We start from the raw sequence: 72,089 nt of genomic DNA, 5'->3' as shown, positions 1-72,089 counted from the left end.
ACGGCAGAGGACAGGGAGAGCTCTTATTACAGTTAAAGTGTGTATTAGATGGCAACAAGATCATAATGTACAGCAATTTCATCACGTAACATGAATACAAAGCCGGCGAGAGGTGGTTAGAATAGGATGGGAGGCCAAGAGTCCGAGTAACCGATAGTCAGAGTTCCAGGTGTGGGAACAAACATAGTCTGTCCCAATGTTGGGTAAACAAGCAAGTTCATAGTCAACAAAGCTCGTAGGAGTCATGAGGGAAAAACCTTAAAGCACAAGAAAAAAATATAATGGCTTGGGACTAGCCATTGTAAGTTCAGAGTCACTCACCCCAACAGTGCATATGTGCTGGAGGTGATCGAAAGCTCAGGAGAGAGGGGGGAGTGTGGTGGGGGTACCTGTACCAGACAGGCCAGAAAGTGAACAGATCACCAGGTGGAATCCAAGCAGCAGTACAGCAGGCAACGGAAGTAGGTGTCACACCCACTTGGGAGAAGCTTTTTTTCGGGAGGCAGATTCCTTATAGTAATCCCAGCTAGCCAGCAGGTCTCTGTCCCTCAATACCTATTTTTCCACGTGGAAAAAGCTATAGCTACATCTCTTAAGTTTCGTCAAATGGTCCTTTACGACGTCCAAACAAAGTTGTCCTGTGGCTTGTATTTTGGAGATTGCGAGGAGGATATATTCTGTGATCAAGTCAACAATAGTGTTTCTTATTGCGGTAATTTACAATTGAAGTGTCCTGGCGGTATACCAGTTTAAAATAGAGATGAATCCAGGGGGAACTGTATTGTAATGGCCTCTGCACAGATCGAGGGTTTAAAGGCTCCTGCCATTGTTGGTTTCAGGGGCTTTGACACCTCTCACTTTGCACCTTATAAAGTAAAATATATATCATTGTGATTTATTTTTAAAAGTAGCTTCAGACTAAACATTACTCACTCAGTTCCAGGTTGGATGGTGTTTTCAGGTTTCTTGTGCCTCTTTTGCTGGTCGTTGGTTTGCCAGAGCATTTGCTGTATAGACATCTTTGGTAGTAGGAATCCTTCCAGGTAAATTTGTCCAAAATCAGGTTGTAGGTCTGAAGTTTTGATTTGGAGTGAAGTTTGTCGTGGAGGGTAGTATCATGTATATGTCCTGTAAAAATCAAAGTTTCTCTCACTCTAAAACAATATTTTTGTAAAAACATGCTGGAAAATGCGGGAGCCCAGACTCAATCATGGAAAGGTTTCAGTTGCTGCGCAATGCTGACGTCCTTCTTCCAAGAGATGGCCTGCCTGTACAAACACCACCCCGGACTGGACACAACTCGACAGACATATACTTTTGAGAAGATCAGGGTGTTTTTGGATGAAGAAGCCAAGGACATCACATGCCCTGCATCAAAGTCGAGGGCAGGACAGAAACAGGCTCTCAGAATGTAGATTCCCTTGTTGATGCATGATGCAGACGACCCAGTCCATCACCACAGTAAAGACTGTTGAACAGCTAATCAATGGCTGTCTACCTGCACCCTCAGACTATCTGGACTGATTATGCACACTCACATGACTCTTATTATAAATGTATCCTGCTTCTCAGACACTCCAACCCTGATTATATGCATATACTATAACTACCTCATCTATCACCAGTATCACTGCCATTATTGATATTGTTCTTGTACATAGTGTATATTATTGTGTTCTTTCTGTACTAGCATTGACACTTTTTCTATTTGTTATATGATACTTTTATATTTACACATTTTCTATTTTTGATATTGATACGGCAAGAAAGTATTTTTCACTGTACCGTTTACACCTGCTGTATCCTGTGCATGTGAAAAATAAACTTTTATCAGATTTTATTTGGTTTGATATAGTGTGTGTATACCAGAGACAATAATTTGAAGACGAACATGACCTGCACCAAAGTCAGGTTAGTCCGCAGGGGTGGACAACTCCAGTCCTCGAGGCCCTGATTGGTCTCACACTTTTTCTCCATCCCTAGCAAACACAGCTGATTAATCAGATGTCATTCTAAACTGAAGATCACGATTAGGTGATTATTGGAGTCAGGTGTGTTCGCTGGGGCTGGGGAAAAACTGTGACACCAATCAGGCCCTCGAGGACTGGAATTGGCCACCCCTGCTTAGGGTATAAGCCAAGGACTAGGTAAAGTGTATTTTTACCTGGAGATATTCCTTATTGTAGGCCACTTTCACCCTCACTTGGTTTAGCACAAGGCCATAGACAGACATGTGTCTGCATGTGACTCCTTAAAGAGGTGGGTGGGACTAAGTCACACCCTTTTAAAAGGGTGTGATTGGTGCTGAATGGGCGTAAAGAAAAAGGAGCTCTCTGCCAAGGGAGCAGCAACAACAAAAAACCTCTACCATTAAAGACTGAGGTAATGAGTCTAAATATGGTGGTCAGAGGATGATTGGTGTCTGAAAATGAACTAGTTGCCAATTATTGTTGACCGTGGTGTAATAATGTCTAACCACATTACTAATGTAGCCTGTGTTCCCATGAGCTCCCGAGTCTAGCTACTTTTCAGTCATAAACTAGCTATGAGTTGAACATATGTGTCTGAATTTCTCTATGGGGGCTTATGCCAAATGTAGTGATTTGTTTTTTAAAAATAAGTAAAACAAATACACAAAGGGCCTACAGTTGGAGAAAGCTATGCTGCTTTAACAATTTATAATGTTGGTGGACATTCTGCAGTCAGCATGCCAATTGTAGGTAGACTCCCTGAAAATTTGAGACATCTGTGGAATTGTGTTGTGTGACAACATTTTGGCCTATTATTGTCCCCAGCACAAGGTGCGCCTGTGTAATGAAAATGCTGTTTAATCAGCTTCTTGATATGTCACATCTGTCAACTGGATGGATTATCTTGGCAAAGTAGAAACGCTCACTAACAGGGATGTAAACACATTTGTCCACAAAATTTGAAATAAAGTTTTTGTGCTTATGGTTTTTGTGCATATAACCTCATGACACATGGGACGAACACTTTACATGTTGCGTTTATACTTTTGTTAAGTGTAGTTATGCAGTTTGTCACCCAAACTAACTTAATTAACATTCATGTTAAAATTTGAAATGAGAAAGTTGAAGAATGTGGCACATTGTTTCGAGACATGTTGGTCAGTTCGTAGTGACTCAAAACATTTAGCCATCTAATAACATCCATCGTGATAAAGTTGTATATAATTATTAGCATAAATTAGTATGCTGTCAGTGTGGGCTAAAGGGAAGCAGATGTCCTGGTGTGCCCTCGATAAAAGATCTGAACCAGTCAGGCGTCAGTGAAATCCTCCAATATGTCGAGTCAGCTGAATAGCGTGTAGTGGGAACGTCTCAGATTCAATTAGGAAGGATAATTGAAAAAGGCTGACATTAGCAGCCTTTTTGGGGCGGCAGGTAGCCTAGAGGTTAGAGCGTTGGGCTAGTAACCAAAATGTTGCTAGATTGAATCCCTGAGCTGACAAGGTAGAAATCTGTTGTTTTTCCCCTGAACATGGCAGATAACTCACTGTTTCTAGGCCATCATTGTAAATAAGAATTTGTTCTTAATGGACTTGCCTAGTTAAACATTTTATTTAGCAAGTCTCCGGTCAGGAAAGCGGTCTTTCTAATGAGCTTAAGATTGAGGTTGTGTTCCTCTGCTCAGACCTATCTGACCCTTATAGATCTTACAACGCCTGGATAGGTATTTTACATATCAGCAAACCATATCATATTTTATAGCAATCTGGTGCTCAAGGGCTCAGCCGAGGACGTGGCACGCAAACATTGGTTGATGCTTGCAATGTCTGAGCAGAGGAATGCAACCTGAGTGAAGAGTTCTGGCACAGGTGAATGAGTTATCAACTGCCCCTTGAGGCCATTTTTGAGTGATTTGTTTGTTTACTGTACCCTGAATTGTATTCATATAAATTGGGAGAAAACACTAGAATCTTTTCATTACGAGTACTCTATGGTATGTTCGCTACTGTTTAGTATTCTAAACCTGGGTTGAAATACTATTTGAAATTGTTAAACTACATTGAGAAATTTGCTCTGTACTGCCTGGAGTGCCAGATGGGCAGGGTTTGAGGTTGTTAAAAAAAAGATTTGAACCTAGGTCTGGCAGGGTGTGAACTGAAGCCATGTGTGGCATATTTGGAAAAAAAATCCTGAAGCAGCAGCATATTGTACACAATAACCCTCTCAGCTGCCATCCAAACAGCATGGTTTCTGTTTGCTACGTTTTCTAAATGTAGTCCACGTTTCTATCCCCCTGGATTTGCGTTTTACCTCTCGACATTTGTGAATGCAGGTGAATGAACACCGGTAATCAGAAAAGTTGAGATATTTAGTAAATGAACAAAGAACCTTGACATACCATATTGTGCTGTTGATACGTTATCTGCATATTTCCCAGTGTGCCTTTGAGTTTAAAGGCCCAGTGCAGTCAAAATAGTTTTTCTGTGTTTTATCATATTGTACAACAGCTGATGAAATGAACACTTGTTACGAACCAGCTTGTAGACAGTAACGAAAAGGGAGACAACGCAGATATAAAGAAATAACAAACATTTATTAAATAAAGTAAACTGTTTCCAAGTAGCAATGGTGTGTGTGTGTGTGTGTGTGTGTGGTCAGTAGTGTCAGTGAGTGAGTAGACACACTCATAGACCTGATAATGAGGGGTGTTGAGAGGTGCCAAAACAAATTAATACAAAGAAGCCCCAAACTGCCACAACCAAAAACAACAGTGTGTCCACGTGAAGAGAGTCTCCTCGATATATGGGGGAAAAGGTGTATTTATCCCCAGGACACACCCGAGCCAAGGTGTGTCTCATTTCGCTTACGACCTACCCAGCTCCGCCCACCGACAGCCTATTAAGGAAAACAAGAGCAAAGAGAATGAATTCGGCAGACAGAGTGGGAGGGTCGTCACACACTGTAAAAGTGTTAAAACATTTGATCGGTGTTATTTCCTGATAGTTGCTGGTTGAAAATACAATCTACACAGGACCTTCTAAAATCAGTAGGGTGGGAGTGGGTGGGAGTTTATACCTCCATGATGACATCACCATGCAGTAAATTGTTTAGTAAACCAATAACAAATAGTCCCATACCACACTGTCAATAACAGCTAGTTTTCCATTTCCCCCTCTCCTCACTCAACCCACTACCAGACAGTCCTAGCAAAATTATTGCTTGAGAAATTGTTTTTCCCCCCAAAGCTGTTAAAGTAAATCAAAAATTATTTGATGTTGATATAAAAATGGCTGCATTGGGCCTTTAACATTAGAGTTTACCTCCCATGACTGAGACAGTTGGTTGTACTCTTCCTTTGACCTAATTTGTGCCACCAGAACAGCTTCATTGTGCCTTGGCATAGATTTTCCAAGTGTCTGGAACTATTGGAGGGATATGACACCATTCTTCTACGAGAATTGTGTTTTGTTGATGGTGGTGGAAAACATTGTCCCTGGCGCCGCTCCAGAATCTCCCATAATTGTGCAGTTTGGGTTGAGATCTGGTGGCCATGGCATATCGTGAAACATCAGCAAGTTGAGTAGTCTTCTTCACTGAATCTCCTGCCAAACGTGCCCCAACAATCACCCCTCTTTCAAAGTCACTGAGATCTCTAGCTATGGCAGCCAAAATAACGGGCAACTGGGCCTGCCCAGCATTTTTCTACATAACCCCAAAGACGATGGGATGTTAATTCCACACCTTTGTGGAAGCACCTGCTTTCAATATACATTACATGACCAAAAGTATGTGGACACTTCTTCGAAAATCTCATTTCAAAATCATGGCCATAAATATGGAGTGGGTCCCATCTTTGTTGCTGTAACAGCCTCCATTCTTTCCACATTGCTGCGGGGACTTGCTTCTATTCAGCCACAAGAGCATTAGTGGGATCGGGCACTGATGGGTGATTAGGACTGGCTTGCAGTCGCCGTTCCAATTCCTCCCAAAGGTGTTTCATGGGGTTGAGATCAGGGCTCTGTGCAGGCCAGTCAAGTTGTTCCACACCAATCTCAACAAACCACTTCTGTGTGGACCATGCTCTGTGCAGGAAGGAATTGCCATGCTGAAACAGGAAAGGGCCTTCCCCAAACTGTTACCACAAATTTGGGAGCACAGAGTTGCCTAGAATGTCATTGTGTGCTATAGCGTTAGGATTTCCCTTCACTGGAACTAAGGGGCCTCTAGCCCCAACCTTGAAAAACAACCCCAGACCATTATTCCTCCTCCACCAAACTTTACTGTTGGCACTATGCATTGGGGCAGGTAGCGTGAGAGCCGGAATTCTTACTGGTTGGTAGGTGATCAAATACTTATGTCATGCAATAAAATGCAAATTAATTACTTAAAAACCATACAATGTGATTTTCTGGATTTTTGTTTAAGATTCCGTCTCTCACAGTTGAAGTGTACCTATGATAAAAATTACAGACCTCTACATGCTTTGTAAGTAGGAAAACCTGCAAAATCGGCATTGTATCAAATACTTGTTCTCCCCACTGTATATACACAAAAGTACCACTTGACACCAAGAGTCATAATACATTGTGACACGGTCATAACCATGTCATAACTTGACATCAAATCAAATTGTATTAGTCACATGCGCCGAATACAACAGGTGTAGACATTACAGGGAAATGCTTACTTACGAGCCCCTAACCAATAGTGCAGTTTAAAAAATTACAGATAATAATACAAGATAAAAGTAAGAAGTAATTCAAGAGCAGCTGTAAAAAATGAAATAACAATATATACAGGGGGGTGCCAGTACGGAGTCAGTGTGCAGGGGCACCAGTTAGTTGTGGTAGCATGTACATGTAGATAGAGTGAATTAAAGTGACTATGCATAGATGACAACAGAGAGTGGCAGTGGTGTGGAGAAGGCTGGGGGGCAATGCGAATAGTCTGGGTAGCCATTTGACTAGATGTTCAGAAGTCTTATGGCTTGGGGGTAGAAGCTGTTTAGAAGCCTCTTGGACCTAGAACCGCTTGCCGTATGGTAGCAGAGAGAACAGTTTATGACGAGGGTGGCTGGAGTCTTTGACCATTGTTAAGGCCCTCCTCTGACACCGCCTGGTACAGAGTTCCTGGATGGCAGGAAGCTTGGCCCCAGTGATGTACTGGGCAGTTGGCACTACCCTCTGTAGTGCCTTGCGGTCGGAGGCTGAGCGAGTGCCGTACCAGTCAGTGATGGAACCAGCAATGCTCTGGTTGAGGATATGAGGACCCCTGCCAAATCTTTTCTCTCCTGAGGGGGTAAAGGCATTGTTGTGCCCTCTTCACGACCTTCTTGATGTTTTTGGACCCTGATAGTTTGTTGGAGATGTGGACACCAAGGAACTTGAAACTCTTGACCTGCTCCACTACACCCCTGTCGATGTGAATGTGGGCGTGTTCGGCCTGCCTTTTCCTGTTGTCCACGATCATCTCCTTTGTCTTGCTCACGTTGGACGACTATACATTTTGAGGGTTTATAGTTGTTTTGGCCCCTCACTGGATAAAAACCATCACAAACATTTCATCCTTACATTGTTCGTATTGTAATAGCCTTGCTATGCTTACAGTGCATTTGGAAAGTATTCAGACCCCTTTACTTTTTCACATTTTGTTACGTTACAGCCTTAACCCATTTTAGAATAAATACATTTTTTCCCCTCAATCTACACAAAATAACCCATGATGACAAAGCAAAAACAGGTTGCAAATGTATTAAAAATATAAAACAAATACCTTTCAATTTAGAATAAGGCTGTAACATAACAACATGTTGGGGAAAAAAGCAAGGGGCCTGAATACTTTCTGAATGCACTGTACATGATTATGGCCAGCACTTCTGTGTCTGTCTTGGCTTTGATGTATGACTCCTGCAGCTTCTGAAGACTGTAAGTGAGTGAGGGGGCTTTTATTGAAGCCAGACTGCTTTAATCCCCTGGCAAAAACTGATAAAAGTGGACAGGTGAACATGGAGGTCTTGTGATAGTATCAAATATAGATTCGTAGAGCTTAGAGGTAGCTGCAGGGTGTAATATCAGGGCACCCTCTAACGTAAATTTTTTATTTAAAGACACATTTACATAGGTGGTAGGAGTCTTGCTTTCAAGTCGTTTTCAAGACCAACCCAAGCACAATTACATATCAAATCTAAATTGGCTATATCATAAGAATCTATGAAAACAAAAATGTGCTTTTTGGTCTTTATTTAAGGTTAGAGTTAGGCATAAGGGTTAGCAGCGAGGTTAGGGTTATGTTTAGGTTTAAAATCAGATTTTATGACTTTATGGCTGTGCCAGCTAGTGACCATTTTGCAGAGCTGCCTCCAGGGCAAGATTTATGACAATAAATGCCAACCTGCTCTGGTATAGAGGGGGAGTAAAAAGCAGTAGTGTTACATTTAACAATGTAATTCAATGCAAGATGGTGGCTGGTAAGTGGATTGCGAGATACAGACAGAACGTCTCTGTGTGTCATCGCAGCTTGTGTCCCCTGTGACCTTCTGGGTGTTTCCCAGTGGCGATGACAGAGGCTGAATTATTTTATGGTCGACATCCCCCCCTCCCTCCTACGCCACCCTGCTTCCTGGCCATCTGACTATGACTAACTGTGGAGAAACTCTTAGGAGTCCTTTCACCTTCAGTAAAAGAAGGTTCACGATGGTAGCTGAATTCCCTTCATTGATATTTATTGCTGTCATGTTTCGGACCAAGCACCTTTGTCAACACACTTTTGCAACACAAAAAAATGATAATTTTGAAAAGATCCCATTATTATTCTAGAGAGCAAAAAATGACCGTTATGGATGTTACAGAGTCTGAATAGACATTCAAATCGTGGCGATGTCTTGATCAAAATCTAGCGTAACGCGTTTGTTATAGTTAGGAATGTTTTTAAAATGTCAACAGAAGGCATAGTAGCCTGAATAGTATAAACGGAAGAAGCATTGCCTGATGTGAACCATGCCTCGAACAAAAAAGATCTCAGAAGAACTAAGATTAAGAATTGTTGACTTGCATGAAGCTGGAAAGGGTTACAAAAGTATCTCTAAAAGCCTTGAAGTTCATCAGTCCACGGTAAGACACATGGTCTATAAATGGAGAAAGTTCAGCACTGTTGCTACTCTCCCTAGGAGTGGCCGTCCTGCAAAGATGACTGCAAGAGCACAGCGTAAAATGTTCAATGAGGTTAAGAATCCTACAGAGTCAGCTAAAGACTTACAGAAATCTCTGGAACATGGTAACATCTCTGTTGACGAGTCTATGATACGTAAAACACTAAACAAGAATGGTGTTCATGGGAGGACACCACGGAAGAAGCCACTGCTGTCGAAAAAAAAAACATTGCTGCATGTCTGAAGTTTGTAAAAGTGCACCTTGATGTTCCACAGCGCTCCTGGCAAAATATTCTGTGGACAGATGAAACTACAGTTGAGTTGTTTGGAAGGAACACACAACACTATGTGTGGAGAAAAAAAGACACAGTACACCAACATCAAAATCTCATCCCAACTGTAAAGTATGGTGGAAGGAGCATCATAGTTTGGAGCTGCCTCAGGGCCTGGACAGCTCGCTATCATCGACAGAAGAATAAATTCCCAAGTTTATCAAGACATTTAGCCTAACATTCTCCTGCTATCTGTCTGCCAATTGAAGCTCAACAGAAGTTGGGTGATGCACAGGACAACGACCCAAAATACAGAAGTAAATGAACAACAGAATGGCTTCAACAGAAGAAAATACGCCTTCTGGAGTCCTGACCTCTACACAATTAAGATGCTGTGTCATGACTTCAAGAGAGCAGTTCACACCAGACATCCCAAGAATATTACTGAACTGAAATAGTTTTGTAAAGAGGAATGGTCCAAAATACCTCTTGACCATTGTGAAGGTCTGATCCGCAACTACAGAAAACATTTGCTTGAGTTTATTGCTGCCAAAGGAGGGTCAACCAGTTATTTAATCCAAGGGTTCACATACCTATTCCACCCTGAACTGTGAATGTTTAGATGGTGTGTTCAAAAAGACATGAAAACATATTCTTTGTTATTTGTTTAAGCAGACTGTTTGTCTATTGTTGTGACCTAGATGAAGATCAGATCAAATTGTATGACCAATTCATGCAGAAATCCGGGTATTTCCAAAGGGTTCACATACTTTCTCTTGCCACTGTATATACACTACTGTTCAAAGGTTTGAGGTCACTTAGAAATGTCCTTGTTTTTGAAAGAAAGCACATTTTTTGTCCATTGAAATAACATCAAATTGAAGTCGCTTTGGATAAAAGCGTACAGTGTAGACATCGTTAATGTTGTAAATGACTATTGTAGCTGGAAACGGCAGTTTTTTTAATGGAATATCTACATTGGCGTACAGAGGCCCATTATCAGCAACCATCACTCCTTTGTTCCAATAGCACGTTGTGTTAGCTAATCCAAGTTTATAATAAAAGGCTAATTGATCATTAGAAAACCCCTTTGCAATTATGTTAGCACAGCTGAAAACTGTTGCACTGATTAAGGAAGCAATAAAACTGGCCTTCATCAGACTAGTTGAGTATCTGGAGCATCAGCATTTGCAGGTTCGATTACAGGCTCAAAATGGCCAGAAACAAATAACTTTCTTCTGAAACTTGTCATTCTATTCTTCTTCTGAGAAATGAAGGCTATTCCATGCAAGAAATTGCCAAGAAACTGAAGATCTGGTACAATGCTGTGTACTACTCCTATCACGCCCTGATCTATTTCACCTGTCTTTGTGATTGTCTCCACCCACCTCCAGGTGTCAACTGTTTTCCCTCATTAGTCCCTGGGTACTTATTCCCGTGTTCCCTGTTTGTCTGTTGCCAGTTCATCTTGTTTTGTCAAGTCAACCAGCGTGTTTTCCGTGCGCCTGCTTTTGCCTTGTTTCTGCTAGTCCCCCGGTTTTGATCCTTGCCTGCCTTGACTCTGACCCTACCTGCCTTACCATACTGTCTGTCCTGACCTCGAGCCTGCCTGCCACCCTGTACCTCCTGGACTCTGACCTTGTTATGATATTTTGCCTGTCCACGACCATTCTCCTGCCTGCCCCTTGGATTATAATAAATATCAGAGACTCAAACCATCTGCCTCTCGTGTCTGCATCTGGGTCTCGCTCTGTGCCCAGATAACTCCCTTCACAGAACAGCGCAAACTGTCTCTAAGAAGAACAGAACGAGTGGGAGGTCCCGGTGCACAACTGAGCAAGAGGACAAGTACATTTGAGTGTCTAGTTTGAGAAACAGACGCCTCACAAGTCTTCAACTGGCAGCTTCATTAAATAGTACCCACATAGTATCCAGTTTGCACCGTGCAGCTTAGCTCTCAGTAATATATAACAAAGAAGAAGCACAAAATACTAGTGTACTCTCCGGCCTCTAGGTCATCAGGCTGCTCGTTATGGCGCACACCTGGCACCTACATCATCAGACTCAACTGGACTCCATCACCTCCCTGATTACCTTCCCTATATATGTCACTCCCTTTGGTTCCTTCCCCAGGTGTTACTGTTTCTTTTCCAGTGTCATGTCTGTGCATTGTTTGTATTTCTTATTATTTTTATTTATTAAAACACTCACTCCCTGAACTTGCTTCCTGACTCTCAGTGCACTCGTTACAGTGTAATGGATTTTTGGTCAAATATTTTCTTTTGTCCAGCTGTCTAGTTAAGAAATGTGCCATGGGACACATTAGCATTGTCCAGCAGCATTGTTGATGACTGGAATGAACATATTGACCCAACCGACTAATCTTTTAAAAACTTCTTAAGGATGACGCAGAATACAGTTCCCATGCAGGAACGTCACTCAGCGGAATTTCAGAGCGCCACCTATAGTTTTTGATAAAATTCAAAATTTCATTAAAATAAACATTCAAGGTAGTGAATTAAAGCTACACTCGTTGTGAATATATCCACCAAGTCAGATTTGTAAAATGTTTTTCGGCGAAAGCATGAGAAGCTATTATCTGATAGCATGTACCCCCAAAATACTGCAACGTCACCTAACACGACAGATTTTGCGGTAGCCGGCGCTACCCAAAACGCAGAAATAAAATATAAAACATTCATTACCTTTGACGAGCTTCTTTCTTGGCACTCCTAGATGTCCCATAAACATCACTATTGGGTCTTTTTTTTCGATTAAATCGGTCCATATATAGCCTAGATATCGATCTATGAAGACTGTGTAATCAAGGAAAAAACTGAGTTTGATAACGCAACGTCATTTTTTTAAATTAAAAAAGTCGACGATAAACTTTCACAAAACACTTCTAAATACTTTTGTAATGCAACTTTAGGTATTAGTAAACATTAATAATCTATCAAAATGATCACGGGGCGATGTATATTCAATAGCTCCATGTCCTGATATGGTGTCCAAATATTCCTCAACCAAAACATCCGGTCGGAGACTGGAAAAAATGCGCTGCCTTGTGTTGGTTTGACCAAGAAACAAATCCGAGACAAATGACAAGACTGTTGACATCGTGTGGAAGCTGTAGGTATTGCAACCTCGGCCCCATTTAATGTGGTTCACGTTTAACAAATGGTTGAAGTGGCGCATAGATATATTTTCCCATTTTCAGTGATCATATTTTCCTGCACTTTTCGAAGAAACGCATGTTCTGTTATAGTCACAGCCGTGATTTAACCAGTTTTATAAACGTCTGAGTGTTTTCTATCCACACATACTAATCATATGCATATACTATATTCCTGGCATGAGTAGCAGGGCGCTGAAATGTTGCGCGATTTTTAACAAAAAGCTGCGAAAATTCGCATGAGCCCTAACAGTTTTTAACATCCTCTGCAATGTTATTCACTCCAAAACCAGCCTCCCTTGGGCAGCCACTTGAGACAAATTCACATTAGAATTCACAAATAATAATAATCTCCCACAACTCTAATCACGTTTTTCAGAGAGTTTCAGATGGATACACTACATTACTCAACACCAAGAGAGTGAATGCATGGATAGAGAGGGAGAGGTTTGCAATCTTTCCCTGCCTTCCTTCCAATATAGTTCCTAGCTCATAAATATGCCGGGCATTAGTGAGGAGAGGAAGCTGTCTGACCATCCACTATTAGTATTCTCTCCCTCACTCGACTCTCCCACCACACCCTGCTACTTCCCGTTCCCCATTAGAACAACCTCCTGTTCCTCTAAAATTGGGGCAATGATGAGGAACCTGAAAACCAGTGGGTCACAGTGGTGGATTTTGTGATGCTGTGAAAATTGGGTGTCAGAGATTTGTTAGAAGCTGTAATTGCCAACAATAAAGGCATGAGAATGGAGGAGTTGATTAGCTGATCTTGTGTGTCAGGTCATCTAAATATTAAACAGACCCAGTACGGAGTTGCTCCCTGGAAAACAAATGAGAATGCGGGATCTGGGAGTCAGGCCTAAAATGATCAATTTTCAGGCCTAAAATTATCAATTTGTCAATTTGTTCCTTCCTACTGTGTAAATGATGTACGGACTCTTGAGTCATATCTCATCCCTTTTGAAATATAGACCCCTTTTTCCCCTTCCCTTTCTCATCTGTATGTGAGTGACTAGTGAAGAGAGGCCCGGCCAGTGATTGGTCTTTGCCCTGCTGTGTGTTGTATCTCCAGTGCTTCATCCCGGCAGTAAATCGGAGAGTTTTGTGGGATGAGGTTGAGCGGAGGAGAGGTTGCATATAAAAGGCTAATATAATTTAGAGCTCTGGAAAGCTTTGTGCTAGCTAGTCAGTGTGAGTGCATGCTGCAGTGTGTGTGTGTGTGTGTGTGTGTGTGTGTGTTTTGAAGAGTTAATGATCACAATACATCAATGTCTGTATTACAAATTGAAAAATATGCGCTCCACTGATGTCGGTAGCTCTAATTATGTCCTGTTACGAAACCGGTTAGGAGCCCCATCTAAACCTCCTACTCTTGCTCAATCTTTGGAAGCTCGGATAAGCTAAACCCTGTAACTTCTGAGTGGATGCACTTAACATGAGGAGTCAGGTAAGGGATTGGGGTGTTGTATTTTAAATGGGCAAGTATACAGCTGGCTTACTTACCAGGGCCCAGGACTAGCTACATGTAGTCTGAGACACTGTATTCGGCCCACGCAAGCAGGTCCGATTGGTGAGCAAATAATAATATACAAAAGGCATGCCAAATGAACGGGATTCAAACCAAAACCGGGAAAAGTATGCCGAGTATGGAGGCTACTCTCCAGCAACTTCTCAGATCCACAATCACCCATCAAATCATCCACACCTGTGGGCAGGGCCAGCCCCAAGCATAAGCGACATTAGCAGTCACTTAGGGCATCCGGCCGCTAGTGGGCCCCCGACCAACAAAATATTTTGCAAGTTAGTCTAGACAGCTAACTAAACTTGTAGAAAGTCATGGCCGAAAACTGACGTGGGCATGCAGGGCATTTGCCCATGGGCCCAGACATTCAGAGGGCCCTGACATTCAGAGGGCCCTGACATTCAGAGGGCCCTGACATTTTTTTGTCACTCTCCCTCTCCCTAATTGTGTTAGTCACTCTCCCTCAGATCATATTAACATGCTAAGTCAAGGAAATATGTGTAGAATTGCAGGAAATTTGCTTTAAAACTGCAAACATGTTTATCCAACCCATGGCAAAATGAGCAGAATTGCATGAAATGTGTTAAAAAATGTCAACATTTTCTCTAAGCCCCATGGAAAAATGTGTAGAATTGAACTTCAAGAGGTAAATGTTTTTCTCCACCTTCAAGACAAGAGGGGACCCAAAATGTACACACAACCAAATCTCGCTTAGGGCCCTGCCTGAAGGTTCAGTCCGGCCCTGCCTGTGAGCAATCACTCCATTATCAAGCTTTCCAGTACACCAAGCATCTGGCAATGGAGGCTGATGCCCCTTGTGGATGAAATGTGTATAGAGAAAATAGACTGAGGCCAAACCACTAAACTCTCTCAAAACCTAACACTGTAGGCTATATTGAATTTAAGGACAAATCTATGATTGATGATAAAGCCCAAACCACCTGCTCCAAATATATTCTCTTCAAATCAAATAGACTTTATTCGTTCTCCATTTCTTTTCAGAATGGCTTGATAAATGCCTGTGGTCATTTAATCACTATAATATTGCCTTAATTGGGTCCATCTTTAGCAGCCAGAGCAGGAGTTTGCTGACAGTTAGGTCTCTGATCTTGTAATTATGAGTCATCTAATGAATATTAATGAAGAGAAGCATTTCTCCTTGCACAAAAAATGACCTTCTATGTCCAAGGAGATCTCCAGAATGTAGGTTATATTCTCTCATCTTTCTTGACTCCTGATAACATTTATGAAGATGAACATAATTTCTTCATAGGATAGATATATACTAGTGTTCAGCCATGTGTATATACTGTACAGCTGAACATATACACACACATACATATATATATATATATATATATAGACAAACACACACACAGTTGAAGTCGGAAGTTTACATACACCTTAGCCAAGTACATTTAAACTAAGTTTTTCACAATTCCTGACATTTAATCCGAGTAAAAAGTCCTTGTCTTAGGTCAGTTAGGATCACCACTTTATTTTAAGAATGTGAAATGTCAGAATAATAGTAGAGAGAATGATTTAATACCGCTTTTATTTATTTCATCACATTCCTAGTGGATCAGAAGTCTACATACACTCAATTAGTATTTGGTAGCATTGCCTTTAAATTGGGTCAAGCGTTTTGGGTAGCCTTCCACAAGCTTCCCACAATAAGTTGGGTGAATTTTGGCCCATTCCTCCTGGCAGAGCAGCTGTAACTGAGTCAGGTTTGTCGGCCTCCTTGCTCGCACACGCTTTCTCAGGTCTGTCCACACATTTTCTATAGGATTGTGGTCAGGGCTTTGTGATGGCCACTCCAATACCTTGACTTTGTGGTCCTAAAGCCATTTTGCCGCAACTTTGGAAGTATGCTTGGGGTCATTGTCCATTTGGAAGACCCATTTGCTACCAAGCTTTAACTGATGTCTTGAGATGTTGCTTCAATATTTCCACATAATTTTCCTCCCTCATGATGGCATCTATTTTGTGAAGTGCACTAGTCCCTCCTGCAGCAAAGCACCCCCACAACATGATGCTGCCACCCCCATGCTTCACGGTTGGGATGGTGTTCTTCAGCTTGCAAGCATCCCCCTTTTCCTCCAAACATGACGATGGTCATTATGGCCAAACAGTTCTATTTTTGTTTCATCAGACCAGAGGACATTTCTCCAAAAAGTATGATCTTTGTCCCCATGTGCAGTTGCAAACAATAGTGTGGCTTTTTTTATGGTGGGTTTGGAGCAGTGGCTTCTTCCTTGTGAGCGGCCTTTCAGGTTGTGTCGATATAGGACTTGTTTTACTGTGGATATAGAGACTTTTGTGCCTGTTAAGGTCCTTTGCTGTTGTTCTGGGATTGATTTGTACTTTTAGCACCAAAGTACATTAATCTCTAGGAGACAGAACACTTCTCATTCCTGAGCGGTATGATGGCTGCGTGGTCCCATGGTGTTTATACTTGTATATATTGTTTGTACAGATGAACGTGGTACCTTCAGGAGTTTGGAAATTGCTCCCAAGGATGAACCAGACTTGTGGAGGTCTACAATTGTTTTCTGAGGCTGATTTCTTGGCTGATTTCTTTTGATTTTCCTATGATGTCAAGCAAAGAGGCACTGAGTTTGAAGGTAGGCCTTGAAATACATCCACAAGTACACCTCCAATTGACTCGAATGATGTCAATTAGCCTATCAGAAGTTTCTAAAGCCATGGCATCATTTTCTGGAATTTCCCAAGCTGTTAAAAGGCACAGTCAAATTTAGTGTATGTAAATTCTGACGCAATGGAATTGTGATACAGTGAATTATAAGTGAAATAATCTGTCTGTAAACATTGTTGGAAAAATTACTTGTGTCATGCACAAAGTAGACGTCCTAACCGACTTGCCAAAACTAGTTTGTTAGCAAGAAATTTGTGGAGTGGTTGAAAAACAAGTTTTAACAAATCCAACTTAATTGTATGTACCAGACAGAAGTTTGGACAGACCTACTCATTCAAGGGTTTTTCTTTATTTGTACTATTTTCTACTTTGTAGAATAATAGTGAAGACATCAAAACTATGAAATAACACATATGGATGTTGTAACCAAAAAAGGTGATCTTAGATTCTTCAAAGCTGATGACAGCTTTGCACACTCTCAACCAGCTTCATGAGGTAGTCACCTGGAATGCATTTAAATTAACAGGTGTGCCTTGTTAAAAGTTCATTTGTGGAATGTCTATCAGTTTTGTTGTGATAAGGTAGTGGTGATATTCAGAAGATAGCCCTATTTGGTAAAAGACCAAGTCCATATTCAGGCAAGAACAGCTCAAATAAGAAAAAAGAAACGACAGTGCATCATTACTTTAAGGCATGAAGGTCAGTCAATGCGGAACATTTCAAGAACATTGAAAGTTTCTTCAGGTGCAGTCACAAAAACCATCAAGCGCTATGATGAAACTGGCTCTCATGAGGACCACCAGAGGAGAGGAAGACCCAAAGTTACCTCTGCTGCAGGGGATAAGTTCATTAGAGTTACCAGTCTCACAAATTGCAGCCCAAATAAATGCTTCACAGAGTTCAAGTAACAGACACATCTCAACTGTTCAGAGGAGACTGCGTGAATCAGACCTTCATGGTTGAATTGCTGCAAAGAAACCACTACTAAAGGACACCAATAATAAGAAGAGACTTGCTTGGGCCAAGAAACATGAGCAATGGACATTAGACTGGTGGAAATCTGTTCTTTGGTCTAATGAGTCCAAATGTGCAATATTTGGTTCCAACCGCCGTGTCTCAACATCCTCACAGCATGATGCTGCCGCCAGCATGCTTCACCGTAGGGATGGTGCCAGGTTTCCTCCCTGACCAAAGCCATTCTACCCCGATTGCTCAGTTTGCTGGGCGGCCAGCTCTAGGAAGAGTCTTGGTGGTTACAAAATTCTTCCATTTAAGAATGATAGAGGCCACTGTTTTCTTGGGGCCCTTCAATACTGTATACATTTTTTGGTACCCTTCCCGAGATCAGTGCCTTGACACAATCTTGTCTCAGAGCTTTACGGACAATTCCTTCGACCTTATGACTTGGTGTAGATGGGATGAAAAGGCTTTAGAAAAGGCTGTAAATGAACAAAATGTGGAAAAAGTCAAGGGGTCTGAATACTTTCCGAAGTAAATGTATGTGTGAGGCAGGGTTGGACGCACTGTCAAATTCTCCAAAGCGGCGTTGGTAGAGAAATTAACATTAAATTCTCTGGCAACAGCTCCGGTGGACAATACATTTTAATGTATATTTTTTTAAATATAGAATTTGGATTTTGGAACTCAGATGGCGTCTCAATTTATTGTTAGTCTAACCAGCTATCATACTAACCGGGCACACAGGGCACGTGCCCAGGGGGCCCCCATTGATTTTGTTAGTCACTCTCGCTCAGATATCATATGAACATGACATGAGTCATGGCATTAGCTTGTAAACTGTAAACATTCCTCCCCACCACATGGCAAAATGTGTAGAATTGCAGGAAATTAGCTATATAATGGCACACCACAAAAATCTGTAAAGCAAACTCATTTGTTTACTTTTTTTGTTAATAAAATAGTTTATTTCCTACACTGATCACTCTGTACGTATTAAGTTATTGTTTTTGATCCCAGGGCTAAATTAATGTGAGTTAATGTGTAGCGGCTAATTGTATATAGCTAATAGGCAATGTGTTTGTCGATCGACTGAGGTTAATGAAGCTATAGCTACCGATGTGATAATGACTGGGGTCATTTTACCTTGGTTTTGCTGTTCTCCAAATATCATTTTAGGTCCGTCCGGACCTCACTAAAACTCAGATCCTGGTCACGGCCCTGACACGGTCCACAAACACACGCTCCTTCTCTTTCCCTCACAGCCTAGTCAGCAACGTCAAGGCCACCAGTCCAAATCCCACAAGGTCTCCCTCTCTCTTGCCTCACAGCGATGGGATATCGCTCATCAGCATTGACATGTGTTGGCAGACAGACTGCTGGCAAGCGACCCAGGTGACAGAAGGGGAAGGGGGGGAGGGGTGGAGAGATTATTGGACTTGTGACAGGACAGGTTTATTGGAGGTGGGTGACAACCTTCCACTCTGTCCCACACAGACCGGCCAAGCGGGAGATCTGCAGCCACCATGGCCTCATCTCCAGCCTTTAATAAAAATGTCAATAATTCATTATTTCATGTTAATATCTATGCTGTCCTCTGTTATTAGGGTTTATCTTAGCTGTATGCATGCATATGCCCACTTCTCTAAACATTTTAAGCCTATTCAGAAGGATCGATCTACTCATAAACGTAAACCGTTTTGACCACCTGTTTTGTAAAAATGTTCATTGTATTTTAATGGTGCTTATGTGTTGGATAACTAGAATGTCAACCATTAGAGAAGGGTTTCCCCAAACTCTGTCCTGGGGTCCGTTTTGAGTTTTGTCTGAGCACTACACAGCTGATTAAAAAAAACGGCTCATCATCAAGAAATTGTAAGGGGACAAATCATTCCATATTTGTTATTGAATAGACTAATATATTTTGAAAGGTTAGTTCGCTGTCTCATCGGTTACTGGAAGCCATGTCCCAAATGACCCATTCACTTAGTATAAATATTAATAATAATAATAATATATGCCATTTAGCAGACGCTTTTATCCCAAGCGACTTACAGTCATGTGTGCATACATTCTATAGATCCCGGGAGTATCAGTGCAGTTTGTGTCCAGTGCAGTTTGTGTCCACTTATCTGTTTCTTGCTGTCTGTATTGCAGGGCATTGAGGGATGCCATTGAATTTCAACTAGATTTCTAACCGCCGTGACATAACTGCAGTCTACGTACACTGACTCCGTTGTAAATAACATTTTTTTTAAAGAATGGTGGTCAAAAATGGCTGTTTGTAGAACACAGTTCATGTGGACAACTTTTCTGCACTGACCCAACACTAACACAGGCATAGGCTGCATCCCAAATGGCTCCCTATTCCCTATGGAGCCTAGTGAAAAGTCGTGCACTAAAGGGAATAGGGCACCATTTGAGACACATCATTATTTTCCATTTTTTTTCCCAGCTCAGTTATCATCATGCAATTTGGTTGTGGCAAGGATTCTCACACTAGAGCTCATAGCCGCCATCCAGAAATAGCAACCAATCATCAGCTAAATCAGCATTTCATACACAGGAGGCTGCTGAGGGGAGAATGGCTCATCATAAATGTCCGGGAACGGTGCAAATGGAATGGCATCAAACACCTAGAAACCATGTAATTGCTGTATTTGATAAAATTCTACTGATTCCGCTCCAGCCATTACCACGAGCCCGTCCTCCCCAATTAAGGTGCAACCAACCTCCTGTGATTTCTTATGCCGTTTTTATACTGGGTAATTACCGTATCGATCACTTGATAACATCAAGCAGTACATTATTTCCATAAAATCATCAAATAATATAGATGAAGCTCTTTAAAACAGACTTGAGGGCTGGTTGTCTGGAAGGTAAGTAGATATTGATTTTTAAATTGTGCTGTTTTCCTAGTGAAAAGCTGAAGTGTTTTAACAGAGCTCTTTTTCAAAGCTAGTGAAGCACCTTCTTGTGTCTGGGAGCACAATGCCTGCATTCACTAGGTGAGCAGTATCAGGGATGTGTTCATTAGCCACCAAACAGAAGAAAACTGACTGCAACATGGAGGTACTACTTGGACTTGTCCAAAATGGAATGTTCATTTTTGTTTTCCGTTGCAAAACATTTTGCTACAGTGTGCCCTAATGAACACGACCCAGGTGTGCATCTGCGTAACATAAAATTGTGCAGAGGGAGTAGACCACAGGAGGTTGGTGGCACCTTAATTGGAGAGGACAGGCTCGTGGTAATGGCTGGAGCGGTGTTAGTGGAATGGTATCAAATACACCAAACATGGTTTCCAGGTGTTTGATTCCATTCCATTTGTTCCTTTCCGGACATTATAAGCCGTCCTTCCCTCAGCAGCCCCCTGTGGCTTAAACACAGGGCTGTTATATGAAATTGACAGGACAAGCACACAAGTTGACAAGTCAATTGTAAAAATCTGACTGAATAACAAAAATAATTGGACAGGCTATGAACTAAATAAGCCACAAAGATAATATAATCCTTGTCACTTTGCCATAAGTATAAAAGCACTCTAGAGACATCTAGTGGCCAAAGTGAAGCATGTTTCCAGAAGTCATTGAACGAATGCCGAAGATGTAGGACGGAGACGCAATTTCTCTCAGCCCTTTGGTTTGTCAATACACACAATAAATTATGCATTTTGACATATATTGCTAGGTTGTGATCTTTAGCTAATTACTATCAACATAGATGTCATAAAACACTGCTTGAAGATAGTCAGTTCTAGAGATAAGAAACAGAAAAGAGAGAGCGTTATGATCGTGTCCACGTTCACTTTTGCGATGTGTTAAAAAAATGCATGAAATGCTACGTTACTCATTCATGTATTAATCGTTCCCGAGATTCCTGTATTAATCGGCCCATAAATCAACGCAAGTGTTTTTGAAAGCATACGAACAAAAGTCTTAGCGCCATTTTTGTTGTCAAATATTTGCTGCAAGAATACACTGAGTATACAAAACATTAAGAACATCTGCTCTTTCCATGACATAGACTGACCTGGTGAATCCATGTGAAAGCTATGATCCCTTATTGATGGCACTTGTTCAATCCACTTCAATCAGTGTATATCAATGGGAGGAGACAGGTTAAGCAAGGATTTTTAAACCTTGAGACAATTGAGACAGGGATTGTGTATGTGTGCCATTCAGAGGGTGAATGGGAAAAACAACTGGGTATGGTAGTAGGTGGCAGGCGCATCAGTTTATGTCAAGAATGGCAACGCTGCTGGATTTTTGACACTCAACAGTTTCCTGTGTGTATCAAGAATGGTCCACCACTCAAAGGACATCCAGCCAACTTGACTCAACTGTAGGAAGCATTGGAGTCAACATGGGCCAGCATCCTTGTGGAATATTCATGAAGGTGTTCCTAATGTTTGGTATACTCAGTGTATAGCCTATTCCTTTTGTCTCAGTGATCTATGTTGTTTTTGTCACGCCTGCTCCCGGGCGCCAGGCTCCCCAGCATCACACACTCCTGCCACCATCATTACGCACACCTGCCTTCCCCTGTCACGCGCATCAGCAACTATTGGACTCACCTGGACCCAATCACCTGGGTCATTACCTCCACTATATCTGTCTGTTCCCCAGCTCTGTTCCCCGCTTCAGGATGAATTGTCGTATGTCATTGTGTTACCCGTGTGCTGACACTGTCTCGTTCCATGTCTGTTCCTTATTAAACGTTGACTCCCCAGTTTTCCTTCATTGGGTCCTAGTTTTTGTCTTTTTGATCATAGACCCCAGTGAGCTCTGTAGCATTGTTTGTTAGATACAGCTGTGCATGTGCTGAATGCTAAATATGGATTCTATGCAATGGCAAAATATATATATATTTCATAACAAAAAATCTATATATTTTCAGAACTGTTACATATATGAAGCAAAGGCACAAATGAAGATAAATCCGAAACACTCAAATGAGTATGATATGTTACGTTTGGTATAGTTAGAGAGCCACAACACATTGTAATTTGTAACATATCATACAAAATGGATGATGGACATCCACGATTAAGACATACCATACGAAACAGAAAATATAATTCTAATTTGAGTGTTTTATGTACATTTAATATGTTACGTCTACCCCTGAGTCCATGTTGCATAATAACATAACAAGGTGCACAATCAATTCAAAATAACATCATAGCTCCTAATTCATATAGCCCATCACCCTCCCGTAGTCTAAATCTTAGAAGATCTATAGATTTAAGCAATTTTGTAATTGAGTCACAATACCTTCTGATAGGTTGGATGGAATTGTTTTGACATATTGGTTTAATAAAGCAAGATGTAAGTTGAGGAGAGACTGCTGACCAAAACGCAATGATTTATCTTAGTTTCCAGACGGAGAGATCGCCATTTGCAGACAGAATCAATCCACCCATTGAGTTCAATTTGATCATAGTTGACCTACATTACAGAACTGACTAGCCAGCCTACTGATGAACCTAATTTCACTGTCTGTGGGTCCTAGTTAGGCCTGTCTGTTTTTAGCATGAAAGTAAGAGTCAGCGGACCGGTATGCCTACATGTACTGTAGGCTAATTCAGAGACAGAGTAGGCCTCCATAATGGGGTCCAACTTGAGCGCTGTTCTGACTCCTGTGTCGCCAAGCCCAAGCAAGTTAGATTATGTTCAGTTGATGGTGACAAATAATATTATACCAATATGAATACACAAATAGGCATGCCAAAAGAAAGGGTTCAAATGGACGCGGGCCAACCCCTGGCATATCAAGAGGCTAGGCTACTCAATCTATCTCTCACTCTCATTTAACTGATTTCCCACCAATCCCACACACTTGAGTAATCTGGCACCTGGCACCCAGCTTCTTCTGCCCATAGGGATGGGATACTTTAAAGACTTTAAAGCCTTCCTGTAACACATACAATGCATTGAGAATTATTACATGCAATGTTAACCAGCATATAAACCCACCAGTCTTCCAAATGCAGTTCAGTGAGGATATCCTGAGCTTCCCTGTGATGTTACCATCAGAGAACCAGGACTTAGTCACCTGAAACTCAAACCTGAAAGAAAATCCTAACATTTTAAGATAATTTGAACAAGAAATGTGTATGTTATAAATTGTTTTTTTTTTCTGGGTCCTGAATTGTTATAATTATGTCTAACCACTAGAGGGAGCCACCTGACAAGGCCACACAAGCGCTAGACACTTTGAGACATAGTTGCCTCCCACAGGTCAAAATTGGAAACGCACGTCATCAGATTCCAGCCTCACACCCACACACATGGGAAAATCTCAATTGTTTTTGATCGCCTTCTGCCTCCTCTCCTCCGTCCTCTCGAGGAGAGGCGGCAAGGAGAGGGGAAAGGAGAAACAAATACGCTTTTATAAAGAATTCTTCTCCACTCCTGCTTCATCAGGCAAATTACAATTATAGGGGTGGAATCCCAAAATAAATGTGTAAATTGATCAAAACGAATGTAACTAGGTGTGGCAGACATTTGATGGATACAAGGATAAGTAGTGTATCGCTTTTAAATGTGTGCATGCTTTTCTCCTTTGAGAAAACAACAGCTGATTGATTATAAGTGGGTGTGGTGGATGTTAAAACACTTATGTGCTAGACGCCGGGAGGATGCTCTTGTGCATTCTGTGGTGAAGTAGGTAATAGAGAAGAGGAGGACACTCTTGTTCGCCTACTCACGAATATACACTCTCCTCAAAAACTTGACCACTTATCGGCTTCAGGGTCAAGGAGGAGAGGAGGACGTAGGAGTCGAGGAGAGGACAGATTTTTCCCCATTTAAGAATCTCCCATAGTTAAAGACAGTACAATGGTACATCCAAGGGTGAAAAGGTTCTACCTGGAACCAAAAGGGGCTCTCCTACAGGGAGAGTGGTAGCCTAGAGGTAGCCTAGAGTGTAGCCTATGGTGACATCATTGTCGTTACAAAGGTCTACCCAATTAAATGGATATGTTGGCATCCTATGTACATTTACATTTAAGTCATTTAGCAGACTCTCTTATCCAGAGCGACTTACAAATTGGTGCGTTCACCTTATGACATCCAGTGGAGCAGCCACTTTACAATAGTGCATCTAAATCTTTTAAGGGGGGTGAGAAGGATTACTTTATCCTATCCTAGGTATTCCTTAAAGAGGTGGGGTTTCAGGTGTCTCCGGAAGGTGGTGATTGACTCCGCTGTCCTGGCGTCGTGAGGGAGTTTGTTCCACCATTGGGGGGCCAGAGCAGCGAACAGTTTTGACTGGGCTGAGCGGGAACTGTACTTCCTCAGTGGTAGGGAGGCGAGCAGGCCAGAGGTGGATGAACGCAGTGCCCTTGTTTGGGTGTAGGGCCTGATCAGAGCCTGGAGGTACTGAGGTGCCGTTCCCCTCACAGCTCCGTAGGCAAGCACCATGGTCTTGTAGCGGATGCGAGCTTCAACTGGAAGCCAGTGGAGAGAGCGGAGGAGCAGGGTGACGTGAGAGAACTTGGGAAGGTTGAACACCAGACGGGCTGCGGCGTTCTGGATGAGTTGTAGGGGTTTAATGGCACAGGCAGGGAGCCCAGCCAACAGTGAGTTGCAGTAATCCAGACGGGAGATGACAAGTGCCTGGATTAGGACCTGCGCCGCTTCCTGTGTGAGGCAGGGTCGTACTCTGTGGATGTTGTAGAGCATGAACCTACAGGAACGGGCCACCGCCTTGATGTTAGTTGAGAACGACAGGGTGTTGTCCAGGATCACGCCAAGGTTCTTAGCGCTCTGGGAGGAGGACACAATGGAGTTGTCAACCGTGATGGCGAGATCATGGAACGGGCAGTCCTTCCCCGGGAGGAAGAGCAGCTCCGTCTTGCCGAGGTTCAGCTTGAGGTGGTGATCCGTCATCCACACTGATATGTCTGCCAGACATGCAGAGATGCGATTTGCCACCTGGTCATCAGAAGGGGGAAAGGAGAAGATTAATTGTGTGTCGTCTGCATAGCAATGATAGGAGAGACCATGTGAGGTTATGACAGAGCCAAGTGACTTGGTGTATAGCGAGAATAGGAGAGGGCCTAGAACAGAGCCCTGGGGGACACCAGTGGTGAGAGCGCGTGGTGAGGAGACAGATTCTCGCCACGTCACCTGGTAGGAGCGACCTGTCAGGTAGGACGCAATCCAAGCGTGGGCCGCGCCGGAGATGCCCAACTCGGAGAGGGTGGAGAGGAGGATCTGATGGTTCACAGTATCGAAGGCAGCCGATAGGTCTAGAAGGATGAGAGCAGAGGAGAGAGAGTTAGCTTTAGCAGTGCGGAGCGCCTCCGTGATACAGAGAAGAGCAGTCTCAGTTGAATGACTAGTCTTGAAACCTGACTGATTTGGATCAAGAAGGTCATTCTGAGAGAGATAGCGGGAGAGCTGGCCAAGGACGGCACGTTCAAGAGTTTTGGAGAGAAAAGAAAGAAGGGATACTGGTCTGTAGTTGTTGACATCGGAGGGATCGAGTGTAGGTTTTTTCAGAAGGGGTGCAACTCTCGCTCTCTTGAAGACGGAAGGGACGTAGCCAGCGGTCAGGGATGAGTTGATGAGCGAGGTGAGGTAAGGGAGAAGGTCTCCGGAAATGGTCTGGAGAAGAGAGGAGGGGATAGGGTCAAGCGGGCAGGTTGTTGGGCGGCCGGCCGTCACAAGACGCGAGATTTCATCTGGAGAGAGAGGGAGAAAGAGGTCAGAGCACAGGGTAGGGCAGTGTGAGCAGAACCAGCGGTGTCGTTTGACTTAGCAAACGAGGATCGGATGTCGTCGACCTTCTTTTCAAAATGGTTGACGAAGTCATCTGCAGAGAGGGAGGAGGGAGGGGGGGAGGATTCAGGAGGGAGGAGAAGGTGGCAAAGAGCTTCCTAGGGTTAGAGGCAGATGCTTGGAATTTAGAGTGGTAGAAAGTGGCTTTAGCAGCAGAGACAGAGGAGGAAAATGTAGAGAGGAGGGAGCGAAAGGATGCCAGGTCCGCAGGGAGGCGAGTTTTCCTCCATTTCCGCTCGGCTGCCCGGAGCCCTGTTCTGTGAGCTCGCAATGAGTCGTCGAGCCACGGAGCGGGAGGGGAGGACCGAGCCGGCCTGGAGGATAGGGGACATAGAGAGTCAAAGGATGCAGAAAGGGAGGAGAGGAGGGTTGAGGAGGCAGAATCAGGAGATAGGTTGGAGAAGGTTTGAGCAGAGGGAAGAGATGATAGGATGGAAGAGGAGAGAGTAGCGGGGGAGAGAGAGCGAAGGTTGGGACGGCACGATACCATCCGAGTAGGGGCAGTGTGGGAAGTGTTGGATGAGAGCGAGAGGGAAAAGGATACAAGGTGGTGGTCGGAGACTTGGAGGGGAGTTGCAATGAGGTTAGTGGAAGAACAGCATCTAGTAAAGATGAGGTCGAGCGTATTGCCTGCCTTGTGAGTAGGGGGGGAAGGTGAGAGGGTGAGGTCAAAAGAGGAGAGGAGTGGAAAGAAGGAGGCAGAGAGGAATGAGTCAAAGGTAGACGTGGGGAGGTTAAAGTCGCCCAGAACTGTGAGAGGTGAGCCGTCCTCAGGAAAGGAGCTTATCAAGGCATCAAGCTCATTGATGAACTCTCCGAGGGAACCTGGAGGGCGATAAATGATAAGGATGTTAAGCTTGAAAGGGCTGGTAACTGTGACAGCATGGAATTCAAAGGAGGCGATAGACAGATGGGTAAGGGGAGAAAGAGAGAATGACCACTTGGGGGAGATGAGGATCCCGGTGCCACCACCCCGCTGACCAGAAGCTCTCGGGGTGTGCGAGAACAGGTGGGCGGACGAAGAGAGAGCAGTGGGAGTAGCAGTGTTATCTGTGGTGATCCATGTTTCCGTCAGTGCCAAGAAGTCGAGGGACTGGAGGGAGGCATAGGCTGAGATGAACTCTGCCTTGTTGGCTGCAGATCGGCAGTTCCAGAGGCTACCGGAGACCTGGCACTCCACGTGGGTCGTGCGCGCTGGGACCACCAGATTAGGGTGGCCGCGGCCACGCGGTGTGGAGCGTTTGTATGGTCTGTGCAGAGAGGAGAGAACAGCGGTAGACAGACACATAGTTGACAGGCTACAGAAGAGGCTACGCTAATGCAAGGAGATTGGAATGACAAGTGGACTACACGTCTCGAATGTTCAGAAAGTTAAGTAACATTTTCAACAGACAGGTTAAGGGGTATATAAATAACCAACAGTATCATTGATATATCCCAGGAAATTGACTTGAGTTGTTTTATGTAAATTGTAGTTCAGTAATCAGACACAAAATTATTGAACGTACAAAGAACATGCACTGAGTGTACAAAACATTAGGAACACCATACTAATGTTTAATAGCACCCCCTTATGCACTCAGGACAGCTTCATTCAATTCGTCGGGGCATGGACTCTACAAGGTGTTGAAAGCGTTCCACAGGGATGCTGGCCCATGTTGACTCCAATGCTTCCCATAGTTATGTGAGGTTGGCTTGATGTCGTTTCGGGCCGTTCTTGATACACACGGGAAGCTGTTGAGCGTTAAAAACCCAGCACCGTTACAGTTCTTGACACACTCAAACTGGTGTGCCTGGCACCTACTACCCCATTCAAAGGCACTTACATCTGCCCTCTGAATGGCACACATACACAATCCATGTGTCAATTGTCTCAAGGCTTAAAAATCCTTTAACTTGTCTCCTCCCCTTCATCTACAGCAGGTATTCCCAAACCAGGGGTACGATTGTATTTATCATCATTAGTCATTTAGGTCAACATTGGATCATTCAGAGATCCTCACTGAACTTCTGGAGAGAGTTTGCTGCACTGAAAGTAAAGGGGCTGAATAATTTTGCACGCCCAATTTTTCAGTTTTTGATTAGTTAAAAAAGTTTGAAATATCCAATAAATGTCGTTCCACTTCATGATTGTGTCCCACTTGTTGTTGATTCTTCACAAAAAAATACAGTTTTATATCTTTATGTTTGAAGCCTGAAATGTGGCAAAAGGTCGCAAAGTTCAAGGGGGCCGAATACTTTCGCAAGGCACTGTATTTAATGTGCGCAACAAAATTGAGGCTATGATTAAGTTGGAGCTCTTTTCTGGACAACGCACAGGTCTTTCCATAATTGTATGATTTTTTTGTGTGCAAATGAACTCAAGCTTACGGACAATGCCAAATGTGATATAGCGAAGCAACTGAGTGAGCTGGGTGCGCAATTACGCAGTTATTTTCCCAAAACGGAAGACACAAACAACTGCATTTGTTATCCCTTTCATGCCCTGCCTCCTGTCCACTTACCGATATCTAAACAAGCGGTTCTATGAAAATGAAATTTCAACAGAAGCCACTGACAGATTTCTGGATATGGTTGCTCTCAGAGTACCTTGCCTTGGCAAATCGCGCTGTTAAGACACTGATGCCCTTTGCAACCACGTACCTATGTGAGAGTGGATTCTCAGCCCTCACTAGCATGAAGCCTAAATACAGGCACAGACTGTGTGTGGAAAATGATTTAAGTCCGAGACTCTCTCCAATACAACCCAACATTGCAGAGGTATGAGCATCCTTTCAAGCACACCCTTCTTATTAACCTGTGGTGAGTTATTCACAATTTTTTATGAACAAATAAGGTTTTATATGTAAGATGGCTAAATAAAAAGCAAAATTATTGATTATTATATTATTATTTGTGCCCTGGTCCAATAATAGCTCTTTGTCACTTCCCACGAGCCAGGTTGTGACAAAACCTCACACTCATTCTTATGTTTAACAATTGTATTGTATAGTGTGTGTGTGGCAGGCTTACAATGATGGCAAAAAACAACTTTGAGAGTGCACTGACCCTGTTGCTAGAGGGGGTACGCAGCTGGAAGTTGAATGTTTGAAGGGGTACGGGACTATAAAACGTTTGGGAACCTCTGGTCTACACTGATTGAGGTGATTTTAACAGGTGACATACATACGGTATCATAGCTTTCACCTGGATTCACCTGGTCAGCCTATCTCGTGGAAAAAGCAGGTGTTCCTAATGTTTTGTGCACTCAGTGTACGTGGCATAACCTATTCCAGAGTATGTTTTGTGTAAATGTAATTGTTTTGTGTTACATCAATTAACAGAAACATGATATATTCATGCCTGTTTTCACCCCACTGTTTGGAGAGGGTAAAACAAAAGCGATAGATTATGAATCAGAAAACAACTGTGTATGATGATATCGTAGTAAACATTTAACCTGAGTTGTATACCGCTCATCCATGGCATCCTCTGACATGTCATATATTACCCATGATCCTCTTGTGTGGATTGAAATAGACAGATTCCTGGTGGATGGTGGAGACAGAGAGGTTCTGGTTCTACTTGTTTACTGCCTCTGGAGGAGGGGGGGGGTCTGCCCAACCCCCTCCCTCCCATCTCTTCCTCTACTTCCTTTACAACCCTCTCATCCTCACTGCTGTTGCTCCTGATGCTCTTTAAGCATGCATTATGTCCTGCACAGTGGATCTCCGGAAGTGCTGCAAGGATTTGCTCATTGGCCCAACTTGTGAAAATAGGGACTTTAAACCAATGCTGATCAATAATAATTTTCCCCTATTTGTTGACCTTTGATACTATGTTTCCATTGACTAATTGTACTGTAAAGGATAGAGATGTTCTTCCTATTATATTATGTTCATGTGTAGGGCTAACATATGTGTGCTTTGCTCTCTATGGAGAATATATATTACAGTCAAAATTGCCCGAAATTTTTTTTTTTTTCAATGATTGACAATGATAAAAGATACTCTAAGCCTAGAAAATAAACTAGATAACAAAATAGAACACGATAGAATGGAGTGGAGTATAATACAATAGAATTGAAAATAATATAATTCATTATTTCTGGAAGACAAAACTGGCTAATATTTTGTGTCTGGGAATATTTTCATCATGACTTAATTCGAACATTAAGGATGTTTTAACGCTATACCGTAGCCTAACGCCAATGTTTCAGGGCACTCACGCTCCTTTGTTCATTTCTATTTCACTGTACCTGTACTGCCCCCTTAAGAGAAAACATTTCAATCTAGGCGTGTTCTCTGCTCCCATTGATTAAGTACGAGCCAAACTCGCGTCCTGCGGTAATGCACAGCGAACACACCTTCTTTTTAGGCTACGATAATTTATATGCTATTTAAGATAGGCCTGATGTGGTTATATATTTTTTGATTAATAGTGAGACGTATTGAATAGCAACCGTCATAAACCAAACCTGTGTGGTGCGCGCGTATGATCAGTATTATCGAGATGGTATGAACGTCACTCGGTCAAGGTCCACTCCCGATGCGAGTACCAAGATTGGATTGCTTTCCTATGGGCCGAGAAAATCTGCCGCCAGCATTTTGATCAAATTCAAACAAATTCAATTTTTAAAGGGATAATTTGGCAACCTGATTAGTGTTCTATTCTACAATGGAAGCCCTCTGGCACTGGAAGGTGGCCACACTGAAAAGGGAACTTTCATTGCCGAAAATATGGATGCATGGATTTTGTGCAAACGTATGAAACAAACGACAAGTGATTCATAATCATCTCGAAGCAATTAACGCGGATTGCCGAAAAAAGAAATTCGTCTCATCAGACTGGATGGACTAAAGGTTTATAGATGGCGCTTGACTAGGCTACCAGATTTAAATCAACAAAAGTTCATTTTTATTTTTATCATAGACATATTTGTGAGCTTCTGAGTCATTTGGAATCGCCCGTTTCAGATGTGTTTTTTTTTTACCATCTCGCGGATGTGATTCTGCCTGTTTACAAGGCAATTGACTTTACCATATCATTGTCGTTTTTAAAGGCAAGGAAATATTGTCAATTGGGCTACATACTGTGGCCTTTACACATCATATGTCACTATACTGAGTTGAACGTAATCTGTCAGTATGTCGGCGGTAATGATTGCAAGGAAGGTACGAAAATGGGAAAAGCTCCCGGGGAAAAACTCTTTCTGCTGCGATGGACGGGTAATGATGGCCCGGCAGAAAGGCGTCTTCTATCTAACTGTATTTCTCATCGTCGGCACCTGCTCCCTGTTCTTCGCATTCGAGTAAGTATAGTTCCATCTCCATTATTCATTTGGGCGATGATCAAACAATATGTACATAATTAGGGCGTGTTTTCTCAAGAAATCCTGAACATGTACCATCAGTGCAAGTGTCATAAAATGCTTTCTAGGATGAGGTGCAGGGCCTGCTCTAGCCTTTTAGCCCCCCAAAAAAGAAATATCATTCAAAAGTGCATTTCCTGCAATTCTACACGTTTTTCCATGGGGAGTGAAGCAATATTTGCTATTTTATTACACTTAAAAAAAAATTGTTATACAGTTACTTCCCTGCAATTCTACCCATTTTGCCATGATTTATGCCATGTTAATGATATCTGATTGAGAGTGACTAGCAAAATCAATAGAGGCCCCTTGGAGTTCAGGGCCTGGTCTGTATTTGGTCATGATTACTATAAATTTAGATAGCTGGCTAGGCTAATTGAGTGACTGACATAACATGACAAATTGCTGATGCACAACCAAATTTCCGACTTGCACCTTGTGTATTCTACAATTCTTATTCTCAACAGTAAATTGAGACGACGACTGAGTAAAGGGGGGGAGACAGTTTATGCCTGGAGCCTAGATGAGGTGCTTTTCCACATAGGCTGGAAAGTCAGATGCAAATAATAACCTGTAGTAGGCCTAAAATGTAGGTTATATTTACGCTATACCAAGTTATGATTGAATAATATATGATTATTATAATAATTTTATTTGGTGCTTATTTGTCCTCTTTCACACATGTACAAGTGTGTATTAATATGCGTCTGTGCAATTGATTTGAGAAAATGTGCATATCCCAACTCCCCTGAGACACCCTCAGTGAGTCAGGTCACGGCCAGGGCCTGACATTATCGATGGAGACGCTGAAGCAATTAGGATTCAAACTAGCGACATTTGGGTTACTGTCCCAACGCTTGCTTAAAGGAGACTGTTACCATGGTTACCATGGATATTCAGTCTGAAAGAAGTTTGTTGTTTTGCATTCTCGCTGAAACCACAATACATTTTCCTCCATGAAATGTATGACTGCGCGCCTTGTGGATTGATACCATTCTCTTTTATGTTTAACTTTGTGGAAAGAAGCTGTTATGGGACTGTTTGATTTACTATAACGCAAACTATGCCGGCCCACTGAAAGAATGACGAATTGGCGATAATTGTGCAAGTTACTTCACAATTGAATTTTAAATTAGGCCTAACTGAAGGATGATGGTGAAGAGGTTGATTTTAATTTAGAACAACAATAGTGTCATGATGAGTTTGTCTATTTGTCAGCGTTGTTGCTCATGTTAATAATTTGACCTTGCGCCTTGCAAGTTGATACCATTCTCTTTAACTTTGTAAAAAGCAGCTGTTACAAGACTGTTTTATCGACTGTAACTCTATTACTAAAAAATGTATTGTAAGGGAAACGAAAACATACTATGTGTTGCCGTAGGCCTTTAAGATAATGCAAAATATACCTTTGACTCTAACCATGATGATGAGCGGGGAACAAACGATGCCAGTCAGCTTGCACAGCCGGGCCATAGAACTATACCGAAACTAATTTCACACGAATTAGCCTATATACACGATTACATTGACAATCTGAGTAACAATATTAGCCCTACCAGTTGTCAAATTATACATGGAAAAGATGGGTGCATCTTGTAATTGACAGATGCAAGGAAAGGAGAGTCACTTTATCAGATCCTCCTTCAGAGTCACACACAGGTAAAACATTTAGATTTCTATAAAGTATCAGAAATGGCATATTCTGCAGTGTCCATGACACCTTTGTAAAAAACAACAACAATATAATATAAAAACACCTCGAGCTGCAGTTCTATTTCCAAATTTCGAGAATATCTGTGCTTCTGTAACGGATGTGAAACGGCTAGCTTAGTTAGCGGTGCGCGTTAAATAGCGTTTCAATCGGTGACGTCACTTGCTCTGAGACCTTGAAGTAGTAGTTCCCCTTGCTCTGCAAGGGCTGTGGCTTTTGTGGAGCGATGGGTAACGATGCTTCTTGGGTGTCAGTTGTTGTGTGCAGAGGGTCCCTGGTTCGCGCAGTGGGTATGGGCGAGGGAACGGTCTAAAGTTAAACTGTTACACTTACATGCATTCAGCACATGACCACTCGCACGGCAGCATTTCTCTGGCTACTAAGCAAAAACTAGTAACATAATAAACTTCAAAAGCAGTCAGGCACCTAAGCAAACTTGCTAGCTTCTTCCAGACCCAAATGAAAGAACAGCTCACTGAACATTACTCGCGCTAGCAGAGCTGGTTGGGTTATGTTATCCAGAGCGTTGGTGACAGATTGTCTGTTTATAAATTCAGAGCGTTTCGCTCTTAAAGCATTCAAGCGTACACTGGAAGCTCTGGCCAAGGAGTTCTGGCCAAGGAGTAAGGTTGATCTGAGCATTCTGACCTCACAACGGCAGTCAAGCACCCAAAATAATTGGCTAGTTTGCTAGCTACTTCCGGACACATAATGAGAGAACACCCCACTGACCATTTTACTCACCCTAGCAGAGCTGGTTAAGTTGTTATGTTAAGAGTTGGTGACTAACTGTGCTGCTGGCAACAATTTAATTGTGCTTTTTTTGTCTACGTTTACTGACACCGGCCATATTCAACGGGTGTTGAGCGTTTGTAAATTCATCAGTTATTCTGCGCTCTAGCACACTCAAGACGAAAGTATTTTGTTAAGACATGTAGCTAGGGCCTCCCGGGTGGCGCAGGGGTCTAGGGCACTGCATCGCAGTGTTAGCTGTGCCACCAGAGACTCTAACTCCCTGTAAGAGTCTGTAATACCAACATGTTTCAAGCAGACCACCATAATCCCTGTGTCCAAGAACACAAAGGTAACCTGCCTAAATGACTACCGACTCAGAGCACTGACTTTCTGTAGCCATGAAGTGCTTTGAAAGGTTGGTCATGACTCATATCAACACCATTATCCCAGAAACCCTAGACCCACTCCAATTTGCATATCGCCCCAAAGCAACCACAGATGATGCAATCTCTATTGCACTCCACACTGTCCTTTCACACCTGGACAAAAAGAACACGTGTGAGAATGCTATTCATGGACTACAGCGCAGCGTTCAACACCATAGTGCCCTCAAAGCTCATTACTAAGCTAAGGACCCTAGGACTAAACACCTCCCCTGCAACTGGATCCTGGACATCCTGATGGGCTACCCCTAGGTGTTAAAGGTAGCCACGCTGATCCTCAACATGAGACCCCGCAAGTGTGTGCTCAGCCCCCTCCTGTACTCCCTGCACAGGCAGGCACGACTCCCAACACCATCATTAAGTTTGCCAATGACAACAGTGGTAGGCCAGATCACCAACAATGTTGGCAGTCTATAGGGAGGTCAGAGACATGACCATTGGAGGACAACAACCTCTCTGATCAAGACAAAGGAGATGATTGTGGACTACAGGAAAAGGAGGACGGAGCATGTCTATATTCTCATCGACGGGACTGTAGAGGAGCAGGTTGAGAGCTTCAAGTTCCTTGGCGTCCACATGACCAACAAACTACCATGGTCCAAGCACACCAAGACAGTTGTGAAGAGGGCACAACAGACCCTTTTCCCCCTCAGGAGACTGAAAAGATTTGGCATGGGTCCTCATATCCTCCAAAAGTTCTACAGCTCGAGAGCATCCTGACGGGTTGCATCACTGCCTGGTATGGCAACTGCTCGGCCTCCGAATGCAAGGCACTACAGAGGGTAGTGCGCACGGCCCAGTACATCACCGGGGCCAAGCTTCCTGCCATCCAGGACCATTATACTAAGTGGTGTCAGAGGAAGGCCCTAGAAATTGTCTGACACTAGCCACCCTAGTCATAGACTGTTCTCTCTGCTACCGCACGGCAAGCGGTACAGGAGAGCCAAGTCTAGATCCAAGAGGCTTCTAAACAGCCTCTACCACCAAGCCATAAGACTCCTGAACATCCAATCAAACCCAGACTGTTTGCATTCCCCCTTCTACGCTGCTGCTACTCTTTGTTATGTATGCATAGTCACTTAAATTCTACCTACATTTACAGTTGAAGTTGGAAGTTTGCAGACACCTTAGCCAAATACATTTAAACTTAGTTTATTTCACAATTCCTGACATTTTATCCTAGTAAAATGATCCTTTCTTAGGTCAGTTAGGATCAGCACTTTTTTTTAAGAATGTGAAATGTCAGAATAATAGTAGATTGATTTAATCTTTTATTTCTTTCATCACAATCCCAGTGGGTCAGAATTTTACATACACAATTAGTATTTGGTAGCATTGCCTTTTTTAAAATTGTTTTACTTGGCTCAAGTGTTTCGGGTAGCCTTCCACAAGCTTACCACAATAAGTTGGGTGAATCTTGGCCCATTGCTCCTGACAGAGCTTGTGTAACTGAGTCAGTTTTGTTTTGACAGATTTGTAGGCCTCCTTGCTAGGATTGAGGTCAGGGTGTTGTGATGGCCACTCCCATACCTTGACTTTGATGTCCTAAAGCCATTTTGACACAACTTTGGAAGTTTGCTTGGGGTCATTGTCCATTTGGAAGACCCATTTGTGACCAAGCTTTAACTTCCTGACTGTCTTGAGATGTTGCTTCCGTATATCCACATAATTGTCCTGCCTCATGATGCCATCTATTTTGTGAAGTGCACCAGTCCCTCCCACTGCAAAGCACCCCCACAACAGAACATGATGCTGCCACCCCCGTGCTTCACGGTTGCGATAGTGTTCTTCGGCTTGCAAGCCTCCCCTTTTTTCCTCCAAACGTAACGATGGTCATTATGGTCCAAACAGTTCTATTTTTGTTTCATCAGACCAGAGGACAATACTCCAAAAAGTACGATCTTTGACCCCATGTGCAGTTGCAGTTTTTGAGCAGTGGATTCTTCCTTGCTGAGCGGCCTTTCAGGTTATGTTGATATAGGATTCGTTTTACTGTGGATATAGATACTTGTATACCTGTTTCCTCCAGCGTCTTCACAAGGTCCTTTGCTGTTGTTCTGGGTTTGATTTGCACAATTCGCACCAATTGCTCCCAAGGATGAACCAGACTTGTGGAGGTCTACAATTGTTTTTCTGAGCTCTTTTGATTTTCCTATGATGTCAAGCAAAGAGACACTGAGTTTGTAGGTAGGCCTTGAAATACATCCACAGGTACACCTCCAATTGACTCAAATGATGTCAATTAGCCTAACAGAAGCTTCTAAAGCCATGACATCACATTTTCTGGATTTTTCCAAGCTGTTTAACAGCACAGTCAACTTTAGTGTATGTAAGCATCTGACCCACTGCAATTGTGATACAGTTCATTATAAGTGAAATATCTGTAAACAATTGTTTGATAAATTACTTGTGTCATACACACAGATGTCCTAACCAACTTGCCAAAACTATAGTTTGTTAACAATAAATTTGTGGAGTGGTTGAAAAACGAGTTTTAATGACTCCAACCTAAGTGTGTGTAATCTTCCGACTTCAACTGTACATATTGCCTCAATTACCTTCGACACCGGTGCCTCCGCACATTGACTGGTACCCCCTGTATGTAGCCTCATTTGTTATTTTACTGCTGCTCCTTAATTATTTATTACTTATCTCTTTTTGGGGGGTATTTTCTTAACTGCATTGTTGGTGAAGTGCTTGTGAATAAGCATTACTGCATTACGGCGCATGTGACAAATACAATTTGATTTGATTATTCTAAAATTGTTTAAAGATTTTTTTTTCTCAGCAGTCTACACATAATACCCCATAACGTCTAAGCGAAAAGGTTAAAAACAACAGATACCTTATTTACGTAAGTATTCATACCCTTTGCTATGAGACTCGAAATTGAGCTCAGTTGCATCCTGTTTCCATTAAGCATCATTGATGTTTCTACAACTTGACTGGAGTCCACCTATGGTAAATTCAATTGATTAGACATGATTTGAAATGGCGCACACCTGTGTCAGAGCTACGGTGAAGCATGGTGGTGGCAGTATCATGCTGTGGGGATGTTTTTCAGTGTCCGGTACTAGGAGACTAGCCGGGATCGAGGCAGAGATGAACGTAACAAAGTACAGTGAGATCCTTGATGAAAACCTGCTCAGGACCTCAGACTGGGGCGACGGTTTTAGAATAAGGCTATAACGTAACAAATTGTGGATAAAGTCTAGGTCTGAATACTGTACATATGCACTGTACATATCTACCTCAATTACCTCGTACCCCTGCACAGCGACTCTGTACTGGTACCTGGTGTATATAGCCTAGTTATCGTTACTCATTGTGTATTTATTCCTCATTATTATTCTTCTCTCTGCATTTTTGGGAAGTGCCTGTAAGTAAGCATTTCACTGTTAGTCTAAGCCTGTTTACGAAGCAAGGGACAAATAACTTTTGGGATTTTGATGATATTCTAGCCGATGGACTCAAGTTTCACTATGTAATTCCACTAGACAGGGACCATTACTGCTAAGCTACTGGACCTAATGTAATCATCTAGTGGACTGCTGAGGAGCTGCGGTAGTGGCTGCAGACTGCAGCTTCCTGTAGCCTCTGGGCCTACTGTGAGTGCCAAGCCCTTTCCATCTCTGTGTGCACTCACTGGGAGTTTGGGTTGTGTTAATTAGGCACCACATGGAAGAAAACGGACTGAAACTGGGAGGGACTTTCTGGACTCCAATCAATAATCTATTTTACGTTGCAAAGCGTTTTAAAACATTTTGCCCTAATGAACATACCAAGTTCTCAGCTGAGTCCCCACAGAGGGAACCGTTGTCTGCCCCCAGGGCCGGAGTTGAGACTGATACCGATTCCACTAGCTTAGCACCCGAGGTTGGACCAGGCCCAACAATGACTAATGGCGAGAGGGTTGTTAGCGTTTAGCACGCTACGTTCATATTACAATTGTCCCTCATGGGGGGACGCCTGAATATTAACATGGATATTGCGCTGGGGAACAGGGGCTGTAATTCAAAACTCCATTACGGAGCAATTTGAGACGTATCTAATCTAGCCCTGTGATGGGCTAATGGAAATTTGCTGATGATAGGCACAGTGGTTTTAATGCTTTTCAAGAGTCATATTTGATAGATAAGCTTACTACTACTAACCAACAGCTACAGGCACTCTATTAGAAACTGAGAAGTGATACCTGGGATTTTTCACTTGCACTATACTATATATTTTAAGAGATTAATACATGTCTGACATGGATGTCGAAATCTTTTAAAATGGCATCGATCATGGGTCCAAAAAAAGTCCATCTTCACCTAAAGAGATGTCTCTACTTAGTTTCCCATGGATCTAGCGTTGTCCCATGTGCTGTATGTATGTGCATGACAATAGTGGAGTTTGGCGACAGCACGTTGTGGAGCAAGGCTGCCATGGATTATCTATGGGATAGATTCTTCAGCTGGAAACAGGGAGCGTCTCTGTGATTCTGGTTGGTGTCTGGCAAAGGTTTGACATTCCTCATTTAGCAAGAATGTTACTAAACTAGTTTAACGGGAGTAGAGAGCGTTCACGGAAACTGCTTTTGGTGGCTGTGCTTTCATGGTTTTACACCAATAAGAGACTGGTCAATATAGTCATCATTGGGGCGGCAGGGTAGCCGAGTGTTTATAGAGCGTTGGACTAGTAACCGGAAGGTTGCAAGTTCAAATCCCCGAGCTGACAAGGTACAAATCTGTCGTTCTGCCCCTGAACAGGCAGTTAATCCACTGTTCCTAGGCCGTCATTAAATAAGAATTTGTTCTTAACTGACTTGCCTAGTTAAATAAAGGTAAAATAAAAATTGGTTTAGCATCTTCTCTGCACTGAATACATACATTTGTCAGAGGGGAGACAGAAGAAAACGGTGTGAAACTGAGGTCTTATCTGAACTTTTTCATTAAGAAATTCTAATTTTTCTTTTTCCAAAAACTTTTTTTTTTTTTTTAGTTTTGCTTTGTGTAGTCCTAATGAACTTGCCTGACCGCTCATCCTCAATTTAATTCCGCTGCCATCCTAGAAGTTGTTTGTGCAGACCTCCCAAAATGAGCGGCAATATTCAAAACAATTGAATCAGCGATTTGGAGTCTCTAAACAGTCTAACCATTTCAGAATATCAAAGTTCTGTTTCGAGGACCAATCAGAACGGTCGATTGTGTTTTGCATTCTAGAAACTGTCAGGAAGGAAAGCCAATCCAGACTCATCGTGGAGAAAAAACGCTAGTTTGGCTGGAGCAATGTGGATGGGTAGTCAGGTTACTAATAAACAAACTACTTCTGACAGCTCAAGGCCAACAACTTCAGTGGATTTCTATGATTGCATTACACTCTGACCTCCCATCTTTGTTCTCCACCCACTAACTTTCCTTCCCTTGGGAATCAATTCACTGCTTTAGGGCCCTTCCTTTTAATGTGGATTTAGGATTAGAAAGAAGCAACCAGGCATAGATGGGGGAACAGAGAAGCAGTGTCCTCACGAGTGGGCTGGACCCGGTCCAACAACAACCAACCAACCGGGTAGCCCTCTTATTACTAATCTCCAACCATCAGCAGTCCGGTGAGAGCAGCTACCCCTGAAGAGTAGCTACTCCTGAACAGCTACCCCTGAAGAGTAGCTGCCCCTGAACAGCTACCCCTGAAGAGTAGCTGTGCTAAATTGCGGAAATGAGCAACAAGCACACAACAGATGAGCCAAATTGGTAGAAGCCATTGGTAGGATGAAGCAGTCTTTTCCCGGCGTTGATTCATATATTAGGATTCACGGCTTGTGTGGTCTTTGTACGTGGGCTTACTATTTCCTCAGTGCCCCTGCTAAGTAACATTTCACCATTTTGTTTATAATAGAATTTCAGACATGCATTTCAGTGGCATTTGTGCTTTGAATGGGAGCTTACCTATGTGGCAGAGAGCAGGGTTGTGTTTATTAGGGCATGTTTTAAAACAGAAAATGGAAATGAGCATTTCTTATTGGACTAGGTTCCTCAGTTTGTCTGTTTTCTTCCATTTGGTACCGAATGAACAGGCTCAGGCTTTGATAGCAGTAGTGATTGTGTGAGTAAATTCACTGGAGGAAGCCAATCCAGGGGGAAAAAAGCCAAATTACAACCTGTGTTGTGATAATTGAGTTGTTTGCTCTATAATCTGTTAGTACATATGTCTTGACACCGTGATGCATGACATGACTATATTTCTGTATCGACCTCGCTTTGTGCACGAGGGCATTGCCATGCGGAAACAGGAAAGGGCCTTCCCCAAAACTGTTGCCACAAAGTTGGAAGCACAGAATCGTCTAGAATGTTCTATGCTATAGCGTTAAGATTTCCCTTCACTGGAACTAAGTGGCCTAGCCCGAACCACGAAAAAACTGCCCCAGAACATTATTCCTCCTTAACCAAACTTCACAGTTGGCACTATCCACTATGGTAGGTAGCGTTCTCCTGGCATCCGCCAAACACCGATTTAGTCCGACGGACTGCCAGATGAAGCGCTATTCATCCCTCCAGAGAACGTTTCCACTGCTCCAGACTCCAATGGCGGTGAGCATTTACACCACTCCTGCCGACGCTTGGCATCGCACATGGTGGTCTTAGGCTTGCGTACAGCTGCTCGGCCATGGAAACCCGTTTCGTGAAGCTCCCGACTAACAGTTATTGTGCTGAAGTTGCCTCCAAATGCAGTTTGTAATGAGATGTTCGACTAGCAGGTCTCCACATACTTTTGGTTATGTAGTGTACATTCAGCCCCTTGCGAATTGTGTGAAACACAGAGATGAAACACAAAATAATATTTTCTGGGTAAGCCTGGCTTCCCTTGGCATCCATGAATACATGCCAGTTTTTTAGTCATTTAGCTCTCTGAACTGAAGGCTTGGCTGTGTGTGTCCTCATGGACCTGCTTACTGTGCCCGTGATGTTCCACGGCTCAGCTCTCCAGAGGGGGGTGTATGTGTGAGTGATGAAGCAGGAGCATGGCACACAAGGGCAGTGTATCATCTGTGTTTGCCCATGTAACTGAGAGCGAGAGCGTGTGTGTGTCCTGTGTAGGGGGGGGGGGGGGGGTGTATGGCGGCTGGGGTGTGTACCTAGCCTAGCAGAGCGTTGCTTGTCAGCTCCCTCATATATTTTGTGTGTGTGACGAGGAAGGAGGGCGAGAGAGAAGAGCACTGCCAAGTGCTGACCTTGCAGTCTGACTCTGGCCAGAGGATCTAGTAACAGGCCCCAAGGTCTCCCAGGCATCTATTTCTTTCTTTCTCTCGCTTTCTCCTGCCTGCGTTCTTGCTCATATATGCTTGTTTGTTTTAACATCCTTGTGGGGACCAAAAAATGGATTCCAATTTTTTTCCATTTAAGCCCTAAAACTAAATCTAACCTCTCATTGTAACACACTCCCTAATTGTAACCCTTCTGGATTTTCATTCATTTGTCTGTTTCCCTGCCTAATAAACACGAGCCATGCAGTAAAATCCCTAATTTATATTCAGCTGGAAACCATTCTGCATCTAGCTCCCATAACAATAAGCACGGTTGTGTTCAGTAGGGCACAATGTAACACCATTTCTAAAATGGGAAATTAAAATGATTCGTCAAGGTTTTTGTGCCTAATGAACATAACCCAGTCAATGCACTTATTATTTTATTTATTCAGCTGGGAAAACCTACTGTATCTACTTCCAATAACCATGAAATGGAGTCTTTGTTCACTAAAAGCTTGCTTGTTAAAGGTTGTGTTTTTATGTGAATTTGAGTGAAATTATCCTGTTCGTATCTGTACTTCAATACAAGCAGGCGAGCTAGGGACACACACTTAATACATATTTGCCTCCTCATCAAAGTGCTGTGTAATGGATGACAGCTGCTACTATTCTCTCAAGAGATGTCTTCTGTCTGATGTCAAATTTTAAAGGCCTGGTCTCAGGTGTGCGTACTGCCTCGTAGCCACTTTGGCAGCATTTTGGGTCTTACGGTTTCAGTCCCTTCCCAATTTGCAGATCAACGTGTATTACATCCCACATGGTCAGAAGTAGTGCACTGTCGGGGATAGGGTGCTATTTGGGACGCAACCAATGTTTTGCAGTTGCTTGTTGGGCCCTTTAGTATTGTGGAAAATCTGTTCCTTTTCCCTCTGTCAGAGGTCACTGGTGTGGTATTTCATGTTTCTGGAATCAAATTAATTCAACACTTTGTTCTGCTCCACTGTGTTACAACTTTTTGTTGCCAATTCAACTTTTTTTCTGACTAAGATCAAACTGTTTTCAATTCCGAACGCACATAAATTAAGATTGTCCTTAAGTTTACTAAACAATTGTGGTGTCTTAAGTTCATTATTCAGCTTTAATGTAATTTTATGCCACTAAAATGCACCTTTACTGTAGGTTGGGATTATTTCTTATTGTTTTAAAGGGGCGTTTCCAGCCAGCACTTTGTCTTGTGGCCATAGCTTAAAGTCTCAAGCAAATATGTCAGGAGGATAACTGGGCACACGCATTGTGGGAAGTTAATGTAGAAATATACTATCTAGAACAAACATCTTGAAAAAACATGAAGGAATCTTGTACTACTGAACGTGTTGAGATGACTATGAATGAGATCACTGGGGCCTCTATTATGGAACTATTTCCTGTGGGCATCTGAAAGAGAGAAGCAGCCAAATGTCATTTGTGGGCTCTGTTTCTCTCCAGTGCCCAAGAAAGAGTGAGTGAGACAGAGGGAGAAAGTTGTGGGCAGACATCTTTACAAAAGATGTACGTTTCACAGCTGCCCAATGCAGATCTGCTAGCGCAACATTACGGTACACAATTCAATGGTTTTGCGATTTCACTTCCGCTCTCCGACGGACGACTAAAGTTAAGACTGGGTAGGAAGTAGTTAGGCATGACATATCCCTCTGATGCTCAGGCACGGTGGTGTTGCTCAGCATGAGGACTACTAATACTTGAAGTCTGCAATATCTCTACTTTAGAGAGAGTTCCACTTGCGAAGTATATGATGGGCCAGTTTCCCAAACACAGATTTAGCCTAGTCCTGGGTTAAATGCATGCTCAATGGAAATACAGTGGGGCAAGAAAGTATTTAGTCAGCCACAAATTGTGCAAGTTCTCCCACTTAAAAAGATGAGCGAGGCCTGTAAAACTAATTTGCAAATAAATTTAAAATCCTACAATGTGACTTTCTGGATTTTTTTCTTATTTTGTCTGTCATAGTTGAAGTGTACCTATGATGAAAATTACAGGCCTCATCTTTTTAAGTGGGAGAACTTGCACAATCGGTGGCTGACTAAATACTTTTTTGCTCCACTGTAAAACAGTTGTTTTGTCCAAGAGTGGGTGTAATCTACTTTCAGGAAATGGGGCAGATACAGTTGAAGTCGGAAGTTTACATACACTTAGGTGGAGTCATTAAAATTTGTCTTTCAACCACTCCACAAATTTCTTGTTAACAAACTATGGTTTGGCAAGTCTGTTAGGACATCTACTTTGTGCATGACACAAGTAATTTATAAAAAAAATTGTTTACAGACAGATTATTTCACTTATAATTCACTGTATTAAAATTCCAGTGGGTCAGATGTTTACATACACTAAGTTGACTGTGCCTTTTAACCGCTTGGAAAATGCCAGAAAATGTGATGTCATGGCTTTAGGAGCTTCTGATAGGATAATTTACATAATTTGAGTCAATTGGTGTACCTGTGGATGTATTTCAAGGCCTACCTTCAAACTCAGTGCCTCTTTGCATGAACTCATGCGAAGATCAAAAGAAATCAGCCAAGACCTCAGAAAAACAATTGTAGACCTCCAAGTGTGGTTCATCCTTGGGAGCAATTTCCAAAAGCCTAAAGGTACCAAGTTCATCTGTACAAACAAGAGTACACAACTATAAACACCATGGGACCACGCAGCCATCATACCGCTCAGGAAGGAGACTCGTTCTGTCTCCTAGAGATGAATGTACTTTCTTGCGAAAAGTGCAAATCAAACCCAGAACAACAGCAAAGGACCTTGTGAAGATGCTGGAGGAAACAGGTACACAAGTATCTATATCCACAGTAAAACAGGTCCTATATCGACACAACCTGAAACCATAACCGCCATAAAAAAACGCCAGACTACGGTTTGCAACTGCACATGGGGACAAAGATAGTAATTTTGGGAGAAATGTCCTCTGGTCTGATGAAACAAAAATAGAACGGTTTGGCCATAATGACCATCATTATGTTTAGAGGACAAAGGGGGAGGCTTGCAAGTCGAACACCATCCCAAACGTGAAGCACGGGGGTGGCAGCATCATTTTGTGGGGGTGCTTTGCTGCAGGAGGGACTGGTACACTTCACAAAATAGATGGCATCCTAAGGTAGGAAAATGATGTGGATATATTGAAGCAACATCTCAAGACATCAGTCAGGGAGTTAAAGCTTGGTCGCAAATGGGTCTTCCAAGTGGACAATGACCCCAGGCATACTTCCAAAGTTGTGGCAAAATGGCTTAAGAACAACAAACGTCAAGCTAGTAGATTGGCAATCACAAAGCCCTGATCTCAATCCCGTAGAACATTTATGGGCAGAACTGAAAAAGCGTGTGCGAGAAAGGAGCCCTACAAACCTGACTCAGTTACACCAGCTCTGTCAGGAGGAATGGGCCAAAATTCACCCAACTTATTGTGGGAAGCTTGTGGAAGGCTACCCGAAACGCTTGACCAAAGTTTAAAAGTTTGAAGGCAATGCTACCAAATACTAATTGAGTGTATGTAAACTTCTGACCCACTGTGAATGTGATGAAAGAAATACAAGCTGAAATGAATAATTCTCTCTACTATTATTCTGACATTTCACATTCTTAAAAATAACTGACCTAAGACAGGGAATTTTTACTAGGATTAAATGTCAGGAAGTGTCGAAAAACTGAGTTTAAATGTGTTTGGCTAAGGCGTATGTAAACTTCCGACTTAAACTATGTCTCCAACTTTGATAATTGAGCCCGTTTCATCGACACCTCAACACGAAGGGAACAGTTCTTGTTACTTAACGAGTCCTGTACATATCCTCTCCCCTGTGTGTGTGAAGTTCAATGGTTCAAAGTCTAGATTAGAGAGCCCTCATGCAAATGTCCCTTCCCCTCCAGTAGTTAAAAGTTGGAAGTGAACTTCTCACTCTGCATCAGTTAGCTATTCTAATTGGTACCAGGTAAGGGTGGTGCCTTTGCATTGCAAACATTTCCAGGGGTGATATGTTATCTCTGCTTCCAAGAATTGGCTGTTACAAGCTCAGCCTCATGTGTTAGGAAAGTGTGCCATACCTTTTACAGGGTCCATAGCATGCATGATGGCTATTGGGAAAATTCTAAAGGGATAGAGCAGCGAAATTACAGATTTAGATACCGCTATCTTAAATGAATTGTGTTGCTCAATGACTCGATTCATTTAAATGTATGTTTTAGTGTGACGTTCCAAATGCCTCTATCGCAAGAATCAGGGTTTTTATATATTTTTGGGTCCCAGTGAGGGAGAGGAAGAACAAACAAAATAATGTATTAAGAGAATATATTAAGAATTACATTAAATAATCTTGAGATTTCCCAGAGGCAAATAACACTGAACTACAAATCTGAACGCGAGTTGACTACGCTGTTGACGTAATAATAACATGGACATGCTTAAATTTGACCACATTTTTGGGGGGGGGGGTGCCAGAACACATTTTCAATGTTGTGGTGTTTTCATCAATAGTAGAGCTGTAGCCACTGAATTAGTTCTCTCTTCTCTGACTGGTGTAGTTATGTTGGGGGATTATGTCCGTCCTTTTTTTTTAGCTTTTTCTCTGCATTTTATATCGGTCCTTTTCGGTGGATTAAACGTTGATACAAATATTATCGTTCTATATCGGTCAACTGATTTTTAAATCGTTCAGGCTCTAAGAGCCACCCAAAGCCAAATGTATGGCTCTGGTACCACACTGGTTTTGGCTACTGGTAATGTCCAGGAATTCCAGGTGATGACAGTGTGACTAGAATGCTCAACCAGTCATCAGTGCTGGAATTATACATAATTGAGAGACTGCGAGAGGGCTGAGACCAAGCTTCCTTTTCCTGCCTCCCTCTCCGTTCTCTTTATTCACTTCCTGTCCTCTGTGGTCTGTGACGACTCTGCAGTAATTAAGCAAGCTTTAGGCAACTGTCTCAGGGCTTGAACCAGTGGAAATCTATATTGATTGGATGGATCTCTCCCTTATCATTTTTTCCCATTTAGTGTAGAAAAGGAAGCCTAATCCCAGATCTGTTTTGTGCGGTCCTGCCAACTCATATGATTGTTGTCAAGGCAAAGGAGTTGAACACACCGCAAAAAAACGATCTGTAACCAGGTACTGGGGGAAACTTATCGGACCTGTCCTGCAAGTATGGCACCAGTATGCAAACGCACCCGTCTAATCTACATAGTGCCTTTTGCTCTACTAAGAGTTAAAAGGAATGCGTCCTGAAATCAAGTCAATTTGCATAATGTGAAAGGAACATTGTTACCCTGTATTTTGTTGGCTCACTCTTGTACACTGTAGCTACACCCCTCCCCTTAACCTCTTCCTCACTCTTACAGTATGTTTCCACTGTGGTGTAGGACCGTGTTTGAGTCAGCATAAAATGGCACCCAAATAAAAAGAGGAAATTGAACAATTTAAATGGGAACTGAAAACTACAGTCGGTGCCTTGGGGCTTATCACAACAGCATTTGTACCAGACTGAGTGGGGAGAATGTTTGTTTTTGAACTACAAAGAATCTTTTTGGATTGATAATGTTTTGGGATTTTGTCTGGGGATCCAGTCTTTATACATCTGGATCCACTAGAAATCTGGTGTTTTGAAAAAATGACTTCCTTTTTACATACCTCTTGCATAATCAAACCTATATCCTGTTACACCAGGGTTTCGGTCATCCGGACCTCAAGGTGTGCACATTTTAGTTTTTTTGCTCTAGCACTACACAGCTGATTTTTCAACTCGTCATCAAGTACTGTTATGGCAAAAAAAAAGTGCCCTTTGGGGATCTCGAGGACAGAGTTTGGGAAATTCTGCATTACACCATTTTGCTCACGGACACTGTGAAAAACACTCATGATGACTCATCACCCATGCGCTGTCTAACATGCAATACTTTCTGCCCTGTCTGACCCCCTCTTTTTTTCCAATGCTCCCTTCACAATGAATTCCATGTGGCATATATAGCTCACAAGGTATTATAAATGTGCTGCTAATTCATTATGAAGAGGGAAATGTTACCATAATATATTACCCTTACATTATGGATGTGTGATCTCTATACATGGGGAAGGAGAGCTTTTCTATTAATAGCTCAATGCAGTGGCCTGCGGAGCTTACCAATCTGCCGCAGCACTTTACAGACCACCTTCGCCCCAGTGAAGGGGAAAAAGGGCCTTTTTTAGAGGGGCATCCTGGCTGCAGAATGGTATCCTTACTCTATTGTCAGTTTACACGTGCCAACTGGTTTTATGTTAATGCAGCACTTCCCCTCCCCCTACAGAGTGTGAGCATTCGGAAGAGTAAACACGGTCTCCGGCTGTTGATTCTTGGGCCATAGCTGCAATGCGTGTGTGTGTGTGTGGCCCTAGGGGAAGGGTTGCAGACCAGACGGCCCTAACAGCACAGTTGTGACAGTGACCTGAGCACGGCTCTACAAGAATGTGTACAGGCTTGTTTCTCAGTGCCGACTGTGCAGCGCTTTTGTTGACAATGTTGGGACTCTAATACCCTCTCGTGTATAAGCAGAGGGATTCTTCCACCCCCTGATGAAGTTGTTATCTTCGCAGCAAAATTGTTGTGCTGCCATAAGGAAAAATAGATTAGCTCCTGGGTCATGTAAATACATATTTTATATCAGATGAGGAGCATTAGTTTTGGTATGAAATTGTAATTTTCCACTAAATTCAGAATTTGCAGCAACATAACTAAACAGAATTATCACCATGGCACGAACTATCCTGCTTTAGCTTTAATGTTTTATGGGTCAATCGCATTATAATCACTCAGTAAGGAGTATTATTAAGAGACAACATTGTGTGGTACATTGTTTGCTTGAATATTGCTATTAACCTATGGTCCTCTTATCACATCTGCAGATGCCCATACCTGGCAACCCACCTGTCCCCTGCCATCCCGGTCTTCGCTATTGTCCTCTTCCTCTTTGTCATGGCCATGCTGCTAAGGACCAGCTTCAGTGACCCGGGGGTGTTGCCGCGCGCCCTCCCCGAGGAGGCCACCTTCATTGAGATGGAAATTGGTGAGTAGTTGACTCATACCTGTGTCATCATAATAATAATTCACATCCATGCCTCCCTCATTCTTCTATAAGCCCTGTCTAGAAAAAAAAACCTTAGGTGAGGGTTCCCCAACTGACCCAAATCCCAAAACTGCAGGCTGAATTTGGCCGGCGGGTGATTTTATTTATTGTAAAAACACCAGCAAATCAGTTCCAAGTGGTTGTCATTTTGGGAATCTGTCCCAAAGTATCCTTCCGCATAATAGAGAAACATGTGATCGTATACAAGATCGTAAGCAAGGCTTGACATGATTATGTTTTGGTCAAATATAATATCTGTTTGGGCTTCTTGCAATCAAATTGCAGTCTACAAAATATTAAAAATGATCTTCTGAATCTGGTTGATCAAATCAAAGTTTATTTGTCACGTGCGCCGAATACAACAGGTGTAGTAGACCTTACAGTGAAATGCTTACTTACAGGCTCTAACCAATAGTGCAAAAAAAGGTATTAGGTGAACAAGAGGTAGGTAAATAAATAAAACAACAGTAAAAAGACTGGAAAATAACAGTAGCAGGGCTATAAAAGTAGCGAGGCTACATACAGACACTGGTTAGTCAGGCTGATGATCCCTGCCCTAGGCCAACTCCCCTAAATGTGTATATTCGAAACCTAAACTGGATCAACGTAGTGTGACACTTCTGTAGTTCTGAAAGAGTTCCATCTAGCTATCTAGCCAATCGGAGAACAAGGTGGAGCTACTATCATGCTGCCCATACCGATCTAATCCTTTGTTGTACATGAAATGCCTAAGGGTTAAAGGCTAGCGAGGTCACTTCCGGATATGGAACAAATGTCACCGGGTGGCTGGGGGAGGACTGTGAATTAGGAACCAAGCGATGTCAAAAGCCTTCTAGGTGCATGAATAAAGTAAGTAAGTGTGTGTGTGTGTAAGGGCAGCAGTGTGGAGACTAGAGGTTGATCGATTAATCGGAATGGCCGATTAATTGGTGCAGATTTCATGGCAATCGGTAATCTGCATTTTTGGACACCGATTATGGCCGAGTACATTGCACTCCATGAGGAGACTGCATGGCAGGCTTGACTACCTGTTTTGCGAGACTAGCAAGGAGCCAAGGTAAGTTGCTAGCTAGCATTAAACTTTATCTTATAAAAAACAATCAATCTTAACATGATCACTAGTTAATAAACATGGTTGATGATATGACTAGTTTATCTAGCTTGTCCTGCGTTGCATATAATCGATGCGCTGCCTGTTAATTTGTCATTGAATCACAGCCTACGGGTGATTTAACAAGCGCATTTGCGAAAAAAGCGCCGTCTTGCACCAATGTGTACCAAACCATAAACATCAATGCCTTTCTTAAAGTCAAAACACAAGTATATATTTTTAAACCTTCATATTTAGTTAATATTGCCTGCTGACATAAATTATTTTTAACGAGGGAAATTGTCACTTCTTGCATTCTGTGCAAGCAGAGTCAGGGTATATGCAGCAGTTTGGGCCGCCTGGCTCGTTGCGAACTGTGTGAAGGCCATTTTTTCGAACAAAGACCGTAATTAATTTCCCAGAATTGTACATAATTATGACATAACATTGAAGGTTGTGCAATGTAACAGCAATATTTAGATCTATGGATGCCACCCATTAGATAAAATACGGAATGGTTCCGTATTTCACTGAAAGAATAATAATTTTGTTTTCGAAATGATAGTTTCTGGATTTGACCATATTAATGACCTAAGGCTCGTATTTCTGTGTGTTATATTATAATTAAGTCTATGATTTGATAGAGCAGTCTGACTGTGCGGTGGTAGGCAGCAGTAGATTCGTAAGCATTCATTCAAACAGCACTTTCGTGCATTTGCCAGCAGCTCTTCGCTGTGCTTCAAGCATTGCGCTGTTTATGACTTCAAGCCTATCCCGAGATTAGGCTGGCAATACTAAAGTACCTATTAGAACATCCAATAGTCAAGGGTATATGAAATACAAATGGTATAGAGGGAAATAGTCCTATAATTCCTATAACTACAACCTAAAACTTCTTACCTGGGAATATTGACGATTCATGTTAAAAGGAACCACCAGCTTTCTTATGTTCTGAGCAAGGAACTTAAACGTTAGCTTTTTTACAATGCACATATTGCACTTTTACTTTCTTCTCCAACACTTTGTTTTTGCATTATTTAAACCACATTGAACACGTTTCATTATTTATTTGAGACTAAATTGATTTTATTGATGTATTATATTAAGTTAAAATACGTGTTCATTCAGTATTGTTGTAATTGTCATTATATATAAATCGACCGATTTTAATCAGTATAGTCTTTTTTTTAGTCCTCCAATAATCGGTATCGGCATTGAAAAATCAGTCGTTCGACATCTAGTAGAGACCAGAGCTTCAGCCTGTTGTTTTAATTTGTGTTTATGTTTTATATCGCTAAAGGTTCATCATCCATGCTGTTCTGAACTCATCCCCTAGTCAGATTTATTTTCTCCAATCTGAAGTGTACGGTTTCAAGCCTTGACGAGAGTTTGAATTCATTGATTTGGCCCAACAGCGAAGCATTGTGACGTTGTCATTATCTAAACAACATTAGCATTAATTATGAAGGCACAACCAAATAGGGATATTTTGCAGACAATCTTCCTATGTTACTTTGTATAACCTAGCCAGATGTGGGTCTGAATGAACTTGCTGCACATGCATTGTTTTGATTACCTGACCACTCCCTAGTGGACTATTGTTAGAGTTGCGTAAATTCAAATCTGGTATCAGGATAAATATAACAATGAGTCACAGATTTTATACTATGTATTGTTTATTAGCTAAGTAATAAATGGCAAATGCAACTTTCGTATATACGGGCTCACTGTAATACCATGCAGGGCAGAACAGGGAACTGACAAGACGTATGTAAAACGGTATTTTTATACTGTGACAGACAGTTCCAACCCGTCTGTTGGCCTATCACAGTAGAGACTGGGCGTGGTTTAAACTTGCCCAGCCTATTGCAGGCGCTCAGGCGGGTCCCCACCTCTTGGCGCTTCTGTTGATAGATGTAACTGCTGCTTGTGAAGAACATCCAGGCTCTCATGCTCCATACCGTTATCTCGCACCTGGCTCCTGTTATCTTAAAAAGACCGCTTGTTCTCGCAACACCCCGCTCTGAATGTGCCCCCCCAACTCATTGCGTCTTCTGTATTTTTCTATCTCAGTTAAACCTCGTGATGACCACCCCTTCCTATCACAACTTTGTAAGATACAGCAAGTCACACCATGTGCTCAATATTGTTACATACAAACGCAAGGACAAAGCATCTGCTGGGCTGTTATCTACAGTTTTGCAACATGCAGGTCACACCATGTTACTCAGTTCTTGTCACACACAAACAGGCAAGTAGCAAGCAGTTGTTTAATCTCATAATGATGCTCCAGTGCACAAATACAGACACCTCACACAACCAACATCAGATAATATTTAATCATATATCTAATGGCTATAATGTAAAATACAGGATCCAACACTATCCACAATTTTTGGCATTATTTCAGCCAGCTTCTCTTTTCTATCTCTTGAGGAAAAAGCCTGTCTGCTCTGCAATAGCCATGCCACAGCCCAACCCTCCCTCCCTCTCTAGCTGTTCAGTGTGCAGCCTCTGTCTGGGCGGTGAAGATTCACATTGCCCTCCATGTGTCCCTATTCTCTCTCGTTACGGTCTAGAGCCGTGGGTGGGGGGTACTGGTAAGAGGTCCTCTCCAGATGACAGAACAAGGCTGTAAATGATTGCCGTTGCTGCAGGTTGGGCTGGCAGCACTCCCTTTGTCACGGCTTTGACTCGAGCGTTCCAGTCAGAAAGCACTGAGATGCATGCTAACGGCTATTGTGCTAACATGCTATTGCCTATTGGGACGATATGCTCCCTTTGTGACTGCTCTGACACATGCCTTCCAGTCTGACTTCATTGAGATATATGCTAATGGATTTTTTTAGCTAACATGTTAGCCCAACTTACTGTTGGGCAGCCTCCTCTGCCCTCCTTTTTCCTGTAGTCCACGATCCGCTCCTTTGTCTTGCTCATGTTGTGAGAGAGGTTGTTGTCCTGGTGCCACACTGCCAGATCTCTGACCTCCCTATAGGCGGTCTCGTCATTGTCAGTGATCAGGTATACCATCGTTATAATGATGGCGTTAGTCGTGCGCGACAACGCTGTCGTGGATGAACAGGGACTATGCACACACCCCTGAGGGGCCCCCGTGTTGAGGGTCAGCGTGGCGGGTGTGTTGTTGCCTACCCTCACCACCTAGGAGCAGTCCATCAGGAAGTATAGGATCCAGTTGCAGAGGGAGGTGTTAAGTCCCAGGGTCCTGAGCTTGGAGGTCACTGGTGTTGAACACTGAGCTTTAGTCCATGAACAGCATTCTCACAAAGGTGTTCCTTTTGTCCAGGTGGGAAAGGTCAGCAGATAGGCACGGATGTTTTGAGCCCAACCACGTGTATAAAACCCTGTATTACTGACAGGTGGCGCTGTAAGATGGCTACACCCCACCATTGTAAAATAAAAAAATAGATTTTGGAAGCTGTCGAAAGGCATTTTTATGTCTACATTTGTTTTTTTTCTCATGTTTATTCTATTGCAGACACCTTAATGTATACTTCTAAATTATATTATGTTAGCAAAAATAAATAAAAAATATGCCTTTATAAACTATTCACACCCTGTGAGTTTCAAATTATGTGGGATTCAAATTATTTTGACATTTTGTCAACGATCTACACAAAATACTCAGTGGAGGAAAATGTTGTAATTTGTAAAAATATTATGTTAAATAAACCACCAATATACAGTATTTATGCTTGCCATAACATCTAATCTGTGAGACCTTGAAGTAGTTGTGCCCCGGGCCACGGCTTCGAGAGTGGCTGTTGTCGGTTTGTGCAGAGGGTCCCTGGTTCGAGCCCTGGTAGGGGCGAGGGGAGGGACTGAAGCTATACCGTTACACTAGCTAGCTACATTAATCCACAAAGCAATGGTTTTAAGTAGAAAGTGGTTTTGATTCACATGTGATTCGATTTATTAAAAGCCTGGTGTTTCTTTAAGTGTTTGTTCACTATGTGCTGTAGTGTGCTGTACACTATTGATTTGGCTTGTTCAGTGTTGACTTTTTTTTCATCAATGGCGGTAGCAAAATCCTTAATATATTCTGCTTTAACCATGCAAAGACTTTGGAAGTGTTATGAGGTGGTATGACCTCAATGCTTTCGGACTGTAAATGTTCGATTTTGGGTCAAGTTGTGCTGTCTTCGCCTGTCCTAGCAGGTATTCCTACTGGCAGTATTCAGTCATGTTATTCCGTTTATTCAAATGAACCATAAAGGAAAGGTTCAACCATTTTGAATGTTTTATAATGTTAGATTTTCTGATTTGATCTATCGATTCCCTGGATCATTTCATGTTTTCATGTGTATCTGAGTGGACGTAGCAATGTGATAAAGTCGCTCAGACTGGATGTTAACAGGAATACGACTTTTAGATTGGAAACGTCTATTAAATGTCAGATTTCCATACTGGCTGATTTTCATAACTCTGGAGGATGTCTTCTCTCGAATGAGCAATTGATTATATTTTTGTGATTTTCTTACATCGATACATTTTTTACAATTTAACGTAGGGTATAGCATATTTTTCCTATTCTTTTTTTAGTCTAGTGACTTGCATGGTGCCGTTGCCCAGAGATATTATAGAAAGGAGATGGGAATCCAATGAACAGACATGACTGACCAATCGTGCTCCCGTTGTCATGCTGCGTCTCGCAAGTTCATTATTTCATATCGCACATCTGTTTTATACTTATTGTTGACGAAATTCATGTTAATGTTGGGGTTTTGAGTTTAGCGCCCAATAGACTCACATTGAAGGGGGAGAGCTCCTTGTCCCAGAATCGTCCAGAATGCACAAAGCGGCCCATTGACGTAGCATGACAACATTTTCCCATCTCCTCAAAAGTATATAAATTATGCCGTTGAGCATGTTCAACTCCACTCTGAGGCACATCGATATTCAGGTTGAACATGGTGAGAATGTGGACTCCTAAATTGATTAGACCAGTTTGTTTAGGCGATGTTAGTTAACCAGCCATGTTACATGCGGATATTGTCTTTGGTGTTATTGCCTAGCCAGCCAGCCCATAGAGAGCATTGCAACAGATTCCCACAGCTATTTCCCATGTTGCTAACCAACGTCATAACCCCACAATGAAACATTTGTTCACAAAAAAAAGCGTTATTTAACACTAAATTCTAAAGGAAGAAGTGGATTTTTCCTTTTAAGCGATTCATCTTACTGTAAACAGGACTACATACCCTGGCACAACAAGACCCATCGTCCCAGGTCCAGGTTAATAAGTTTTAAAAAAACAACAGTCCTGCTATGCTTAAGCATCATGGTAAATAACTGACCGGTCTGTGTGTGGAACCTTGGGCTGAAGCGACATTCTCAAGGTTCGACGATTCACATTTGTGTGTGCTTCCAAAGCCCTTAATTTTTAACCGCCATTGTGGCTCTAAACTCACGGCCTCACTGTGTAGATTTTAAACCCGACTGGAAGCTTTAAATACAATACTTTGAAGTGTGGCGATGGAATAGAATTGATGCTCTACTATATGATTATGTGTGGGGTAAAGGCACTCTGGGTCAATTTTTTTGAATTCTGGTTAAGTCTGGTATATTTAGTTGATTTAATGTAATTTTCCTGTGGTCGATCTATGACTTCTAATTTAAATGCGGATTAAGACATGTCTGAAGCCAAATTAGAATTATTCTTGATTTAAAGGCAATTTAGGCTTAACCTGCGTGTGAAACTTGCACTACACAGTATGAACATGCATAGATATGACTCCATTTGTTAACTGAGTATGATCCCAAATGGCCACCTTTTTGTTGTCTCAGAGGCGGCTAATGGGAACGTCCCGGCTGGGCAGCGGCCTCCACCTCGGATCCGCAACGTCCAAATCAACGGGCAGATCGTCAAACTGAAGTATTGCCACACCTGCAAGATCTTCCGACCACCTCGCGCCTCACACTGCAGTATCTGTGACAACTGTGTGGGTAAGAGAGAGCACTCTTCTCCCTTCAGTCAATTCATCTTGTTCTTATCATGAAAGAAGACTCAGTCTGAAAATAACATTCATTTCAATTCACTCAGAGACTGGGTATTGTGTGAAAACTAGCTTATTTTTTTATCAGCGTGTGAAGGACACATTCTGCTGATGCCAGTTTTTATTTGTTTGCTCAAGCCTTGAACTTACCTACATTTATTTGTCAGTGTTTTAGAACATGTTTATTGGAAATAGTTTTAATCTAAAGCTCTATTGATAATTTCCATATCCGGAGATGGACATTCTATAGCTGAATGGGTTTCCAGTGGGGATTTGGAATGCTGGCATGTTTGATTCATTCTCCCCAGATCTCTACAAAGCACTCTTTGGAATGTTTCTTGAGGATAGTTTTTCATGTGTGTGCATGAACATGTCAAGCTTTGCAGAAAAACAGTATTTTGGCTAGTCATGATTGAACCATGCATTTGGCCTTTAAACATCAGTTATTGTGTATGACCCCCTCCCCCAAAATCTGTGTGCTGTGTCATGCTGGTCACACACAACCAGCATGACACAGCAGCCTGGGACAGCCAGCCAGCCTCCTTATGACTCAGGCCCCTTCACTCTGCAGTAAGGGATCAATATGATCAATGAATCAATAAAGGTTGTGGGTTTAATGGTAATCTGTCTTTGCACAGGAGTTGGACAAAACAAAAGACATGACCTTTCTTCAATGCAATCAAGTCTGTTGCGGAATTGTAGTGAATAAAAACATAGCTTGTTCACATATTTGAGTAAAACTAGTGGGTGTGGTTAATAGCTGGAAGGAAGGTGTTTTCCATGAACCTGTCATACAATATTTAGTAGCTGATTATACACACTGGGCTCCTTTCTATATACAGTACATCAACAAATCATATTTATGGTTTTTCCTCATTCCCGATATGCTTCAATGCAGAAGTGCCCCACCTGCATGCTGCCATCATATGTTTTAATGTGTACGTGTTGTCTGCCACAGGGAGAAAAGTGTAAAGCTGTCTGACCCTGGATAGCTTCGCTCTGGTCCTAGTGTAATGAAGAAACAGGGGTCACTATATTTAGATCAGAGAAAAAGGAATTATAGGGAAATGGCTCTTATTTCCTGTGAACTGCGTGCTTGTTTTTGAGTGATTGGGACCTATTGTAAGCAGAGGGCATTGGCTAATAGCTACTTTACCTTTGTTGAACTTGGTTGTTATTGTCAGAATGAGTTTTCAATGACTACCCAGCTAAATCAATTTCTTATTTAATTATTTTCATTTTTGTTCAACCTTTAACCAGCAGAACTTTGGGAAAGGGTCTATCCAACACACTCATTTACATCTCCACGAGTTAAATTGAACTTAGTTTGTTTTTGTGTGTGTGTTGAAATGTACATGTTGATCCCGTGTCCACAGAAACTCTTCCCTCTCCTCTCCATCTTTGACCACCTCCCGCTCCTTCTCCACAGATCGTTTTGACCATCACTGCCCCTGGGTGGGCAACTGTGTGGGCAAGAGGAACTACCGCTACTTCTACCTGTTCACTCTGTCCCTGTCCCTGCTTACCATCTACATCTTCACCTTCGCCATCGTACACGTGGTGATGCGTGAGTGCTGCTGTTCCTTCATAGTTTCGCTACATAGGTGTCAGTCGAGACCAGAGCAGAATATAATTTTAAAAAGCAAATGTAGATTCAGGGTCAGTTTCAGACCATGGCAGTACTTTTAAGGCTGTGTTTACAGATTTGCACGATAGGACATTCACAGGTGTGCGGGGAAACCGTGACTCTTGACAGTTGATAGGGTGTATTCGATCGGGAAGGGTCAGTGAGAGAGTGAGGGATGCGGACAAAATATGATGAAAAAGAGACCTAGTTCCGCTGAGGCTTGACTGGAGCGTGAAGTGACATGCAACAGTAACTGCCTGGATGACCCACTCACACACTTCCCTTTGATCTGTTCCTATACGTGGGACTTTACAGACAGCGAGATGCTAGGGAAAAGCAGAGGGCATTTTACAATCAGGATAATTGGCTCCAGGCTTGTGATCTTAATTCAAGCCACAGCCTGCGCACTGTTAATGTCATTCCTAATTTGAATTAATAGTTTAAAAAAAAAATATGGTCGAGTGAGGGGAATATGTAAGTGTACGTCTTTGGAGCTTATTAGGAGTGTGTTTCACCGTGCCTTTGGAAAGTATTCAGACCCCTTGACTTTTCACATTTTGTTTCGTTATTCTAAAATGAATTCGGGGGAGAAGGACCTTGGTCAGGGAGGTGAGCAAGAAATCATGGGTCACTCTGCCAGTGCTCAAGTTCCTATGTGGAGATGGGAGAACCTGAAGCACAACGATCTCTGCAAGTTTACACCAATTAGGCCTTTACGGTACGGTGGCCAGACGCAAGCCACTCCTCAGTAAAATAAAAATACACAAAGGCACCTAAAGATTCTCAGACCATGAGAAACTAGATGCTCTGGTCTGATGAAACCAAGATTGAACTCTTTGGCCTGATTATCAAGCATCATGTCAGGAGGAAACCTGTCACCATCCTTACAGTGCAGCATGTTGGTGGCAGCATCATGCTGTGTGGATGTTTTTCAGTGGCAGGTACTGGGAAACTAGTCAGGATCGAGGCAAAGATGAAGGGAGTAAATTACATGGAGATCCTTGATGAAAACCGGTTCCAGAGCACTCAGGACCTCAGACTGGGGAGAAGGTTTTACCTTCTAAAAGGACAACGACCCTAAGCACACAGCCAAGAAAACGTAGGAGTGGCTCTGGAACAAATCCGTGAATGTCTGAGTTGCCCTGCCAGAGACTTGAACCTGATCGAATATCTCTGGAGAGACCTGAAAATAGCTGTGCAGCGACGCTCCCCATCGAGCCTGACAGAGCTTGAGAGGATCTGCAGAGAAGAATGGGTGAAACTCCCCAAATACAGGTGTGCCAAGCTTGTAGTGTCAGACCCAAAAGACTTGAGGCTGTGATCGCTGCCAAAGGTGCTTCAACAAAGTACTGAGTAAAATGTCTAATTTTAATACATTTGCAAAAATGCCTGAAAAAACAGATTTTTGTCATTATGGAGTATTGTGTGTAGATTTGAGGGGGAAAAAACTATACATTTTAATCCATTTGAAAATAAGGCTAACTAACACAGTGGAAAAAGTCAAGGGGTCTGAATACTTTCCGAATGCACTGTATATGCTCCACAGAACATTCTTTAACTATGTGCTCTACAGGCTCGGTGGACTCTGGGTTTGTGAAGACACTACAAGACACACCTGGGACATATCCTTTCAGTTCCACATAAATCTACAGTTCACAATACCATCTGGTTATTGACCCATAGGGCCACTGTAGTTTACTTTTTAAACCTAAAAGAATCAGACATTCATAATAATCGTAAGATAGACAGGTTTGAGTCAAATCATGTTATATGAAGTTATAAAATTAATCATCCCTAGGGCATTTAACATAAAATGATGTAAATCAGTAGTGATTGCCGTAACCGCATGTTCGACAAAGACCAATCCTTGACCTGTGGACTTGGTGCTTGTAGTACTGTCACTGTTTCTGTCCTGCTTCTTTAACCCCATCCCACTGTGCTGGAAGTGTTGGTGTGCTTCTTCACCTTGTGGTCAGTAGTGGGACTGACAGGCTTCCATTCTTATCTGATCTCCCTCAACCAGACCACCAATGAGGATGTGAGTATATCTATTCTCTACCATTCACTACTCCTGTGTTTCAACAGTTTAAACTGTCTGCCTCTCCTCTTTTTATCCAGCACGGGTGATTATGGAAATGAGGAAGGAAGGACGTTTTAGATTATTGACACAGCTGGTAGTCTCAGAAATCACGAGGGATTCTCTTGGTAACTTCGAAAAAAGGGAAAAATAAATCCACGAAGGGTCCTCCTCAGACAGACAACTCTCCCAAGAAATCACGAGATTGGCTAGGCGGGGCTTAAAATGCAGACAGGAATTGTGCATGTGAAAAAGTCTTACCATAGCTTGTAGGCAGACATGACAGAACGTTGCAATTTGAAGCCAAAGTTTGCAGACCAAACCTTTGCAGCAGTTTTTATTCAAGGTTGATGCAAACTAGCCACTTGCGAAATGCACTTATTCAAAATATTCCCGATACTATTTTGTGTCCGAGGGGTGTTTACGCTAGGGCAACAAGCGGATAAGGCAGTGATGTAAGAAAGCCGGACGTCCCACCTTTCCTCTATGCTAAACTGATGTTGTCTAAGTGCAGGCGTGCCTGCTGGAACATTGGCACGTTGTAGGAGGCAACTCGTCTAATGTAGCGACTACACAGTCGGGACTCGAGTTAAAGTTTTTACATTACCACAGATCTGGGATCAGATTAACGCTATCCCTAATCCTAACCTTAACCATAATGCAATAAGACCTGACCCTGTGTCAGTTGATAGGAGCTGCTTCACTCCAGCGTTCTGTTTTAAATGCTCAAAGTGGAGTGCTAACATGGCATGGCTGGAAAGATAAATATACACTCAGGGTGGGTGATGTAGTGATTTAATTCTAATTTCAAGTTTGATTAATAACTACATAGCAATCTTAGACACTCAAATCCATTGGCATTACATAAACAATAAATCATCAACAAGTTTACAAAAGCCTATTGAATAGTGAGGACAATTCCATGGTAACATATTGACAAAACCATGAAACAAAAGTTTAACAAACCATACAAGTCTATATGCACAAGGACTACTTTCAACCATTTCCAATAAAAATGGTACAAAAACACATTTTACTTGAACTGTGCAGATGTACATTTCTGTAACAGAATGATGGTTAAAAAAAATATATATTTAAAAGCCCTAAATTTGTGAACAAGTAAAAAAAATAATAATAATTAAACTGTTAAAAATCTCTCCTGAATTAAAATGCAAAGATGTCTGCAAAAACTAATGTCTATGATATGACACCTTGAGTTTGGAAAAAAAAATCTATTTTGGTAAGGGAAGTGGATTAACACCTGATAACAGAATGACTGTAGCCGAAAGGTCCTGATTTGTACTACACAGAAATGCATCGTGATGGATATGCGATGAGTTCGTTGACGTGTCCTGTATAGGTACACGAAGGTAGAAAAATGTAATATCTTCCTTTACATGTTTGGGTAGATTTCCACACATTAGTTATTGAAGGTATTTGTATCGTTTTGTACATTCAGTATATATCTGAGGTCTAACCTGAAAGGACCGGTCTAGTATATTTCTGATCACCCTGACGAATTTCTGTTTCCATTACATTCACCAGCAGGTAGGGTTTCAAAGGGACGGTATATTATTGGAAACCTCCTAAGTTTACCAGTAAACAACCAGAATTTTGGTAACTTGTGGGTTTTGAGGGAATTTTATCAATGACATCTAGTGGCCTTTTTGGGTACTTCAGGTTATCACAGCAGTCTGTAATAATCTCTGTCCCCCTGTGTGGCCTTATCACCTGTAAAATATATAAAATAAGCTGACTTTAAAATAAAAATGTATATAAAAAAGCTGTAAAACCTCATCCTAAATATAAACCGTTAACATAGTAAAAACTATTGATGTCTAATATGAGGGTTTCAGCATGAAATATACTTTTTTTACACACATGTATTTTATTTTGTCAATAGGCCATGTTGAAAAATGTTTTGGTGCCAATCTGGTTGCAGTTGGGGTCCCGTCCTGTGAGATTGTGTGACCTACCACTTCGTGGCTTACTGACCCGTTGTTGCTCCTAGATGTTTCCACTTCACAATAACAGCACTTACAGTTGACTGGGGCAGCTCTAGCAGGGCAGAAATGTGTCGAACTGACTTGTTGGAAAGGTGGCATCCTATGAAGTTGCCACGTTGAAAGTCACTGAGGTCTTCAGTAATGCCATTCTACTGCCAATGTTCGTCTATGGAGATTGCATGGCTATGTGCTCGATTTTATAAAACTGTCAGAAACGGGTGTGACTGAAATGGCCAAATCCACTCATTTTGAAAGGGTGTCTACATACTTTATGTATTTTGTGTGCGTTTGCCTTGTTTTTGTTCAAGTATAAATGACCTAAATTACTCTGGATTACCTGTTAATTACCGAAGAGTCCGCTAACTTTGGTACATTTTGGGTAGCTTTGCAAACCTACCAGCTGGATACTTAATGCATTGATAACTCTTTGTGTAAAGAATTATTTTCATTTTGGAGAAATATATCCTAGTATCACTACCCGTCAACACAGAATTGTGTTAAAGTATTTGGTCATTTTAATGGCAAAATGCCCTGTATACATGCATATTAACATGCCTATCTTATAATTTGATCAGGAATTTATTAAATCCCTCACCAGATATTTTTTGTAGGTCAAGTGTAACCCCCTAGGATAGGATAAGTAATCCCTCTCACCCCCCCTTTAAGATTTAGATGCACTATTGTAAAGTGACTGTTCCACTGGATGTCATAAGGTGAATGCACCAATTTGTAAGTCACTCTGGATAAAAGCGTCTGCTAAATGACTTAAATGTAAATGTGATTACAATCTAAAAATGGAACCGTACTTTTGAATAAGGTATAACTAAAGGGAAATTATTTTAGTAGGGGGAGGCAATACTGAATATCCCCTATTTAAAAATTAAAATTAAAAATAAAAACATAATGGTAACCAGAAAGGCAGTGTCTCAGATCTGTGTGTAAGGGCTTTGTTTGCTTTTGGCAGAAGTAGGGTTGGGGTCTATTCCATTCCAATTCAGTCAATTACAGAACTGAAATTACAATATACCTCATTGAAAAGAAATGAATGGACTTGGATTTCAGTTCACCGAATTGAAATGGAATTTACCCTGTGTGGAAGAGATGGCACAAATGTATTCCTTGCTACAGTGCCTTCAAAGTATTCACACCCTTTGCCTTTTTCCACATTTTGTTAAAGCCTAAATTTAAAATGGATTACATTTAGATGTTGTGCCACTGATCTACACACAATGTCAGTGTCATTTTGTTTTTAGACATTTTTACAAATGAATTTTAAAAATTAATCTGAAATGTCTTGAGTCAAGAATTCAACCCCTTTTATGGCATGCCTAAATAGGTTCAGGAGTAAAAATGTGCTTAACAAGTCTCATAATAACTTGCATGGACTCAACATAAATTGCTATTACCCCATCTCTGTACCCTACAAATAATTGTCTGTGGTCCACCACTAGAGCAGTGAATTTAGAGCACAAAGACCAGGGAGGTTTTCCAATGCCTCACAAAGAACGGTACTTTATTTGAATTTTTATTTCACCTTTATTTAACCAGGTAGGCTAGTTGAGAACACGTTCTCATTTACAACTGCGACCTGGTCAAGATAAAGCAAAGCAGTGCGACACAACAACAGAGTTACACATGGAATAAACAAGTGTACAGTCAACACAATAGAGAAAGAAAAGTCTATATACAGTGTGTGCAAATGGCGTGAGGAGGTAAGGCAATAAATAGGCCATAATAGCGAAGTTATTACAATTTAGCAGATTAACACGAGTGATGTGCAGATGTGCAAGTAGAAATACTGGTGTGCAAAAGAGCAGAAAAGTATATAAAAACAATATTGGGATGAGGTAGGTAGATTGGATGGGCTATTTAACAGATGGGCTAGGTACAGCTGCAACGACTTAGTTAGCTGCTCAGATAGCTGATGTTTAATGTTAGTGAGGGAAATAAGTCTCCAGCGACTTTTTACAATTTGTGTCAGTCATTGGAAGCAGAGAACTGGAAGGAAAGGCGGCCAAAGGAGGTGTTGGCCTTTGGGATGACCAGTGAGATATACCCGCTGGAGCGCGTGCTACGGGTGGGTGTTATCGTGAGCTGAGATTAGGCGGAGCTTTACCTAGCATAGGCTTATAGATGACCTGGAGCCAGTGAGTCTGGAGATTAATATGTAGAGAGGGCCAGCCGACTAGAGCATACAGGTTGCAGTGGTGGGTGGTACAGTGCCTCGCGAAAATATTCGGCCACCTTGAACTGTGCGACCTTTTGCCACATTTCAGGCTTCAAACATAAAGATATAAAACTGTATTTTTTTGTGAAGAATCAACAAGTGGGAGACAATCATGAAGTGGAACGACATTTATTGGATATTTCAAACTTTTTTAACAAATCAAAAACTGAAAAATTGGGCGTGCAAAATTATTCAGCCCCTTTACTTTCAGTGCAGCAAACTCTCTCCAGAAGTTCAGTGAGGATCTCTGAATGATCCAATGTTGACCTAAATGACTAATGATGATAAATACAATCCACCTGTGTGTAATCAAGTCTCCGTATAAATGCACCTGCACTGTGATAGTCTCAGAGGTCCGTTAAAAGCGCAATAATCATGTGTAAATGTTGTACTATCCAGGAGTGCAAAGCTCCTTAGAAACTTACCCAGAAAGACTCTCAGCTGTAATCACTGCCAAAGGTGATTGACTCAGGGGTTTCAATACTGATCTAATCAAGATATATTTGTTATTTTTTTACGGGTGGCTGTATTTTGTGTTTTACAGATCAAAGGCTCATGGTCGGGAAAGAACCGGCTGCAAAACCCCTACAGCCACAAGAACATTGTCAAGAACTGCTGTGAAGTGTTATGTGGGCCTGCATACCCCAGGTACTGTACAGAAGGATCACAATTCTGTGCTCATAGGATTAACTAGTGTAGAAAATACTCTGCTGCTGTGGTTTTCATTGTTTTACCCTCTCATGGTTTCTTTCTCTCTTGCTTCCTTTCTCTTGCTAACTTCCCTCTACTATTCTTCTCCTCTATAGCCACCCTCTGGTCCTCCCACCCTTTCTGACCCTCCCTCCCTCGTCTCACTCTCACGACTTTCTTGTTCGCTTAGTCTCTAATATTATTCCTCTTTCTCATCCTGTAGCCTCCCTTTATCCTCCTCCCCTTACCTCCCTCCTTTGTCTTTCTCTCATTTCTCTCTCGCTCTCTCCTTTCTGTTCAGTGGTGAATAGGGTGTTGTTGATAACTGTTTGTCTCCCCTTGGCAGTGTCTTGGACAGAAGAGGGCTGACGCAGGATGATTTGCCTGTTCCTGCGTCCACTGCCGCCCAGAGCAATCCAGTGCCACAGACCACAGTAAGCCCACGCACGCACACAAATTTACGGTCTGGCACTGAAATGGTTTCAGCTTGCCAGATACAAAGCATTAGTACAGTGAACGTGCATACAATATAGCCTAAATCAATTGCATAGAGGGAGGAGAGCAAAGGGTGTGAACGATGTACTGTAGAGCAGAAACCATTTTCCTTTTTTTTTTAAATAAAATACTATTAATGTACTCTGCAGCTCACAGTTCTGTAGACATTTTGTGTCTGTACAGATGCCATTTTGTACTGGTGTCTAGTCTATCCTACTATAGCCCTTTTGTACATTGCAATGTCTACAGTTGCCATCTACTGTAGCCATTTTTGTGCCTCACTTTGTCAGTATTTTTTTACTGGTGCAATATCTTGCCTTTTCACATCCCCTGAATCAATAGTTTAGTCTTTGGCTACTATTAGAATCCTTATTGTTTCATGTTCCCTCTGTAGAAAACTACAGCTCCACTCATCCCCAACGAGCACACCCCTGACGACGCCAAGTCCAGCATCGCAGACTCTGCCATCTCCCACGCAGAGAAAGGAAGCCCCTCCCCCAAGAAGGAGAAGCCGCCCACTCCCGCCAAAGTCCCACCCCTGGCCTCACCTGAAACTGACGTGGAGGCCTCCATCATTATCGCCAAGGAGAAGGCGCTCTAGCTGCGTGGTGGGGGTGGAGACTCCTTCCTTGCCCCGCCCAAAGTCAGTTTATCACTAAAACGCTCTGTCTGGACCTGTGAGGAGACACTTTAAAAAGCATCTATCTGCCTGTAATGAGTGGGAAATGACTGCAGGGCTTTTACTGTTCTCATTCCACCAGATATGTAGAGTTGGTGCCCCACGCCAAACACTGCCTCTCCCCTAACTCAGTGACTGCAGGACTGCTTGATAGACATTCACACTTCAGAAGGGTGGGGTAGGGTATTAGGGGCGGGTGGCTCAGCACCTTTCTCGTTCCCCTGAACATTGCGTGGATAAACACAGAGAATGGTGAAACTGTGGGAAGAACTGCGATGTCACTGGATGCAGATGACTATATTCCCCGGGTAGTGTGAGGCTGAGGGTGTCCTAAAATGTGCACCCGTACCCAGGCGCCTCTGGCTTATGGCTACCTGTGGACTCGCTCTGATTTAGTTAATTCTACTTTTTCTGTCTTTTTTTGTTTTATAGCCGTGATGACTTTTTAAAATGTGAAAAGGCCAGTTCTAACATACTAGCTTTTGTGTTGTAAACCCTCTTAACACATACACACTATTAGACCGTTCTCATCTTCTCGACTGAACCACTCGAACAGCCCCCTATGCAATTCATGGGAAAGTTGGCAGTTTGGATAATGAAAATATAAGGCCTGACAACTTGTTTAGGGTGTGTTGTAACAGTACAACATAGTGGTGAAAGGGAAACACTTACCATGGGAGGCAATATCTCAGCCACCATGTTGTCTCTTCCGGGAAGTCAAACAACAGTACCTGATTTCCACTGATATTGCTGCGTCGAGTTCTATCCTAATTAGCATCTCTGACTAGATTTGTCGAGATGAAGGTGCCGCCTCGGGCTACCGTCCTTCCCTTTTTATACTGTTATAGCAAAAGGTCCAGTTATTCTGGAATAGTTAAACATCCACATTTGCGCTGATCATTTGCAGGGGGTAAGCTCAGAGTTCCTGTATCTAGCATTAGAAATGGACACTTTGCCACTGTCCCCGGAGTGTGTCTGGGTAGGCGTGTTGGGGGCATTTCAAGTCAGTCAATTCAAGAAAGTAAAATGAAATAAATGTTCCAATAAACAAACAAAGTTTACCCTCTGAATTGACTGCATTTGTATTGGAAACCCCAACCTGTGTGTGTGTGTGTGTGTGTGTGTGTGTGTGTGTGTGTGTGACAGAGAAGGCCTGATTGCTGCTGACAGTAGACACTAGTTACAGTGCCTTATCGAGAAGCTGCGCTATCACATGCGACTATAACTGTAAGGTTGTCTATCTACAGAGAAGACCCTCAGACACCAGTTCATGACTCGGCACTCCAAATCGTACACGCAGACTGTCCAACGAGAAAAAGTTGCTTTTTATAGTTACCAATGAGACTGCAAAAAAAAAAAAAGATGAAGTAAAGCCATTGTTTAAATGTACATACCCGTATGTAGGTGTTAAAAAAAACTTTAAAAAACAAACTTGGATCTATTTCTGATGAAAAGAGAAGTGACCCAGGTTGTGTCTGTTTTTGGAAAGTGCATGTGTCCAGTGTTAGATATTTGCCTGTGTATGAAGGCCTGCCCTGCTTCTTGCAAGTCATGCAACTCCTGAATTTGTCCTCCTAGCGTTCACTGTCAACTCTGTGTCCTTGCTCCATGTCATGATCCATTGATGAGGAAAGCTTTCATTGTTTCCACGCCTCCATGCCTCACTCTTTCGCCAATTCTCTTCCACTCCATCTTTCCCAGGGAAGATATTCTGTTCCCCAGGCAACAGAGTCACGGCCAAAGCCATCCGTGACTGGCTCATTATCAAACCGAAAAAAATCTAAACTGAAGCAGCTTTCTCTCTCTCTTTCTCCTGTCAACACATTCCGTTAATTTCACACCAAATGGAGCAGAGGATTATGGGGGTTTGTGAGAGGTGGGGCAAGGTGGTTGAGTATTGCAGGTGCTTCAGTTCAAGACAACTCGAAGGGACAGGGTTCACAAAGAGAAGTCGGTGAGACTGGCTTGCCTGACTGTTGGGTGATATGTTAAACTGATAGTGGTTGGAGAGAGTTTGTGTTACGCTTTGTGTTGTATGCAAGGCAGAGTAATTGTGATGTATACTTGTATAGAAACAGTATAACCACGTTGACAGTGTCGTTCATCCTTTTCATATGCCCAAGATAATTGTACCCCACGATGAAGAGGACTGTAGATCTGTGTCCGTCCTTTCATTCATACGTTAGTCAGGCGCAATATCTGACTGCCACTGGCCCTGTATTGATGAAACTTGGGTGAATGATGTATCTTGCCATAGAGATCCAGTATTTACTAAATTATACTGATTGGCCCGAAGCGAAAATGTGTTTAGTCACACTCATTATCTCAATTGGCCCAAATGAGGGCAGTGCATCATGTTTACTATTGCCTTATTTATATATGAACAGAATGATACTGAAATAATCAGATTTAATGAATGGAAAGGATTGCAGAGCTACTGTATATGGCCAAGCAGTGTGTTTTATACTTTTGTTGATTTAATTTCACAAAGATTCTCTTTTCTGGTGAAAACGTATTTGTATTGGAAATGTGAGTAGGGGAGTTACTAGTTTCCATCTAGGCCCTTGCAGAGTTTTTATCACTGTTTTTTACATCTGGAGTATCAAACAATCTGGTGAAGGTCATGGGAAGGGATTACTTTAGGGAAGGAAAGATGAAAGCCAAATCTATATTCACTTGCGTAGTCTACAGATTCTGGAAGGATACTTGAGCTGTTGCCCTTAGACGCCGGTCAGGGTCAGTTTAGAATTTTCCCCACCAATGGTCTCTGCGTCCAGTATGAACGAAGTTGGAGGTAGTTTCGCTAGGCAATGCTAACTAGAGTTAGCAACTTTCTTCAAACTGCACGCAGTGCCACAAAAATGCTATCCTTGAGTTCATCTGACTTTGGGGAAGTAGATAAAGGTTCCCATTGACAAAATCCCAAAGTATCCCTTTAAGGTTAGGATTGGGGGAGGGGATGCCGATCCTACTATAGATCTGTACCTAGGGGAAGTTTTACCCCGGAGCTGCTGAGAATGTAAAAGCCGCCTTCTGAAATGGACAACAAATGGATGTTTTAATCAAATAGTGCTGTACAGTATTTCCTGAATGTGTGTGTGTATTGAGAAGGCCTTTCAGGAAATGCATTTAAAAAAAAAAAATCTAATCCTGTCTTTCGGAGCAGTTGTTAGGTCTACCCTCAAACCAATCCTATCAATATAAGTTGATTCGCCCCCCCCCCCTGAATAGTATTCTGTTCTAGCCAGTTGTAAAAAGTCTCTCTCCGTAGATAACTGTGCTGCTGCATTGCTGTCAATGGAAAGTGTGACTGTATTGGTGATTGTGATTTAACAAATGAAAAAGGGAATGTTCATGTTAAAGTTTAAGCTGGTTGAAAGATAATTGAAGGAATTGGACCCTTGTACTATTAATGTTATGGGCATATAGTAATTGTCCATACAATGACTTTGGAAGTTTGGACTTTTCTCTCAATGTTTGGATGTATGATTTTTGATTTATGTGAAAAGTACGTGACGAGGGTCTCCGATCTGAATGCTCTGATCTACATAACACCGTACATAATGCAGTAGATACAATACCACTGATGGACTAATATTTATGTTCACATTGTTTAGTAATAACATAGTGATTACGTATATTTCATGATATTTCTCACTTCTTTTTACATGATCGATTGACATGTCTGGTAATTGAATGATGTTGTCATTATTATTAATAATCTTGTCTCTGAATTATTGCATGGAAAGGATTTTGACCGCTGACTGCCAAATAATATCTGTCAAATAATTTTCATACATGGAGGGACCAGGAAATCTGGTCACAATACACACAGTGGAAGGATAAGAGACATTTAAAAAACCATGAGTAGACACAGAACCTTGAACAGATAGTAATTGGATCATCTTGATCAGATCGTGAGAACCACATGTTAATGCAAGGTGCAACCAGGGCTATAAATAGACATTCTTTGACATCAGCGAGATTGACCCTCTGGTCCCCATCTCAATGACTATTCACCCGCTATTTGTTTGGAGTGGATATCTCAGAAATGGTGTAGCGAAGGTATGGCTACATCTACACCATATTCTGACCTGGACTTAATTCCCTTATAATTCCACCACCTTTGTGCGTGAGAGAACCAGGAATATGGGGCTCTATTCAATCCGCATTGTAAAAGTTCAGCTTTACAGCGTGACTGAAATGTAACAGCAATGTTCCTGCTTTAGCAGAGACTGCATTCACGGTAAATGCTGCATGTCGGCTCAATCGGAAATTCACTTTAGATTTCTAGCGTGGAATCTGTAAGCAGCTTTACAGATTGAATAGAGCCCAAGGTCGAGCGAACCTGACGGCTCCAAGTAGACAAAGCATCTACTTTATATTTTCTGATAGAATATCCATGAACTGCAATTTATAAATTGATAAGCGCTAGGTAAATGAGCAATCCTTTTGGAGAAGGGGATTGTAAATAAACACAGCAATTGTTTTCGATGATTTTTCCTTATGATCCTGGGAGAAGGCAAAAACCAGTCATGGAAGGAAGCAAACTGAAAATCATAACATGACACGTATTGTGGCCCTTTTTCCACAGTGAAGTAGGCTATACATCAGTGGCGACTGGTGGGAGGATTTATAGCAGGACGGGATCATTGTAATGGTTGGAATGGAATGGATGAAACTGAGTCAAAAGTGGTTTCTATATGTTTTTTTGATACTTCCATTTATTCCGCTCCAGCCATTACAATGAGCCCGTCCTCCTATTCATGGGTTGCATGTTTGGTCACAATATTGTTTTGAACGTTCTGTCGTGGAAATTCTTCCATATGGGACACTCGATGTATCATTTAAGATTGACTTCAACAGTTAACTGGAGCGGTTCCAACAAACTTGATGCACCATTGTGAACGTCTGTCAGAAGCTCTACCGGGGCAGTCCCTTTTAGTTCCTGTCCCTATTCTGCAGACAAGTTATATTTGTATGATTTAGCTTATTCATCATTTATAATTAATTCATCACGTTTGTGTCATTCATGTGACCGACCAATACTAGTTCATGCATGTGACAGACCAATACCGCACGAGGCTTCGTCTCCCTAAGCTGAGCCCTTGAAACAGGTCTTTCGTTCTCAGAACAAGGGTCTGGGTGTACTGCCAAATTGAACGAATCCACACCATCAATATCTGCAATCAGTAACTTGCATGAGCACAGAAATTGGTTATTAGAAAAGCACAAACATACTTTTTTTTTATCACTCAATCTGTGATAATTATCATTACATTTTCATTTAAACATTAGATTATAGCTTCTATCAAAAGGTTCTGTACTCCTATTAAAGTAAGGGAAATCCACACAAAACCAGACACTTAATTATTTCAAACCCTTCATTCTGGGTTCTACAATCCTTGTAAAACCATGGCTTTAGACCTTCGCTTCATACAGTTACAAATATGCTTCATTACACAATTTCATTTATGGATTCTGGCAATGACATTTCAGCTGGAGCTTTTGTTGCGAGTGGCATGTTAAGGAAAGATCGGTCTTAGTTTAAAGTAATATACATTTCGCAGTGTGCAGACCTCCACAATTAACCTGATACCCCAAATGAACAATATTGGGTAAGCCTAAATTAGTTACGAGCGTGGTTGACCACCCTCCTCCCTCCCAGCATTCATTCTTCTGGCGTTTCAGTTCGTCCTCCCATTGGCACATGTTCAAAGTGGATGGCCCTTGATAATGTCCCGATTTCTCTCACTTGAGCCACAACTGTGTTTTACAGTCCATTATGTATATTCCTACCAGTACACCTGCAGCATGAGAGAGGTTTGGATGGGATCTCTCTCCATGCTCACTCCACATGGACCCATGTCGCAATCCTGAGAGAAAAGGCAGTTGATAGCTTCGACTGGATGCTTTGTACAGATTGCCGGCTCGGATTCAGATCTCACGGTAGAAGTGGAGAAGGACCATAGTGAACGCCATTGTTGCCATTACTTCAGCCGGTTAGAGGGGATGAGGTTTACACTGTTCTCAGTCAAATTATCCCTTCCATGCATCTAGATACCATCTGTGGTCATCT

General features: G+C 42.2%; 1 protein-coding gene across 1 annotated transcript; it reads left to right on the top strand.

Annotated features, from left to right (window-relative positions):
* The first annotated feature begins 30,782 nt into the window (after nt 1–30,782).
* On the top strand, nt 30,783–70,499 carry zdhhc9 (zinc finger DHHC-type palmitoyltransferase 9). Its single transcript, XM_046323168.1, has 9 exons — nt 30,783–31,784; nt 48,885–49,045; nt 56,001–56,159; nt 57,639–57,776; nt 59,410–59,458; nt 59,772–59,874; nt 64,691–64,794; nt 65,183–65,270; nt 65,726–70,499. Exons 1-9 carry the CDS (start codon nt 31,621–31,623, stop codon nt 65,930–65,932), a joined length of 1,173 nt encoding a protein of 390 aa, XP_046179124.1. The 5' UTR covers nt 30,783–31,620; the 3' UTR covers nt 65,933–70,499.
* Nucleotides 70,500–72,089: the final 1,590 nt, after the last annotated feature.

The sequence above is a fragment of the Oncorhynchus gorbuscha genome, linkage group LG23, assembly GCF_021184085.1.
Source record: "Oncorhynchus gorbuscha isolate QuinsamMale2020 ecotype Even-year linkage group LG23, OgorEven_v1.0, whole genome shotgun sequence".
NCBI classification, from domain to species: domain Eukaryota; kingdom Metazoa; phylum Chordata; class Actinopteri; order Salmoniformes; family Salmonidae; genus Oncorhynchus; species Oncorhynchus gorbuscha.
The sequence above is the reverse complement of the archived record's forward strand: the minus strand, read 5'-3'. Positions and strand labels throughout refer to the sequence as shown.

Coding starts and splice junctions, on each gene's coding strand:
- zdhhc9 (XM_046323168.1), top strand. CDS start 31,621: ATGTCGGCGGTAATGATTGCAAGGAAGGTACGAAAATGGGAAAAGCTC. Junction 31,785..48,884: donor TCCCTGTTCTTCGCATTCGA/GTAAGTATAGTT, acceptor TCACATCTGCAG/ATGCCCATACCTGGCAACCC. Junction 65,271..65,725: donor ATCCAGTGCCACAGACCACA/GTAAGCCCACGC, acceptor TTCCCTCTGTAG/AAAACTACAGCTCCACTCAT.